Below are 72,089 nucleotides of genomic sequence, written 5' to 3' on the forward strand. Positions count from 1 at the left end.
AGCTCCCTAAAAACTTCAAGATGCCCGAAATGGCGGCATATACCGGGAACTCCGATCCCAGTGACCACCTGTCGCGGTTCAACCGTGTCATGACAGTCATGTGGGTCAGCAATGATGTCAAATGTCTGTGCTTCCCACTCACTCTGAGTGGGTCAGCGGAGGAATGGTTCAAAAAGTTGGAACCAGGATCCGTGGGCTGTTGGAACAAGCTCCAGACCAACTTCAGGAGACAGTTTGTCGCCGCCAGAAAGGTTAACTTGGAGGTTAGTGCCTTGACCAATATCAAGCAACTGCCCACTGAGACCTTGAAGAATTACATCAAGAGGTTCCGAGAGGAAGCCTCGAAGACCAAGAAGGTTGATGACGGACAACAGCTTGCACTTCTCCAAGCAGGAATCCGTACTGGGACTCCCTTCTGGAATGAGTTGCGACGAAGGGGCTGCTAGCCTCCAGGACTTCCAGAAAAGAGTCCAAAAGTATATCAACCTCGAAGAAGCCCAAATCGTGGCTTATGGAGGCTATTATCCCACCGGGATAGCAGGGTATATGCCCGGAGTATCGCCCTCGGGTACTGCCCCGACCGCGACTCCACAAGTGAGTGGCATACAGTTCTCTGCTACCCCCGGGTATAGCCAGGGCCAAGCTTTGGCGCCAGCATCTTCTCATTTTGGCAACCAGTCCGGGGTGAATGGGCAAGCTCCTTCACAGGCTGCCCCGATTGCTAGCCTAACAGGCCCTGCCCAGGGATCGAGGAGTAAAAGGTCGTCCAAAGGCAGCACCTGAACGGGAGAGAAGCGCCAGAAAAAGGGGTACACCCCCCAATATACTCAGTACACGGAGCTGTCACACTCTCAGGAACGTGTGTACTTCGCCACTAGGCAAAATACGCACTACCGGAGACCGCAACCGTTGTACAAAGACAGCTCCCGGAGAGACCCGAGAAAAAGATGCGAGTACCACAACGACATTGGTCATAGCACCAATGAGTGTAAGAATCTCAAAGACGAGATCGAAAATCTAATCCGTTTGGGCCACCTCTATGAGTGGATCAAAAATAGGTTGCCCCACCTTAATCCGGGACAGGTGGCTGGGGGTATGCCTCCGGGAACACCAGGGGGTACACAGGAGTATTGGCTCCGTGCTCCGCAGTGACGCCCAGCATATTCCCGGGCTACCGCCCCGGCCTAACGGGCGGGTGGCCATGATCTCCGGAGGTCCCCATATCGGAGGGAATACTCGCAAGGAGCGAAAACGATACGCCGAGGGCGCGAAACACAATGAGATATGGGAAGTTACTCAACTCCCAGCTCAAAGGCCCTGGCTGATGGACCAACCCATCACGTTCACGGAAGAAGACGCCAAGACGGTGCGTTTTCCTCATCACGACCCGCTGGTCATAGAGACCCCCATCACAAATAAAGTGGTGGCCAGGGTCTTAATTGACAATGGGAGTTCCGTGAACCTGCTCTTCAAAGAAGCCTTCACCGCGATAGGGTTGACCGACCGGGACCTCTCGCCTAGTGGGTCGCAGCTCACGGGGTTTAACGGGACGACGCTTATCCCGATGGGAAAAGTAAGGCTCCCGGTTACTCTGTGCCCGGATACTCCCCAAAGCACATTTAAATATTACACCTTCGTGGTGGTAGACTGTCCGACAGCCTACAACGCGATCCTCGGCCGGGCGGCCCTAGTGGACTTTGGTGCAATCACTTCGATTCGACATCTGTGCCTAAAATTCCCTACCCAGGAAGCCGGAGTCGGAACTGTGAGGGGAAATCAGGGGGAAGCAAGGCAATGTTACAATGTTGCCACCCACCTACCCGTACTTATGGTCCGGGAGTCCCCTGAGATAGAGAAAGCTGAAGAGGATGAGTTGGATCCTCGTGTAGGATCCGAAAGGGTCGTGGAACCAATGGAGGACGTCGAAGAAATACCAGTGTGCGACGACGACTCCACCAAAGTACTCCGGATAGGGAAGAACCTGGACCCGGAGGAAAAGGACAAAATAATAAAAACACTGAAGGGCGCCATCGACATCTTTGCATGGTGCCAAGAAGACATGACAGGCATAAGCCCTCACGTCATCACCCATGTACTCAATGTCAACCCGGACATGCCTCCTGTACAGCAAAAGAGATGCCCGCTCGACTCGGTGAAGGCCGAGGCTCTAGAGAAAGAGGTGGACAAACTTTTGACCAGCGGCATGATCCGCGACGTGTACTATCCGGAATGGCTGGCCAATCCGGTCCTGGTGCCCAAGCCGAACGGGACATGGCGAGTTTGTATAGACTTCACTGATCTAAACAAAGCTTGTCCAAAGGACTGCTTCCCGCTACCCAGGATCGACCAAATGGTAGACGCCACTTCCGGATTTAAACTGTTATCTTTCATGGATGCCTATGCTGGGTACAATCAAATAAAAATGCATACGGCAGACCAGGAATGCACTAGCTTCAGGACCGATAAGGGGGTATACTGCTACCTAGTCATGCCTTTCGGACTGAAAAACGCCGGAGCAACCTATCAAAGAATGGTTAACCGGATGTTTAAGAGCCTCCTGGGACGAAACATGGAGGTGTACGTGGACGACATGCTCGTCAAATCCAAAGCATGCAACAGCCATGCAAGCGACTTAGAAGAATGCTTCGAAGTCGTCCAGAGATACGGTATGAAACTCAACCCAAAAAAGTGCACCTTTGGGGTCAAGTCAGGAAAATTCCTGGGTTTCATAGTCAGCCAAAGGGGGATTGAAGCAAACCCGGAAAAAATCCAGGCTCTCTTGGATATGCCATCCCCCAAAAAACATAAAGACGTGCAGAGCTTGACCGGAAAGGTAGCCGCATTGAGTCGTTTTATCTCACGATCCACGGACAAGTGCATACCCTTCTTCAACGTGCTAAAGAAATGCCAAAAGTTCGAATGGTCGGACGAATGCGAGGAGGCATTCAAGAGGCTAAAAGATCACATGGCCAAACCTCCTATCCTATCGAAACCCATCCTTGGAGAAGACTTGTTTCTTTACTTGGCCGTCTCCGAGCACGCGGTCAGCGCTGCCCTGGTCCGGGAGGAAGAGAAAACTCAGCATCCCGTGTACTATGTCAGTAAGCGCATGATAGGGGCCGAGACAAGGTACCCGGTCATTGAAAAATTGGTATTTTGCCTCCTGATGGCGTCGAGAAAGTTAAGGCCATACTTCCAAGCCCATCCGATCAAGATCCTAACCAATCATCCGCTCCGACAAGTTCTCCAGAAGCCTGAAGCGTCCGGAAGACTCCTCAAGTGGGCGATGGAGCTAAGTCAATTCGACTTGCACTACGTCCCCCAGATTTCCATAAAAGGCCAAGCCCTGGCAGACTTCATTACCGCATGCAACGAAGCCGAGGCAACAGCGAATACGCCGGTACCACCAATCCCCACCTGGAGGGTATTTGTAGACGGAGCTTCTAATGAGAACGGTTCAGGAGCCGGAGTGGCTATGATATCACCAACTGGACTGCGGCTCCAGGCTGCCCTCCGATTTGACTTCACAGCTTCAAACAACGAGGCCGAATATGAAGCCTTGATAGCAGGGCTGAAGTTGGCAAAAGCTGTAGGGGGCAAAAGAGTGGAAGTCTACAGTGACTCTCAACTGGTCGTAAACCAGGTATCCGGAGAGTACCAAACTCGCGGCGAGCGGATGGCCGCATACGTAACAATAGTCCGAGAACTGCTCCACGAGTTCGCGGATTATAAAATAGAAAGAATCCCCCGAGAAAAGAACGCTCACGCGGACTGTCTGGCTAAGTTAGCCTCGGATAGCGAAATCGAAGAGCTGGGGGTAGTACCAGTGGAACGCTTGGCAGAGCCAAGCATTAAAATAAAAGAGACCACACTAACGGTTGGGCAAGAACCCAGCTGGATGGTCCCCATCATAAAATACATAACAACAGGTGAGTTGCCCCAAGAGAGGGCACTGTCTCGAAAGATTCAGTATCAGGCTCATCGTTATGTAATGATGGACCAAATTCTCTACCGGCGAGGACTCAGCATGCCTTATTTAAGGTGTGTATCGGACCCTGAAGCTAGACAAATCATGCTAGAGGTCCACGAAGGGTTCTGCGGAGATCATACGGGAGGACCCAGTCTCTCAAAGAAAATATTGAGGCAAGGGTACTTCTGGCCAACAATGAAAAAAGATTGTATAGACTATGTCCAAAAGTGTGACTTGTGCCAAAGGGACGCGAACATACCGAGAGCCCCTCCAAACGAGATCACCCTGATGACCAGTCCCTGGCCCTTCGCGGTCTGGGGAATAAATCTCATCGGGTCTCTACCAACAGGAAAAGGAGGGGTAAAGTATGCAATAGTAGCAGTAGACTACTTCACCAAATGGACAGAGGCTGAGCCTATGAAGACAATAACTGCCAAGAAGGCATTGGACTTCGTTATCAAAAACATAGTGTGTCAATACGGCTTGCCTCACAAAATAGTCTCCGACAATGGAAAGCAATTTGATTGCGAGGAATTTACTGACTTCTGTAACCAACACGGAGTAGTGAAGAGCTTCTCCACGGTAGCCAGGCCTCAAACAAATGGCCAGGCGGAAGCGGTCAATAAAATCCTAAAGGTCACCTTGAAGAAGAAGCTGCTGGCCTGCAAAAATAACTGCCCCGAAGAATTGCCAAGGGTATTATGGGCCTACCGGACGACCCCCAGAACCACAATCGGTCACTCGCCTTTCTCAATGGCGTACGGTTGTGAAGCAATGGTCCCGGTAGAAACATTATTCCCATCCCACAGGAGGACGACTTACGATCCTGCCACTAATCAGGCACTGCTCCAAGAGGCTTTGGATCAAGTCGAAGAACTCCGGGATGAGTCTCAAATACGGATGGCTGCTTATCAAAAGAAGGTGACCAAGTATTTTAACTCTAAGGTTAAAAACAGAAAATTCGTTATCGGGGATATGGTCCTAAGAAGGGTTTTCCCAGCCACCCAAGAACCCGGAGTGGGGGTACTTGGGCCAAATTGGGAAGGACGATATGAGATCGAGGACGAGATCGGCTCCGGCACTTACAAACTAAAAAGAATGGACAGAACCACCGTCCCAAGAGCCTGGAATGCCGATCACCTCAGAAAATATTACCAGTAGCGAAATAAAACTTAGACTTTGTTCAAAGGGTTTGTACCGTCCAAATGTATACCTCCTCTACATATTAAATAAAACTGAGTGCCTTAAAAACAAAGTTTCTATGCCACTCAGGGGGGTACTAGGGTATACCGCACGGACAGACAGAAAAACTAACTAAGTAAAATATCCTGACCCAAAGGGCAGGTCAAAAAGTATGCACAAAAATAAAAAGCATAAGCATAAAAATCCTGATCCAAAGGACAGGTTAAAAAACATAAGTATGTGGCAAAAGAAAGATCACATATAAAATATCCTGGCCCAAAGGGCAGGTCATATACATATAATTGGCCCGGGGATAGGCCTTAAAATATAATTGTCTCCCCTTCGAATAAAAACTGCTACCTATATATATTGTTCTAAGGCAGCAACAAATATGTACAAAAAAAAAAGAGAATAATAAAAGAAGCGGGTGGAATCTTGGTTATACTGGGTCGGTTGTACAGCAGCTCAGTCAGCGCGCGGAGGAAGGCGAGGTCCGATACGTGCCTCTAACACGGCATCAAGCTTCTTCTTCTTTTCCCGGAATTTGGCAATCATTTCCTCGGGTTTGGGATAAAAAGTAAGCTTGATATTTTGGTCGTTGGTGGACCAAGCCATATAGACCCCATCGTCAAAGCGCTTCGGACACCGGGCGCAGGAAACAGGAGAAAGGAGCTCGGCTCTTTTGGCCTTCTTAATGGATTGTTCTTTGAAGTCCCTGAGCTCCTTCAGCTCCGCAGCTAGAGCGGCCTTGGACTCTATGTTCGCCTGGTGAGTTTCCTCTAAGGATCTCACCTTGGCGACCATCTCGTCCAAAGCCTCCCTGGCCTCCCGGAGGTCTCGCCTGGCCTTATCAGCAGCCTCGCTTTGAGCCCTCAGCTCCTCCTGGTGTTGGGCCTCCATCCTGTCCCTCCGCTGGGCCTCGTCCCGGATCATGGCTTCCGCCTGAGCCTCCCTCCGTTTGGCCTCCTCTTCCTTGGCCTTGGCAGCCGCCTCCTGGCGCTCGGCAGCCTCCTGGTAGATCTGCTTCTCCGCTGTGAGGTCCTGAAGGACCTTCCTGACATCGTTCATGTCCCCAAAGTCGGACAGAACGAAGCCATGATTTATGATGTTCTTGGAAAGGCGGCCAGCCTCAGCAGCAAGCTAAACAATAACACGAGTGTAAGAAAGAAAAACCTCCCAAGAAGAAAAATAAAGGGAAAAGCAAAAATTGCGAAGTACTTACCACGGTGAGGGAATGGCTGAGGTCCTGGACCTGGAAGATGGAGTTCAGGGAGGCACAAGTGGCGAACCGCTTAGGCGCGCATCGAGTGAGCTGAGAAGCGAACTCGCCGGTCATCTCCGCGGCAAAAGGAGCCAAGGTGGGCCCAAGGAAGCGACGGAACCAGTCCGATAGGGGGTCCAGGTTAAGGTCCCACGGATCCTGGTACTCCGGGTTGTTGATACTCGCCTCTACCTCAACCCGCAAAACCCTCCTAAGGGCTTCCACCTCGGCGTACCCCCGGGAGTACTCATCCACGACATAGTTATGTTTGGCTATCCGAAGCTCTTGCCTCACCTCATCTCCCGGGACCGGAGTAAGCACGATGTTGGGAGGAGCAGGATTTTCTTCCATGGGGGAGACCCCGCCGTCAAGACCATGGGCGGGAGTGTCGGCTCTCCGAGGCTTTTTGGGCTCGTCCTGGGCAATCATTTTGCCCTTGCGCTTACGAATCAGAGCCACCTCAGGCTCCTCTTCGCCTTCTTCAGCCTCCTCCGGAAGGGCCCGGAGCTCTCCTGCACCCTCGACGACTTCCTCGGAGAAGTCCCACTGCTTTCCTTGGCCTTCTCCCGGAAGCACCTCCTCGTCATCCACTAAATCAATAGTGTCGGGGGGAGCGCTGGAAGAGACCTTCAGGGAAGGGGCCAGGGGGGAGAGGTAAAGGCCGGAGGAGCCACGGGAGTGTGAACTCCGGCAAGCTGTTCCAAAATGGCATCCATGGAGACACCTGTTTCACAAGATAAGCAAGTGTTAGATGTCCGTTGGAACCCGTTTATACAAGATACAACAAATAAGCTACTCCTACCCGAACTTCCTAATTCGGCCCTAGCAAAGTCCTGAACTTTAATGCTGGCAGCATCATCTCCGAGATAACTGTCCGAAGGCCGGAACCAGCTGGACGTTATGTAAGCTGAAGGACTTAAGGGAATAGGTTCCGGAGGGCCAGAGCCCATCCGGGATCGACCTAGGAAATCTCCTAAGTTTGAAAAATAAAATTCCTTCAAACGATCCCCCCACTGGGTCGATGGCATCCTAAACCTATGAAGACGCTCGTCGAACCCTACAGGCCTATGACTGGCGTATTCACCAACGAAAGGAACATAACGAATTATCAAAGGAGACTTACCGCCGGCACCGGAGGTGCTAGCACCAGGAGCCCCCGAGTTTGGCTCTGGGACCGAAGGCTGTGGCCGGGGGGTTTGCCTCTCCGAAGAATCCTCAATACGAAGGGGCCTCCTGGCAGGACGATCCCCAATCTCTTCTTGAAGAATCTTGTCAAAAAATTTAGCCTCGGACTTCCCGGCAATCGCCTGGCTCCTTCGCACCACCGGACTCCCCACGCGAAGTCCCCTCCCAGAGGCAGCCTGGGCCTGAGAGTATGCCTTCTCCTGGGCCTTCCGGTAGAGATAATCTTGGTACTTTTTCTCTGCCGTGGCGATAAGCTGATCCCGGAAGGCCTTCTCCGCGACCGACGCCCTTACATTGGGACAGATGACCCGTGAGAGGTTAGAGTCCTCCACGGATTGATGCGGAAGGATAAGTTTGGCCTTCCTGCAGTTCTCTGTGGTGACCAAACCCCCAACATCGAGATCGGCGCGGTCGTAGGAGGCAAAGGCTTGGGCCCTCCGGAGGAAGGTCTGGGTAGGGGCCGTCCGCTGATAGGGTGGGATCCTCACCCACTCAGTAAGGAGCTCCGGGTGATCCACCGCACGAACCGGAGGAAAAGAAAAAGCGATGGCGATACTCCTTGACGTGAGTCTGCCTATTATACGGAACCACCCCCTCGTTGGCGGGATGGATCCGGAACCCATAGAAACCGTCCTTAAGTTTGTCCCCTTTCTTGGGGACGGATACAAGTTCATAAAAATACAAAATTTCCGCCGGGCTGGGAGATCCCCATCCGCGGGCGGCATAAAAAATAAATAAGCCTGAAAGCAGGCGATAAGCTTGAGGAATGAGTTGGTATGGCGCAAGGCCGACAAATACAAGGAAATTAACAAAATATTCTTGAAGCGGGAGAATGGCACCGGCCATCAGGTGTGTCTGGCTCCAGGCCCCGAAGCCGCCGTAATTGTGGTTAGGCGTCTCCGAGTCGCGAGGTGGCCGGTGATAGGTCCCTGAAGTGGAAGGTTTGATCCCAGCAACGTCCATAATATTCTCCAGCTGGTGAGGACAGGTTAGGGTGGAATGAAGCTCAGCCGCTTCCCACCCGGTCGCTCGGGATTTATACCCCTCCTGGGCAACGGGTCCCAGGGAAACCTCCTCCAGAGTGGCCATGCGTTTCCCGCTCTTCTTCGAAGATTTCGAACCAGAGGCAGACATTTTGTATTCTGTGAAAAAAAAAGGGAAAGAGAAAATTCCAGCAGTTAGGTCCCATACCAAACCCTAAGTCAAGAAAAAGGGAGTGGGGGTCCCCTAACCGCTGGAAAGAGGCCCCCTCCGGACACGTGTCACATGGGAAACCCTAGAAAGATTCCCTGAACAAGTGTCGGGTGCAGTAAAATCGCAGAAAGTGGTTTTACACAGTAAGAGAAACAGAAGGAAAAAGACCCCATTCTATGCCCTAAGCAACCGTTGAACGAAGAACATATGGTTTTCTTCAACGAAAATGCACGATAATAACAGAGGCATAATAATGGCGGTCCTACAACTAAAGCGATAAACACAAAACAGAACACCTGAAGAACCTAAACACTTGCATGCCCAGAAATCTCAAAATGCGAACCCAGAAAAAACAAACAAAGCAAGTAAAAGCATGTCATTACCAAAGGATGCAAGAAACTTACAGTAAAGTGTTGAACTGGGGGTCCTGAGTTTAGTCGAGTAAAGACGAGAAGGACTGATGATAACAAACAAGGAAAAACTGGGAAAAAATGGCGAAGTGTTCAGAAGGTTCGTGGCTTTTATAGGCAAAAATGGCAAAAGTAACCGAAATGAATGGAAAGATGGTGGCTTTTATAGGCAAAAGTGCATGAGGAACAGGCGTCACCACCTACCAATCGTACGATGGGGGAAATGCACGATTCAAATACCCAAAGATCAACGGGTCAGATTGAGTTGCCATAAAGGCGGTGGAAACGTTTGAGTATCGTTTGACACCATTAATGCGCCGCATCAATCAAAGGGCGTGAAACGAATCGATCTCTGCAAAAAAGCGAATCGCTGCATTTAATGCCATCATTAGATGCACCCTCACGCGCCCCAAGCTCGTGCCGAGAAACCGAGGAGGCGGCTGGAGACGCCTCTGCAAAAAGCAAATCGCTGCATTAAATGTCATCATTAAATGTGCCCCCACGCGCTCTGGGCTTGAGCCAGGGAACCAAGGAGTCAACCGGAGGCACCTGAGCAAGCCTTGGTTTATTTTCCAAGTAAACAAGGCTTGGGGGGTAAATGTTGCCCCTGATTTCACCCAATATACGTGGACCAATCGAACAGGGACACGTGGATCAGATTACTTGTAAATATTTGTTAAAGTCTTTGTATGCCACAAGGAAGCACCCTGGGCATAGGTCCCGGAGGAGGCACCCGGAGCACAAGGTGCTCCCGGACGCTCGCATAGCATAAAGCCTCTCCGCGAAGTGTCAGGCTTCTCCTGAGCAATCAAGTCGCATTTAATGTTGCATGGGAGGAAGCGTGTTGGGACTGCAACACGCAATAAAGTCTGACGGCACAACCTCCAAACAGCAGCGCCACAGTAATGATCATTTAAGTCTAGCGACGGCTACTCTGCGAAGAGTCACATCAATTGCAAGGCAAAAAGGACATTCCTCATAAAAACCCTACAACACCTAAGGATTTGACCATGCATTACCCATGGTATATTCATTGGGAATACCCAACTTTATGGATACTTACAGATACGTTTGTAAGAACAATTCTAGGGATTACCCCAGCAAAACACTATAAATACCCCCTCAAAACTCATTTAATGGGTCGAGAATCTTGGGTTGCATATGAGCAAGAAGAGCAAATACTCACCAAGAACATTCTCTGTATTTATAAGGGTAACATTCCCTCAAGTGTGGAATCTGTATTAAATACATCCATTAATAACAGAGACTCGTGGACTAAGGCTCATTAACGCCCCAACCACGTAAAAATCCTCATCTCACTTTCTTGCAGCTCAATATTATAATTATATTTTAATAGTTGCCGAAAATCTCGGTCAACAGGTACATTTTATTCAACCTAACATAAAGATCGGGTTACAAAAATCTAAGTGTAACTATTGAGTTAGTTAAGGTTGTTATAATTCTGTTATGTTAGTTAGTCCTTTGTTCATATAAGTCGGTTCCTACTCTGCTTATATAAGGCTTCTTTCTGTATCAATTCAAGTATCATTACATAGAATAATAAAACCAATTTTCATCTTCTCTCTTCTAATACGGTATCAGAAGAAACTCAATAAGTCTTCAAGCTTTCATCAATGGTGAGGACACGAGCAATGAATTCAGCTACCACCATCGATCTTGTGGTCGATGCCCTTGCTCCGATTGATCACCTCCCATCTCAAACTTTCACTGACAACAATACTCGAGCTCCGTCACCAGCTCCACCAGCAGTCCAGTAAACTCAGACCGATCGCCCTGCATACGAGGACATTCGAAGCCCCTATTACCTGAGTAATGCTGATCATCTAGGCTTAGTTCTTGCCACTCCAATCCTCACAGATCGAAATTTCCAACCATGGCGACGCGACTTCAAGATCTCAATTGGAGCCTGCAACAAAACACCATTTCTTGAAGGTATACTCCCTCAACCCCCTCCAAATGATTCTCCTTTTGGTTCTTAGATCCGATGTAACCAAATGGTTATGTCTTAGATTTTACATTCAGTCTCTCCTGTGATGAGGAACAGCATTATGTATCTTGACACTGCTGTCGAGATGTGGACAGTGTTACACAATCGTTTTAACCAAGGGAATGGGCCAAGAATCTTTGAACTCAATGAAACATTCACCTATCTTCATCAAGGGGAAGATTCTGTTAGCTCCTATTTCACCAAGCTCACGGCAATTTAACCAGTTAAGGCCAAGACTCCCCTGAACCTATGCTGCAGCAACACAATATCATGATCATCTCAACCATGATCAAGTTCTTTAATTTCTTAAAGGCCTCAATGAAAGCTACCATGTTGTCCGTGACCAAATACTCCTTCTTGACCCTTGTCCCTCTCTTAACAAAGTGTTTTCTATGACTGTCCACCAAGAACGCCGAAGAACCATTGGCCATCGCACCATTCCCACCCTTGTTGCTACTACAACTTCTGCACCAGCAGCACAAGCCTCTGACCCTGCACCTGCTGCAAATCAAGCTTTAAGAAAACAAAAAACCTCGCCCCATGTGTTCCCATTGCCAGAAACCTGGCCACTACAAAGACAAATATTATTTCTTACATGGCTTTCCCCCAAGTTATGGAAATAGAAAACCAACAGATGCAACAAACAAAAGAAAACCAGACAATGCTTCATCTACTTGCAATCCTCAAAGCATGCAAGTTTCCACGCCGACCATTGATATCTCCCAATCCCATCTCACCAATTCTCAATGCCAACAGATTATTTCTATGTTGCCACAACATCTCCAACATATTATTTCTATGTTGACACAACATCTCCAACCCACAAACAGATGCATCCACATCTGTTGACACACCTACTGCCAACAATTTTACTGGTAATCTCGACCTTTTTTCCTTTAATTATTGGATAATTGACAGTGGTGCAACTCACCATGTTTGTGCTCATTTACAATGCTTTCAAACAATTAATCATGAACATAATGCAAAAACTGTCAATTTACCAAATGGTACCTCTGTTAAAATCGAAAAAGTTGGCACAGTTGTTCTTAACACCCAGTTGACACTTTCCAATGTTCTCTATGTTCCTCTTTTAAATTCAACTTACTTTTAGCACCTGCATTATTAGATACTACTTCCAATTCAATATATTTTAATTCTAATGAATGTATTATCCAGGGACATTCTCGGACATCGAGGATGGGAATTGCTAAGAGATATGGCAAACTCTACTACATCAAGCAAGCTGTCAGCTTTGCTCCTCATCTTTCAATTTCTTGTAATGTACAAAAAGACCAATACCAATGGCACAATCGCCTTGATCATCCTTCTGTATTGATATCAAATAAGATCAATAAACAATTACGTTCTCCTAATGAAATTTTTGCTCCATTTCATTGCCTAACTTGTCACTTGGCAAAACAAAAACAAAATTGCCTTTTCAATCCAACAATAATTTTTCTAAGGCAATCTTTGATCTCATCCACCTAGACAGATGGGGACCATATCCAACACCCTCTATCGATGGTTACAAATATTTTATAACTATAGTAGATGACCATTCACGATATACATGGATCTACCTACTAAGAGCTAAATATGAAGCTCCACAAATAATACACAATTTTTTTACCTTTGTCAACACACAATTCCAAATTAGCATTAAATCTGTTCGAAGTGACAATGCTGAAGAATTATGTTTAACTAATTTTTATAATCACAAAGGCACCATTCACCACTGTGTTGAAAGACCTCAGCAAAATACAGTTGTTGAACGGAAACACCAACATATTTTAAACTAGGGAACAAAACCGCGCGTTGCGCGATCTTCATAAAAATTGAAACTATATATTTTAATTTTTAGTTAAGTTATTTTACATTAAAATATATATTTTAGAGCAGATAGTATTTTTAATTAATTGATATTATTGTTATCGTATTGTTCTACACCGTTACTAAAAAAATACAAACAATTGTAATATATATATATATATAGAAAGACTTATAAGCATATATTTAAAAACACGTTACCACTTCTTATAACATTCTATAATTATTAATATATTGATGATTATGGTTATTTATAGTTTTTATGACGCGTAGGGTAAAATTTTAAAAAAAAGTTTTGGAGCCTTAAGTGAGCTATTGTTAAAAAAAAAAATTAAAAAAAAAGCAGAGAGAGATAGATAGAGAGAGAGAGAGCCTGGATCGCCACCTAAAGACGACCCTATTAATTAGTGATATATATTGTATTTGAACTTGGTCTTACCATCCTTTAAGAAAAAATTTGATTGACATGCATGTTACAAAATATAATAATATCAAAGTTTTTTTATTATAATAATTTAAATTGTATATATTATATCTTTCTTTTTTTTTTTTTTTCTAATTTGTATATATTTTTTTATTGTTTCTTACTTTTTTGACTCTACAATTAATTAAGAAAAAATATAATAGACTATATGAATATTAATGTACTTATTATTTTAAATCTCATTCAAATAATTTATTTGGCATTTCATGTAATACAATGTACATATATATATAAACTAGCAAAAACTACGTGCGAGGCACGTATACTAAATTTTATATTTTATGCTAGTTTTTTTCTATGTTATTTGAAAGTGATACAATTAAAAATTAAAGAAAAAATATTATTAGTTATTAGGTGAGATTATTATTATGTGTATCTAAATATTATAGTTTATAATGTTGTCAATTAAAAGTGAATACCGAATGCAATATATTAGTGTTTAAGAAAGCTTGATGATTTAAATATGTTCTTAAGTTAATCCAAAAATAAATTAAAAATTGATGTTCCAATACTTAAAGAAACATTACTTAAATGGGTGTAAGATAAAAAGAAAATTAAAAATCAATCTCTAAATTGTTGATAATTGAAGATAGCATTTGTTGAAAAATTGTAGATAAGAAAACTAATGATAGTCATTGGTGGATTTCAATCTTCATTTGCTTCGATAGAGACAATAGTGTAATTTTTGTATTTTGCACTTTTCATTCTAGCCGGGTCCGCATATATCTGGATTGTCCATTTTTCCGTTGATAAATTGAATATGGTAGTGTCGACAAAAGGTGAAAATCATGTTTAACAAAAAGTGATAGTATTCTATAACAAAATACTATTAAATTATTTGAATTTAAATTATTTTAAAATACTATATTTTATTAAAATAAAACTCTATACAATTAAAATTTCATATTTATCTTTGTTCAAAAAGAAAAAAAATGAAAAGTTTCTATTATTATCTCTACTGTCTTTCTAGATGTGAATAATGGTTTCTTCTTTCTTCCATATTCTTTTTTATTTTTTGTATATTATGTTTGCAGCATATATGTAAATTATTACGTAACTTTAAAAAACTTTGCTCCTGGAAACTAATGCATATGCGGAGCACTTAGAATCATTTGTTAGCTGTAAACTTTGTTGGGTTTTTTTTGCTATTGATGCTTGGTTTTGTGAACTTTGATAAAAGTCACGCTTCTTTTTTATTATTATTATTACTTATATATTTTGTTATTAAGTTGTGAAGAAGAAAAAAGAGAAGTGTGGATTGGAATATTATGTGTGATCCCATGGGAATATTATAAATAATTAAAGAAAACCCGATCGTAAATGTACAACAACAAAAACTCAATCGTATTTTTTTTATTTAATAGGATTTATTTTATTATATATAAATAAAAAGTGACCCATGAATTTCTCATAAATCATTTTATTTTTAATAATAAATCATTTTATATTTAATATAAATAAAAAGTCACCCATGAATTTCTCATAAAACTAAAAATTTTGTTATATAGGCACACTTTATATAGAATAGATATTTATAGAAGCATATTAAAATAATAATTAATTGTTAACTATATGCATTTAGATTGAATTTATTTATTTATTTTATTTTTCAAATATCTATCATCTTTTTTTATTTCATGTTTTAGAGTTTGAATATAAAAATGGTTAACTTGACTTGCATTAAAAAAAACACACACCTAAACTTATAAACACAAACACAAACCTAAACATAAAATAAAATTGAATACCTAACAAAAGCTGAACATACAAACTTATTATAATAATTAGCATACTAAATTTTCATTAATTTCATGAAAAATACAGGTGCTCACAGAAACTAATTAACTTGATCATCGTTAAGAGTGGATTAGTTGAATAGACATAGACTATGGAGACGACCAAATGAAAAAATGTGAGTTTCTATATAACAGAATGACCTAGAGAGTATCATTTTTTTTATACTAAAATGTATGGCTCTCCAATATTGCTCAAAATATGATGGCAATAGCTAGTGTATACATAGAGATAATGATATGTTATTGAAAGAAGATATAATAATAATAATACTAATAATAATAATAATAACAATAATATAATTGTTATATTATAGTTAATTGTAATTGTTGACAAAGGTTTTCGTCAACCAATTAAATGATATAATGAGGAGAGCTATGGAATAATTGATGCTGGTAGTTTTTACGTGGTTCGGGCATTAATGAGCCATAGTCCACGAGTCTTTGTTATTTATGAGAGTTCTTATACAGAGAATGTTCTTGGTGAATCTCTTTCTCTCTTCTTTACTCTCTTTGATTCATTGATTGATCCCTTTTTTCGTTCTGTTTAGGGGTATTTATAGAGTTTTTCCAGGAACACTAAAAAGGGATCACTTGTCTTTAAGTGTCAGCCCTTTAGGTGCACAAGTTTCTAGCAGATATAAAATAGAACATACATGATCTATGCCGTAGGTATCTTAGGGATTAGATGAGAGTAATCTTTATCCTTCCTTGATTGATGTGATTCTTCATAATGGAGTCGTCACTAGACTCGTTGATTATCGTGTAATCGCCGTAAAAGAGGCTTACACCATCTGTCAAATCCTTTTATGGGTGTTCTATTACATTTCCCCCATGCTGCATTAAATGTGAAATGACTGTTTGAACAGGTTCTCCTTCTCCCAGAGATGCATTGTTGTATTTCTAGCTCTCGGAGAGTAAAGGCGTGTCTTATGCTCCTCTCCGGGGGCTCACTCCTTGAAATGCACCTTCTATCTACATATGACTTAACAAAGTCTCTTAATTAACAAATAAACCCTACAATCTCTTTTCTTCACAATTAAGCCCTAGCTTAGTAAAAATTCATAAACTAGACATAGTCTAGTTATAGAATTATAATTGATCAATTAAAATAAATTGACTGGGTCTTACAAGCAGTTTGTCTCAACTAGTATGGGGACCATGGGCCTATATAACCAAGCTTCCAATAAGCAGATCTAGAATTTACCAAATAAATTCACTAACTTAATAATTCCTCATTGCATCCACCATAGAACTTGGAATTGCACTCTTAGTTACAAAGAACGCTCTATATGTTCCACGATATAGATACGCTATTAATTATCTATTGTTATAATCACAATAATCAATGATCCTCTATAGATGATCTACATTGCATAGGGATAAAATTACTGTTACACCCTTTGAATGTATTTTATCCTTAAAACACTTGGCCACCTATAAATGATATTTTAGTGAACTAATATAATCACTAAAATGAGATCTCAATCATTTATCTCTATTCATCCAAGCTCGAAGGAAATCATCGTTTTACTTCTAAATACCTATAGGAGCTATAGATTCCATATCTATGTTTAGCGCTCCCACTCAATTGTACTATCATGTTCCCAAAATGTACGTATCACCCTGACCAAAAAGTAGGCTTAACTAACAAATCAAAGAACACGAATAACACTCTCGAGATCGAAGCTAATCATGTCAGGATTAAGATCATTTGATCTAGGATCAATTAGGTGATATTGAATTGAATAGATATTATGGTAAATTTATCATATCTAATCCAAGTTCAATATCGGTCCCTTCCAATGTATACTCCATACATCTGATATTGGTAAACTTTGCCAATACCCTAGAAATGACATAACACTTATCCAAGGTGTAAGTACACCTATCGCTGATTATCATGCCAGTCTAAATCCAGTGAACTGACAAATCAAGGAATTAAACTTTTTGAACATATAATCATGATTATATTCCACTGTGTTGACAACACCATAATCATGAACAAATACATATGTTCTGGACTTAATAGAATTTATACATTAAATATAATCATGAAATAAATCATGTGAACCATGCAACATAAAATGATTTCGGGTCTTTATTAATTAGTAAATCTGATTATATTGAAATGGGTTTTATTTAGGGCACAAAACCCAACACCCTCTTCAATGATTAACTATCCTGCCACTACCTAAGCTTGAATTACTAGGTTTCGGGTTGAAAATCGAAGAAAATAGATTAAGAGGAAAGAGGGTTTTGTCACACCAAAAGAAGAAGGTTTCGTTCGTAACTATTTTGTTTTAAAAACATAATATATATATAATCAGATAAGTTTTATAAAACAGACTTTAATAATAATAATAATATTAATATTATTAATAAAAATTTCATTATTAATAGTTATCTTATCATTTCTTTGCCACTAAGAAATCTCTACTTCTAAGGCACTAGGTCAAATCCTACATACTCCTAATTACTCAAATACTTACACTATAAACTTATCATTATATTCCTATCAAATCTATTAATTAAATATGTTATGATACTTTTAGCCTCCCATCGAGTCCCTAAGGTCGTCGATCTTGAAAATAGTTTTATTCCATAAATAGCTCATATTACATTCACACATGCTATATAAATCTCCGTAATTAATAAATCTCCGTCTTTCTCGGTGGAACCCCTCCTTTCCCCTGGTTCTTAGTGCACAGACACGCTCCTCGATCTTCACGACCCTAGGGGCTAGTTTTTCCCTTGGGAAACTTACCCCCTGCAGACCTTTCCCCTTTGGGAGATCAGAATGAACTTTCTGTGGATCCCGTGCTATTTTGTTCTTTCAGGTACGACCGTAGGGCTCCCTTTTGGGGGAGGTCTTTTAGGAGGGCACCTGATTGAACTAGGCTCCCTATACTTCTGCTTTTGGCTTCCTGTGGGATGAGAAGGTCCTTCCCCCGTCTTCTCTTGCACGAAAGGGACGGCATTTGGGTACACATGAATGCATGTATTCTCTATTGCCTTTTTCATAGCGATCAATATTTCTTCCATTCGTTTATTTTGTTTTTTTTTTGTTCTACCAACTCAGCCTCATGGTCAGTAGCTTTTTGCATCAATGCCACCAATTTCGCTTGTTATTTCTCAAGAACAGAGAAACGACAATGAAGAAAGAGTAATTAATTTCATTGATTGAAAAGATATTACAGAGGTTCGAATTTATACAGTGGAGAAAACCAAAACTAATAACAGAAAGTTAGTTAGAAGAAGAAGATAGTTGGCCTAACTAACTTTAACTAACCTCACTAACTAACAACTAACTAGGTACTCTTAACAACCCCTCTTAAACTTAGGGTGGTGAAGTAATCCACACCAAGTTTGTCACGAAGTAAAGAGAACCTAGAGCTTGAGATGGGTTTAATGAGGGAATCTGCAAGTTGGTGTTCAGCAGGAACATGTTGAACCAGAATCTCTTTTTGCAGCACTTTGTCACAAACATAGTGAATATCAATCTCTATATGCTTCGTGCGTGCATGTAAAATGGGATTGGCTGAGAGTTGCGCAATATTGAGATTATCGATGTTGGGCTTTGTGCCCTAAATAAAACTCTATTTCAATATAATCTTTATCATTCAATTATCAATAAAGAGACAAAAGTATTTTCATCACTTATTTAGTGTGTCATGTGATTCATGTTGATCTATGTGTTTTTTATGATTGTTTGATGTTTGAAATTTTTTTATGAAAAATAATTTGAATTTTTTTCTGAAATTATTTTTGTTGGATAGTTTGGGAAAAATTAAGCAATCCACTTTTTACAGAACTCGATTTTGATTTATTTTGAATTAGTTATGATTTTTTGAAGTTTTGAAAAAAAGATAGGGGTGGTGTCACCCCATACGCGCGCGGATCTGAGTGATCACTCGGTCACGCGCGCTTCAGACACGAGGTTGCCTGAGTTTTCTCGGTCTCAAGCCTCAGTTTTTTCTTAAATTAGGGGCTCCGCGCGCAGATGAGGCTGCAGGTAGCCTCTCTGGCCGCGGTTTCTCGGCCATGCTCCCATCCCTACGCGCGCGGATGGTATGCACTGCATACCATCCGCATCAAATCCAATTTTTTCAACTTTTTTTTTTTTCATTTTTTCATGCTTTTTCATGGAATTAATTTCGAATTTTTTGTGTAATTTTATATTTAGATTTTTATTTTTTATATTTCAAATCTAATTATCAGAAATAATTAATTATTATTTTTTAAAATTAATTTAAGATATTAGTGAGTGAAATTTAAAGCTTGAAAATAGGTAAAAATCTAATTTTTTGCTTAATTAATTATCTTATTTTTAAAATTTGATTAATTTATCTTGTTTTTAAAATTTAAGGTCAGATATTTATATTTTAATTTTTTTTAATAAAATGACCTTATTTGAAATTTTAAATTGAAATAAGATATTTTGCTAAGTTTTAAATTTTGTTATTTTTTTTATTTAAATTAAATTGTAAAATCAGAAAAATGATATTAAATTATCATTTTATTTAATTTAATATTTAATTATTTTTAAATAACATGAAATTTAAAAAGTTGTTAGCATTTTTTAAAAAAAAAGATATTTAGGTTAGTTGAAACCTAATTTTTTAAATTTATAGGTTTAATTTAATTTTTTTAATTAATTTGTTTATTTTATATTCTGAATTTTTTTATTTATTTAATTTATTTTTTTCGAAATTATTAAATTAATTAATTAATTTAAAATTAAATAAACCCTATATCCAGCTATCCAACTTGTTACATGTTTGTGTGTTTATATTGTTTGATTATTAAAACAAGTTTTATAAAACCTATTATTGCTTGATCTAAATTGCCATGGTTAACTTGTTGACAGATCCAATGACATGATTTTAACCCATGGTTCAATTGTCAATAGGTCAAACAAGTAACTTGTAACAAGTAAATTTTGCATTCTTCTTTCATCTGTGTATAAACCTAGTAACATGATAGGATCCATCCAAATCTGTGTGCCTGTGTGAGCCTATATGTTTGCTTTGGGCTTAGATGCATATAGGTAGCCCATTTAATTTTGTAATTAAAATAGACTAGGTTGCTAAATAAAATGTCACATATTGATAGATTTTATTTTGGCCCAATTAGTATTTGGGCCTATTCAATTAATAACAATTGTTCATTTTAAGGTTAAATTCCTCTCTTTTGGGCCTTGTGTGAGAGTTAGGGGGCCAAAGCAGTGGGTACGACATACTAAATCCAACCCTCCCTCACATGAACAACCCCAACTGTGAAGGCCCATTTGCCTGATTTGAATAACTTTACTAGGTTAATTAAATTAGTGTAACCTAATAAAATTGATTAGCAACATAATTAATTTCGAAATATATGAAATTAATTTTTATTTGAATATTTTGAAATTAATTTAAGAAAAACACACTTAGTTTAATGAAACTTATTCAAGATAAACTATATGTATTTTTATTGTATTTAATTAAATATAGAATTATAACTAATTAGATTCTTCTGAAGCTTAATTATTTAATATTTCATTAAATATTTCTATTTAAGTTGTAAATTAGTTATTTATAACTAATTTTTGAATCAACTTGAATTTGAAAATTTTTTGAAATTCAAAATTAAGTTGAGGAATTCTAGGAATTAGTTATTGAGAGATTCTTGGAATATTATTTTAAGTTGAAAATTTGTTAATTTTAGATCAACAAAAATGGAATATTTTTCAAATTAAGTGGTTAGTAACTTAATTTGTTATTTAATTAAATTTTGTTTGAAAATAATTTAAGTTGGAAATTTAGTTATTTTAAAACAACTTAAATTAGATAATTTTCAAATATTTATTTTATTATATTTTAATTTATTTATTTATTTTTTTGAAATTTTATATATTTATATATAATTTTCGAAAATTATATATTGAAAATTAAATTAAAGTTGAAAATTAATTTTTAATTAATTTTGGACCAACTTTAAATTAAGTTATTTTCATTATTAAAATATATGATTAATTAAAATACATTATTTTAAATAATGAGCTTTAATCAAGAGATATTTGATCTCCATTGTTGGTCTTACAATAGTTAAATGTTTTCAATATAACCTCGAGACGCTAGACTTCGTCTCCTTTATGGATGGTTATTCGTTGAAAGTATTTAACATTGTAAGACCTCATATGATAAGTGTTTTGTAAGTTTTCGTCTCTATTAGACTCTCCCCTACGGTGACTACTTAGAGATACATTTACAAAACATGAAACAATGGTGGAAACTCATAAAATGAGAATAACCTTGACTCTCGTCTACTGGGACAACGTTGGATTCTCATTTTGATCGGATAAAAGGTTGCTAAAATGGTGTCCATTTTAGATGAACTGACTACTCTATTCAACTAATGTTATCTTTGACTCTCGCCTACTGGGACACTGTATTTCATTATGTTGGAAACCTTAGAAAATAATAAATATGTTTAATTTTTGGTATTTTTGCAAACATATTTGCTATACTTGTTATTTTCTGAATTAGTGTATGAATTTATTGAACCAAATGATTTACTTCTGTTTATTGATTTTAGTAGTGTCAATAATGTCCAACTCACACCCCAATCCTCATCTCGAATATGCCTTTAGGAATGAACTTCAAAGTGTGAAGATGACTCCTGGTCAGAGTATTACTTCACACTTGCTCATGATGAACTTGAAATTCCAGAAAGCAGCTAAGCTGGGAATTATTTTATGTGAAGAGCAGAGATTTCATTGCTCCGACAATCCTACTACTTCAAGCTCAGTTGAGAAAAATAGAGAAAGTGATTCCACTTCCTCAGATTATCCTTCACAGCAGATTGAACCAGCAATAAGAACAATCCAAAAACGGTTAAGCAATGATGCTTTAGTTTTTGAATCATATGTTTTAAAGAATAATAAATCTATCTGGATTCTTGATTCTGGATCTACAAACCATGTCAGTTGTTCATTGCAATTACTTAAAAACTAGAATTATTTGAAATCCAGAGAGTTGAAACTTAAAGTTGGTAATGGTGAGATCGTATCGGTTAGAGCTAGAGGAAAAGCCAAACTCAAGTTTCAGAACAGAATTTTGGAATTAAACAATGTCTTATTCATTCCAAATTTCAGTAGAAACTTAATTTCTGTTTCATGCTTACAATTGCAACAATACAAATTAGATTTTTTGAGTTCTGGTTCTACCATTTCTCGAAATGACATTCAAATTTGTGTTGCATCAATGAAACAGGGGCTTTATGTTCTAAGACCAGAAGAACCATTTGCGCTTAATAACGAACTGTTTAAAGTAGCTAAACCTAAAAACCACAAAAAGTAAAAGATCGATAATGAAGATGAAACTATCTATGGCACTCACGTCTTGGTCATATAGGCTATGATAGACTTCACAAGTTAACCAAAGGTGGTACATTGAAAAATGTCACCTTAGTGAATCTTGCCTAGAAGGCAAAATGGCAAAACGTTCTTTCTCTGCAAAGGGAGAGCGTGCCAAGGAACCACTAGGTATAGTACATTCAGATCTTTGTGGACCCCTGAATGTCAAAGCTAGAGGTGGTTATGAGTACTTTGTCACTTTCATTGATGATTACTCTAGATATGGTCATATTTACCTTATGCATAAGAAATCTGAAACGTTTGAAAAGTTTCAGGAATTTCTAGCATTGGCTCATGACCAATTGGGTAAGACTTTAAAGATCTTGCAAACTGATAGGGGTGGAGAATATATGGATATGCAGTTCAAAGATCATTTGATTGAACTTGGCATTGAATCCCAATTGACAGCCCCTAGTACTCCACAACAAAATGGAGTTGCAGAAAGAAGAAATCACACGCTTTTGGAAATGGTTAGTGTTGGGTTTTGTGCCCTAAATAAAACCCATTACAATCTGATTAGTTATCAATTTAGATTTTTGAAGTGAACATGTATTCTACATGCTTATGGTTTAATAGATATTTTTTTATACACAAAATCTGTTAAGTCCAGAACATATATTCATTCACAATTACAGTATTGTCAACACAGTGGAATGTGATTGTGATTATATGATTCAAAAGACTAAGTTCCTATTCATCAGTGTTTTGGATTTACACTGATGTGATAATCAGCGATGAAGTATACTTACACTTGGAGTAAGTGTTATGTTCTTTCCAGGACATTGGTAAAGTATACTAGTTTTGAATGTATGGAGTATACATTGGACTGGACCGATATTGAACTTGGTCAAGATATTATAAACTTACCGTTGTATCTTTCCAAGTCAATATCAGTAGCTGATCTTAGATTAAAAGAATCTAAATCCTGATATGCTTAGGCTCAATCTCAGGAGTGTTATTCATGTTCTTTGATTTATTAGTTAAGCCTACTTTTGGGTCAGGGTGATACGTATATTTTGGGAACATGATAGTATGATTGAGTGGGAGCGCTGAACATAAATATATCTATAGCTTCTACTGGTGTATAGAAGTCAAGTGATGATTCCCTTCGAGCTTAGTTAAATAGAAGTAAATGGACGAGCTCTTGTTTCAGTGACTATATATTAGATCACTAAAACATCATTTACAGGTAGCTAAGTGTTTTAAGGGGCCAAATACATTGAGGGGTGGAAACGGTAAATTTATCCCATCTCGATGTAAATCATCTATATAGAGGATCTTTGATCACATTAAGATTATAACAATGGTTAAATGAGATAGCATATCTATATCGTGGAACATATAGAATGCTCTATATAAGTCTGAGAGTGCAATTCCAAGTTCTAAGAGTGGATTCAACAAGGAATTAATAAGTTAGGAATTTACTTGGTAAATTCGATTCAACTTATTAGAAGCTCAGCAATATAGATCCATGGTCCCCATTCTAGCGGAGACTATACTGTTTGTAAGACTCAATAATTGATTTATGATTAATCAATTATAATTCTAAAAGTTAGACTATGTCTAATTTGTGAATTCTCACTAAGTAGGGATGAAATTGTAAAGAAAAAGGGATTCTAGGTTTATTTATTAATTAAGAGACTCTACATGTCTAATTAATAAATATATTAAATGACAATATTATTTAATAAGCTATTTTAGTTATTAAATAATTAGTTTTGGCATTTAAATGGTTAGAATTGGAAAAATAGCATTTTTGGGAAAATAGAAATAAAATTGTGGAAACTGCAAAACCCAAGTGAGGCCCAGTCACACCATGGCCGGCCACTTCTTTGTGTTTCCCAAGTATTATTTTCAATTTTTTAATTGCCAAGTAATTACTAACCTAAACCTAGCAACTATCTATAAGAGGAAAGTGGTGGATCACACCAAATAAGGCAGTTAATCAATTACTCAGTAATTGAGGAAACTGTTTATTTTGGAAAGTTGAGCTTCCCTTTTCTCTATATATAGCAGCCCACTCTCTTCCTCTTGTATGCTTCACCATACACGAAATACACAGTGAAAGAGAGAGAGAATTTCGAAATCCTTAGTGAGATAGTAGTGCCCACACACAGCAATCAGTACCTCAATCATAGATTGGAAGACTGTGAAGGATCACATCCAACTGAAGGACATTCGGGCTCAGATCTTGATTATACTCTGCAACAGAAAGGAATCAAGGGTTAGAGATTTGAGTGGAATGAGACATATTATTCTGCTGCACCCACTGTAAGGTTTCTTAACTTTATATGTGTTTTATTTATTATCGTTTTAGAAGTTCATATTTAGGTTGTTAATCAACATACTTGTGAGTAGATCTAAGATCCTGGTAAAATTAATTCCAGCAGTTAGGTCCATGCTTAGCTACTCAACTCTACCTACGTCCTTCTGGGGATATGCAATTCAGATGGCAACTGACATTTTAAATGTTGTTCCATCTAAATCAGTCCCTAAGACACCTTTACAATTGTGGAATGGTCGTATACCTAGTTTATGCCATTACAGAATATAGGGGTGCCCTGCTCATGTCTTAAGAAAGAAAGATGGCAAACTAGAAAAGCGAACTGAGGTTTGCATGTTTATTGGAAATTCTAAAGAGACTAGGGGTGGACTATTTTATATTCGCAAGGATGATAAAGTGTTCATTTCCACAAACGCCACTTTCCTTGAAGATGACTATATTAAGAATTTCAAGCCGCAAAGCAAAGTGGTATTGGAGGAAATGCTTTCAGATATAACTCCTTCTAATGTTTCATCCTCTTCTACTCAAGTAGAGGATAATCCCACTTCCTCGGTTGAACCTTTGCAAGTTGATACAACCGAGAAATCTACCACTGATGTTCTTGTTCAAAAGATCACCGCTCCTCGTCGTAGTGTGAGGGTTTTTACCAAACCATCTCGTTATGGCTTGGATGATGAAATCAATATGGTCGTTGGTGACGGTACTGATGACGACTCATTGACCTACAAACAGGCAATGGCAAGTCCCGAACAGAAACAATGGTCAGCCGGCATGGATTCAGAAATGGATTCCATGAAAAAGAACAAAGTCTGGGAATATGTAGATGCACTCGATAACTTTCACCCAATTGGATGTAAGTGGGTCTACAAGAAGAAAAGAGGCACTGGAGGCGAAGTCAAAACTTTTAAAGCTAGACTGGTCGCCAACGGTTACACCCAAAGAGAAGGCGTGGACTATGAGGAAACTTTTAGTCCGGTCGCCATGCTCAAATCCATCCGAATTCTTCTCTCCATAGCAGCCGCTTTCGATTATGAAATCTGGCAAATGGATGTCAAGACAGCCTTCCTTAACAGAATTCTTGAAGAGACCATCTATATGGAGCAACCAGAAGGCTATGTTGTTCCAGGGCATGAAAAGAAAGTTTGCAAACTCAATAGGTCCATTTATGGACTTAAGCAAGCTTCTCGCTCCTGGAACAAAAGGTTTGATGAAATCATCAAGACCCACGGCTTTCTTCAGAATGAAGATGAACCTTGTGTTTACCAACTCAAAGAAAACCAAGTGGTAGTCTTCCTGGTCCTTTATGTTGATGACATTTTGATTATTGGCAACAATATCAAGAAAATGACTGACATCAAGGAATGGCTTGACACTCAATTCGAAATGAAAGATTTGGGTGAAGCTGCCTATGTTCTCGGTATTCAGATTATCAGATCCCGAAAGAACAGATCCCTTGCTCTCTCTCAAACAACTTACACAGATCAAGTTTTAGAGAGATTCTCAATGACAAACACCAAAGGACACAAATGCCTTCTAGATTTTGTGTCCGTCTATCTAAAGAACAGTGTCCCACTGATCCTCAAGAGATAGAGGACATGAGAAGGGTTCCTTATGCTTCAGCAGTTGGAAGTCTAATGTATGCAATGCTATGCACTAGACCTGACATCTGTTATGCAGTAGGAATTGTGAGCAGGTATCAGACAAATCCAGGACAGGAACATTGGAATGCTGTTAAGCATATCTTGAAGTACTTGAAGAGTACAAGGCAATTCGTGTTAGTATACAAGGGTGATGCTTTGAATCCCGTAGGCTATACCGATTCAGATTTTCAGGCATGTCTTGATGATAGGAATTCTACATCTGGGATGGTGTTTACTCTTGGGGGTGGAGTAGTGGTTTGGAGAAGTGCTAAACAAACCGCAATTTCAGACTCTACCATGGAGGTAGAATACATAGCTACCGCTGAGGCTGCTAAAGAACTTGTCTGGCTTAGAAAGTTCTTCACATGACTCGGTGTTGTTCCTGAAATGGAAAAACCACTGGTTTTGCTTTGTGATAACACTGGAGCCATAGCCAACAGTAAAGAGCCTCGTAGCCACAAAAGAACCAAACACATAGAAAGGAAATATCACATCATCAGAGAGTATGTGGCAAGAGGGGGTGTACTGGTGGAGAAAGTGGACACTGAGGACAACCTAGCTGATCCATTCACCAAAGTTTTGGCAGGAACTGCATTTGAAAAGCACCGACTGAATTTAGGATTAATTGAAATGTACTGATTATTTTTATATTAGTGCAAGTGAGAGTTTGTTGGGCTTTGTGCCCTAAACAAAGCTCTATTTCAATGTAATCTTTATCATTCAATTATTAATAAAGAGGCAGAAGTATTTTCATCACTTATTTAGTGTGTCATTTGGTTCATGGTATCATTTATATGTTTATTTGATTTATAAATTCATCCAAACCCTTATCACATTTATATTCTTGTTTATTGTGTCGTCAGCACACTAGAAAGTAATCAAGATTGTGTGATTAAATATATATTCCTAAATTTATCAGTACACATGGTTTAACTGATATGATAATCTACAACATAGTTTACTTGCACCTTGGATAAGTGCTATGTCCTTTCCAGGGCATTGGTTAAAGTAAAGCTTGGGTTGGATGTATGGAGTATGCATCAGAAGGGACCGATATTGAACTTGAATTAGATATGATAATCTTACCGTAATATCTATCAAATTCAATATTACCTAGTTGATCCTAGATCAAATGATCTTAATCTTGACATGGTTAGGTTCGATCTCAAGAGTATTATTCATGTTCTTTGATTTGTTAGTTAAGCCTACTTTTTTGGTCAGGGTGACACGTACATTTTGGGAACATGGTAGTGCAATTGAGTGGGTGCGCTAATCATAGATATGGAATCTATAGCTTCTGTCTAGACATAGAAGTGAAATAATGATTTCCTTTGAGCTTCGCTAAACAGAGATAAATGGTTGAGTACTCATTTCAGTGATTATGATAGTTCACTAAAGTATCATTTATAGGTGGCTAAGTGTTTTAAGGATAAAATACATTGAAGGGTGTAACGGTAAATTAATCCCTATACAATGTAAATCATCTATAGAGGATCATTGATTATTGGGATTATAACAATGGATAACTAATAGCGTATCTATATCGTGGAACATATAGGGCATTCTATATAACTAAGAGTGCAATTCCAAGTTCTATGGTGGATGCAATGAGGAATTAATAAGTTAGTGAATTTACTTGGTAAATTCTAGATCTGCTTATTGGAAGCTCAGATATATAGGCCCATGGTCCCCATACTAGTTGAGACAATACTACTTCTAAGACTTAGTTAATTGATTTTAATTAATCAATTATAATTCTATAACTAGACTATGTCTAGTTTATGAATTTTCACTAAGCTAGGGCTTAATTGTGAAGAAAAGAGATTTTAGGGTTTATTTGTTAATTAAGAGACTTTATTAAGTCTAATTAATATAAATATTAAATGACAATATTATTTAATAATTAATTTTAGTTATTAAATAATTAGAACTGGCATTTAAGTGGTTAAATTGAAAAAATGGCATTTTTGAGAAAATAAGATGAAAATTTTGAAAAATGGCAAAATTGCAAAGTGGGGCCCAATATCAATACATGGCCGGCCACTCCATAGCAATTTACCATTTAATTTTTTCATTATTTTAATGCCAAATAAATCTAACCTAACCCTAAGTGGTTTCCTATAAATAGGTAGTGATGACTTCAAAGGAAAAGATGATGCAACACCTTCCTTCAGTAAAATTTTGAGCCTTCTTTCCTATACCAAAACTGAACCTCTCTCTCTGTCTCTCATCCTCTCTTCAAATCAAACCCTAGAGTGATTAGAGTAAGTGCCCACAAACATCAAGTGGTACTCAATCATTGTGTGTAAGGCTGTGAAGAATCCAATTTCAAGAGAAGGAGATTCGGACTCAGATCTTGGTGATACCCTGCTACAGAAAGGATACAAGGGTTAGAGATCTGAGCGGAAGGAGACATTATATTCCGCTGCAACCACTATAAGGTTCCTGAAACTTTCTATGTGTTTATTTCATATCGTTTTAGAAGTTCATGTTTAGGATGTGTTAAATGCCAAAATATTACATATTTTATAGTGTAAAAATACAAAATAAAATTAACTCTTTATAATATTTTCAAGAAATTAATGCAATATATTATTATATTGAAAATATTTTATTTAAGATTAATTTTATCTTTGTTTATAAATAATAATAGTATTTATGGCATATAGAGAAAAAGAAATAAAAAGTTAAGAAAATGCATTGTTTTTATTTAAAGAAATACAAATTAATTAAATTTTAAATAAATATTTTCATTAAAATTATTGTGATATATTTTATGTTGAAAATATTTTGTTTGGATTTAATTTTGTTTGTGTTTGATTGAGAAAATAGCATTTGTGAAAGAGTGGAAAAGAAATAAAAAGGTGATAAAAATGAGGTTCAAAGTATAGAAAAATAGTATTTTTTTGAATGCAATTTAGCCCAACCAAAGAGGCCCAACAATCAGCCCAAACACCTCTCCAAGAGGTCCCCTCCGCCACATGTCACGCACACAAGCAGCAGAGCAGCCACGGGCCCCACACGCAAGGTTTTGTCTCCCACATTCTCTTCCTTTGTCCCTCACTCTCTTCTTCAGCAAGTGACGCACACTCACACATGAAAGCCAAGTGTGTGGCTCACTTCCAAGCCCGAGAGTTGCCTTCGTTCTTCACGCATGGACTACTTGCACCAGCAACCATTTTGTGGCATTTTTTACATACGACACGTGGCACCGACTCACAAAGATAATCAACCCGAGCCTTCCACGTGGCATAGTTACAGCCCACTTCGTCCAATCCAAGAACGACACGTGGCACTCCGAAATTAACTTTGTGAATTTGCAAAAATACCACATGCAATTTGTTATAAGTTTAATTGCACATTAGGCCTTTTACCCTTCTATAAACAGAAGCTTAGGTTTTTAGAATTCAGTGACAGTTTCAGTTTCAGACAGAAAAATCCAAAGAAAACGCTCAGAGCGCTCAGTGTTAGTTTACCGCTTTCTTAGTTAATTTTCTTATGGGTTTCTAAGTTCCCTTATTATTAAGGAGGACGATGAAACCTAGTGTATTTAATTAAGTATTTATTTTTATTTTGATTCTCAGTACAATATATGCTTATGATTTTCGCTTCTTAAAATAATTTCTTTCATCTTTAATATCAAGTATTTTTGATAGTTAGAAATTATTTATGCTTGGTTCCATATTTTATTAAAAATAATATTCTTTGATTTTTTGTATTTACATTAAATTGTTTCACATTTAATGCTTAGAAGTTATAATTTTAAAGCGAAGGAAAATCTATTTTTTATTAGAAAATAATTGGTTTGATTACTGATTAAATTATGAGAATCAATATAAACATAAATATTTTTATATACACTTAAGTGGATTCTGAACCCTTAATAATATCCCAAAATATTTCTGAAAATATCTGTTACTGTCATTTTTATCATTTAAACACTTTATTTTATTTTGTTACCAAAAACCTCACCATTTTCGGAACTAGGTTAGAGTTTTATTAGCTTAGTTTAAATAAGTATTTTCTTTGATTTCACGCAATTCCCATGGGTTCGACCTCGTTCTTCACAATCTCCATACTACAATAAAGATTCGTGCGCTTGCGAGTTGATAAGTGTAAAACGTACCATTCCGGTACACAACAAGTTTTTGAGGATGTTAATAACATACTTGTTAGTAAATCTAGATCCTGGTAAAATAATTCCAACAATCGCACCATCTAACAAGGGTAGTAGCTGGAGTTTGTTTCAATTCAGATAGAAAGGATTGACGCCAATTAACTTCAGTAACCACAGTTGCAAGGCCACGATACTCAGCCTCAGTCGAAGACCTGGAGATAGTTTGTTGCTTTTTAGATTGCCATCCAATTAGATTTCCACCTAAGAAAATGCAATAACCTATTGTTGATCGCCTATCATCAGGATTAGCTGCCCAAACGGCATCATAAAATTCTTCAATATCCATAGATGTTGGGCGTTTCAGATGTAAGCCATTGTCAAGTGTGTCAGCCAAGTATCTTAAGATGCGTTTGACAGCCACAGGATGATATTGCAATGGAGATTGCATAAATTGGCACACTTTGTTGACACTAAATGCTATATTTGGCCTAGTTATGGTAGCATATTGTAATGCACCAACCAAGGATTGATAGGCAGTGGCATCAGCTACAGGTTCACTTCCAAAACTAGATAATCGAAGCCCAGTGTTCACAGGAGAACTTTGTGTCTTGACCCCTTGCATTTCAGCTTTGCAGATGATATCTTGGATATACTTTTTCTTAGAAAGATATACGCCATTTTATGTAGAAACAACCTGAATACCAAGAAAGAAATCCATGACTCCAAGATCCCTTAAGGAAAATTTGGAACTGAGATCAGAGATTAGATTGGAAATGAGGTTGTGGTTGTTGCCAGTGATCAAAATATCATCTACATAGATGAGAATATAAATGATGCTGGTAGTGGTGAGTAGAGTAAACAAGGAGTGATCTGTTTTGGCAGGGGTAAAACCAAGTTGAACTAAAACATTAGACAATTTCTCAAACCAAGCTGGAGGAGCTTGTTTGAGTCCATAAATTACTTTGTGTAACTTGCACACTTTGGTTGGGTGATCTGGATCAATGAAACTAGGTGGCTGCACCATGTAAATGTCTTCATGTAGACCTCCATTGAGAAATGCATTGTTGACATCCAGTTGTCTAACATGTCCAACCTTTTAATAAGGTAATAGTGAGCATGACACGAATAGTCACTGGCTTGACTACAGGGCTGAAGGTTTCATGAAAGTCAAATCTAGCTTGTTGGTGATACCCCTTGACAACTAATCTGGCTTTTAGTCTACTAACTGATCCATTTGAGTTTTCTTTGATCCTAAAGACCCATTTGCAGCCTATTGGCTCTCTGTTGGGAGGAAGAGGCACCAGTGTGTAAGTCTTGTTCTTTTTGAGAGAAATATTTTCTTCAAACATAGTAGCCAGACATTTGGGATCATTGAGGGCTTTCTTGACTGATGTGGGAATAAGAGAAGCCATTAGCACTTTAGGTTTCTTAATTCTAGATTTGGCTCTTTTTGTCATAGGATGCTTGTTGACTACTGGTGTAGATTGATCAGGTGAGGCTGAAGTAGTATTTTGCATAATTAGTGGAGTAAAAAAGTTGGTAGAACTAGTAGCATCTATAGTGATAATCTGATCTGAAGCAGGCATAGGGGTAGGCATGGCTACTGGTACAGTACTAGCAACAACAACAGGTGTGACAGTGTTTTGTGGCTCAGTTTGGTGTTGTCTAATTGAATTACTAGATATGGCATTTGTTGAAGATGAAACTTCATGATCTGCAACATGTGGTGAGTTATCTACAAAAACCATATTAATAGGAGCAGAAGTAGTAGGTGAAGCAACATTCGAAACATTAGTAGGACTTGGGCTAGGTGAAGCAGGAGGAGGATGATTAGACTCTGGGGGAGGGAAAAGTTGGCTGAGTCTCCGACGAAGACTAAGAGCAGGGCCATGCTGCAGAGTGAGAGTGGTTGAGGGGCTTTGGGATGAGTTGTTATTTGCTTCAAGAGCAAATGGAAAGATTAATTCATCAAATAGAACATCCCTAGATAAATAGACTTTTCCATCCTTTGAGAGACACTTATACCCTTTATGAGCCAAACTCCAGCCTAGGCAAGTGCATGGTGTGATGTAAATTGGAGTTTAACCTTGTTGTAGGGCCTTACGTTGGGGTAGCACAGGCAGCCAAACACCTTTAAAGAAGTGTAGGCAGGTTTGACATGGAAGAGTATCTCAATGGGTGACATATTGTTTAGCTGAGGTAAGGGCATTCTATTAATTAGGAAAACTGCAGCACGATAAGCTTTATTCCAAGACTTTAATGGCATGCTAGCTTGAGCTAACAGAGTTAGGCCACTCTGAACTATGTGCCTATGTTTTCTCTCCACAACACCATTTTGTTCACGTGTGTGGGGACATGAGACTTTATGGACAATTCCAGATTGTTGGAGGAAGTGAGTGAATGCTTGATACTCACCTCCCCAATCTGATTGAATTTGCTTGATTGGTAGACCAAGTTGAAGTTCAACTTGGGTTTTTGAAGGTGATAAAGGTGGAAAGAGCCTCATTCTTAGTTCTTAACATGTAAATCCATGTATGTCTTGAGAAGGCATCAACAAAGCTAATATAGTATCGATATCCACACGAGGAATTGATGGGGGCAGGACCCCACAAATATGAATGTAAAAGTTGTAAAGGGGCAGTATAAACAGCAGTGGATTTAGGAAAGGGAAGTTTGTGATGCTTCCCAAGACAACAAGCAGAGCAAAGTTGATGAGAAAATTTAATGTTTTTATTGCTTGTTTGGATATTACATGAGTTTAGCACTTGCTGAACTATTTTATGATGTGGGTGACCTAATCTTTTGTGCCACAAAGCAAAGGAGTTACAAGTAGATGACAGAGTACTCGAATTACATTGTGTTGACAGAGGACTCAAATTACATTATTTGACAGCAGTATTAGACTCGAAAGTAGTGTGTAAACATAATGATGGCTGCTTGCTTATGGAGAGAAGGTTGAGTTGGTTTGAATCAAACTTGTAAAGACCTTTGTCAAGCTTCCCAACAATTAAAGTCTTCAAAGTAACCTGGTCCTTAACAACACAATGAAAATGGTGAAATTCAAAAAAGACTCTATTATCTTGAGAAAATTGAGATACACTAAGCAAATTTTTTGTAATTTGTGGCACATGTAAAAGATTGTTCAAGGCAAGGGTGTGATCATAAAAAGGAGAGACAAAAGAAGATTGGCCAATGTTTTGAATGTGCAAACCTGTACCATTACCCATGTGGACTTGCTGGTCACCCATATAGCTGCTACTGGTGGAAAGATTCTGCTCATTTGGTGTGAGATGGTTGATAGAACCTGAATCGGGGTACCGGCTAGGATCATTGACAACATCAGGTGTGGCATAATAAGCTTGCATCTCTGCTATGTTGACATTAACATGTCCTGGGAAATTTTGAAAAGATTCAGGTCCAGTGAAGGACTTGTCGAATCTCTAGAAGCACTGCTGAACAGTGTGTCCCAATTTATGACAAAGCTGGCATTGAGGTTTTTGACCCCAAATGGTGGAGATGCCACGACCACGAGAGACACCTCACCTGAAATTGCCAAATTGACCACGAGTGGAGGACCCTGTACCTCTAGAAACAAGCATAAATTAACTAGATTGAGAGGAATTAGATTGAGAGAAAGGGGGTGCATTACCTTTAAACATGTGATCCAAGAGGGGAAGGGTTTGGGGAAGTAGAGGATGTTCCTTTGCCTGTTTCAGCATTATTGTGAGCTAGAGATTAGCTTCGTTTTTGGCAATGTCGAGATCCTTAGCGGCTTTGTCAAGTTGAACATCCTGAGCCATTAAGAGTGCTTCGATTTCAACCACACTATAAGCATCTGTCCTCGTGTTGACAGATGTGATGAATACATTGTATTCAGCTGGTAAACCATTAAAGATAGCTTCAATGTGATCTTGAGGAGATGTTGAATGGACAATCGAAGTAAGAGTATCGATGATACTCTTTAGCTTGAGAAGATAATTAGGGAAGACTGCATTTTGGTGTTTTGAAGAAGAGTCTTGTACTGTCCAATCTTGGCTCGATTAAGGGAGGTGTAGTACTCACGCAGCTTGATCCAGATCTAGGTAGCAGAATTAGATCCAACCATCATGATGAGAACTTTCTTGGACATGGACGAAAGAAGCCAAGATACGAGTATGTTGTCTTGTTGTTCCCAATCCTCAAATTCAGGACTCACTCTGTTATGTCGACGATCATCATCAGTGAGATATTGGAGCAGAGCAAGGTTCGGATCAAGAAATCTATGTAATCGACTTCCTTTGATTGCAGCAAGCACTTGCTGCTTTCATGGAAGGTAGTTGGATTCATCCAACTGAATTGAGAGAGAGTGAGAAAACAATCCTCCATTGTTGGCAACAGAAGAACCTCCATTGTGCTCCATGACAGGGACGACTATTGATGTGATACCATGTTATTGCTCAAGAATAGAGAAATGACAATGAAGAAAGAGCAATTGATTTCATTGATTGAAAAGAGATTACAGAGGTTCAAATATATACAGCAGAAAAAACCAAAACTAATAACAGAAAGTTAGTTAGAAGAAGAAGACAACTGGCCTAACTAACTCTAACTAACCTCACTAAGTAACAACTAACTAGGTACTCTTAACACTGTGTAATTGTCTTTGTCATAAGCTTTAAACTCCTCTTGGTCTGTATACTCATGATCATTGGTGTCTTATTTTCCTTCAGCATCCACCCCAGAAGCTACCTTTTCTTCTTCTGAACCTTTTGGGTTATTAGGATGTTGTGGACATGAAGTGTTCCTTATTAACATCAGTATACCACGTGACTTTTTATAATTTCCTCTTTTGGTAAGCTTCCTACAAATCTCAATGAAATCACTAAAATATTGACCGAGATTTTTGACAACAATTAATTAGAGCTGTTTGTAGCAATTAATGGAAGTTAAAGAAGACAATTTTTTTTACGTGGTTGAGGCATTAATGAGTATTATTCCACGAGTCATTGTTATTAATGAGTATTTCCCAAGAGTCTCCTCTTCTATACATCATTGAGATATTTATAGGCTCATAATAGTGGTAAAAGGTCACTATTGTCGTGCTTGTACAAGCCATGCTTTGCATAATTTCTCAAATTTGATCACAGGGCATGATCGCCTACTTTTTATGATGTGCTTAGGCTTGACATAGGTGTTTAGTGAGACTAGACTTGTCTCTTGCTTATGATTTCATAGCTCATTATGTAGTTGTCAATTGATGTATGAGGCATTGTGAAATCAGGAAATTATGAGTTTAAATCCTTGAGCACATCTGTTCAAAGTAATGTGTAGGATATTTTTTCCCATGCTGCATTAAATGAGTATGCAGTGACTTAACCTCGAGTAGTGCGCCGTGCTTTGTCTATACCTCCATCTCTTCTTCGGGTCGAGTTCACTCGCAGAGAGGAAGAGACAAAAACCATCTATCATCTAGGTAGACCCTCCTGGAGATCACCAATTCTTCGCAATTCTCGCAAAATAACAGACTCCGAAAGTGATTTAATATGACACAGTTACTAGTGTGGGTCCCATTGCCACTTGGCTTGCTCCTGAACTGCCACGTATTTTGGAAGAAAATTTAGACCACAAAAATCAATATAATTGCATAAGAAAAACACACATTAATTAAAAAAAAATTATTTTGACAACTAATTTACAAAAAAAAAAAAATTTACAAACTAGTTGATAAATGTAACTGGTTTCTTTATGTCATATTCTAATGTTTGACTCCAACATATAACTCTAGTGACAATAAAAATTTTAATGACTATTTTGATAACTTTTTCGATGACGATGACAACTCCAGTTACTTTCTGGGGTCGATGACAATTTCGGTGACTTTCCAGTAACAACTGCTTCTTCGACGATTTTTTTGGAATGATGTCTGCTCCAACAAATTTTTGGCAATATTTGTTCTTAATATGGCTATATAACAGAATTCTTGGTTTATGAGAAATTATTGGGTGACTTTTTTGTAAAATAAAAACAAATAACAAATTATTAGATGTCGCCAGGGACATCATTAGTTAAACCTAAATATAATTAATCCACCTAAAGTGTTGCAATTGATAATAAATTTATTCATATTGTTTATTTTTTTATTAAAAATTATTTTCAAATTTTGATATTTAGAATTAGTTAAATTTTAAATATTATTTTAAATTAAATTTGAATGTTTTGATAGTTTAACCAGATAAGAATTTTTCGTTAATTCTGATAAATTTAGGACGAATAATAATTTTTTTAATTACTATTACAAAGTATAATAGTAATTTTTATTTTTATTTAAATCACTATTATGCTTTCTAATTTCAATGATTATCACTACATTAAATATTATTAATTTTAAAATTATGATATTAAAAAAAACTAAAATAAAATTAACATACGTGATTTGACACGTAACATCTATCTACTTTACTGAAATTCCCTAAATTATGTTAACTATTATTTTAACTTTTTTAAGTATTTTTTTTTTTTTAATTTTGTTATAAGTAGTTTTTTTTTTAAAAGAAAAAAACACACAAATATCATGATCATTAACTACTATTTTTTTTTTTGAAATATAACTAGTGCTACTATTTTTTTTACCATTAGAAAAGTAACTCTATTTTTAAACCTATGGTTATCACGTGCTTCGCACCTGACCGCATAAACTAGTAATTAGTATAATTAGATAAGAGTTGAGGTTGTAGGAGGAAGGGTTCCTTAACAAAAGAAAAGAGAAGTAAAAATGCCGGTGAAGGTGTTAGACGCGAGCCTCTCCAACTTCGATAGCGTGTTTGAGAAATTCAGGTCAGAAGCATCCTCACCTAAATTCATCCTCTTCTTGGCTGACAATGATCCCTCTACCTCTCTTAGTTGGTGTCCTGGTAACTTAATCTCTTTCTCTTTAATTATTTATGCACACTTTCATGTTTTTCAACCAACCCCATTTAATCAGATTCACAAATCTCCTATCCTATCAATACCATTTGTATTAGGTATCATCAAATTTAAGTTTTGACTTAGAATAAAACGCAAATATTTTCTGGCAAGATTCTAGTATTCTCTTTCTGGGAAAGCATAGTATATCACTCGCCAAACATATATTCCTTTTTTGTCTTTGATTGAAGAGTGAATTTGGAAAGATAATTGTTCTTGAAAGTTGCTTGCACCACCACCAAACTTATTATTATTATTATTATTATTATATTTTTCTATGAATATGATGTAGACTTGTACTCAAAATGTTCATAGCTTTGGAGATTTAACTCTTAATTTTCTTGAATATGTTGGAACTGGAGTATTACGCTCCCGATTTGAAAAGAGAGAGACACTAAATAGAGCACATAGAAATAGAATTAAGCACTCCCACTAATTTTTTTTATTTTTTAAAATACCTCACCAAAACTTTATTTTTTTTTTATTTTTCCTGTATTTCTTCAACATCATCTAAATAATGTATTTTAAATAATAAAAAATACAAAAAGAATAACTTTAAGAAAAAAAAAAAGAGAAAACAAATAAACAAATATAAAAAGAATGGTTAAATAGTGTTTAGCTCACTCTCTCTTCTTAGTTAAATGTAGCTACAATTTTTTTAACCAAGAGCTTAGCTATTATAGCTAAATTATACATCATATATTGGAGTTCCTTTTTGACACTTAAAGCTAAATTTTCTTCATTTTTTGAGAGGTACGAGGTGTTTACCTCCTCTCTTGTGAGTGCTGTCTTTGCTTATGCTTTAGCTTTTAAATCTTTATGCAATGCAATGATCTTTGCTATTATGTTTTTGCTTTACAGATTGTGTGAGAGCTGAGCCTGTAATCTACAAGAAGCTAGAAGCTACTTCTAATGATGTTGTTCTGTTGAGAGCTTATGTGGGAGACCGTCCTACATGGAGGACTCCCCTGCATCCTTGGAGAGTAGACTCAAAATTCAAGCTAACCGGTGTTCCAACTTTGATCCTTTGGGAAAATGACGCCATCAAGGGTCGCCTTGAAGACCATGAAGCCCACTTGGAAAACAAAATCGATGCCCTTCTTGCTGGGAACTAAGTTCCAAACTTTGATGGGTTCAATCCAACTTATTACATTACATTAGACTATCTTTCTTTTCTTATTGTTGGCTTTTACTTCTACTGCCAGAAAACATTACCATGTTGTAGCTTATCAGCATTTGAAGTATTAGTACTTATAATAAATATAAATAAAACACACCTTTTCTAAATGGAATTTTGAACTCCCCATTCTCATGAGAGTTTGAGCAAGAAGAAAAATATTTGTTCCATTATGATTGAAAGAGTTCAAGTTTTAAGAACATTGCATGGGAAAGAGGAATTTGCAAAACATGGGAATCTTTTATAACCATATTAAGAAATATGAGAATTTTGCAGATTAAGTTTTATATGAATATATATTTTTCTCGATTAGTTTTATGTATTTGGAGAAAACAAATAGACATGTTAGAGAAAGATCTCTACAAGGCAGAGTATGGTGTAAACATTAGTGGTTTAATGGTCACTATTGCATATGAAGTATGAGGATTAGCATTCCATTGCTGTCATTTCATTTGAATATGGTTACAATTATCTACGTTCTCAATATGCCTATGATGTAGCACCGGACTGGCTGTTAATTAGTGTATAGAGTATGTTGAATGAAATTTTATGTATGCTCAGGTTTGGAAATTCTTCCATTTCTGCAGGTCGAGTACTGGTCTGTTTCTATGCTGCCGTATGAGAGATATATTAGGTTCAATGAGTTGTAAATGATTCTGCTACACAATGAGAGATATAATTGTTTTGAATAACATGTTTGAGATAGGAGATGTTGAAGATTCTGTCACTGTGAAGAGGTGTACTTCACTTTAGAATCGGGTAAGTTAAGAGTTATAGCATACTGCCCATCATTAATATGCATATCAAAAATTGAAGAGTGGGGGTGATGATATAGAAATGTAAGAGTGGGAAACATTCTCTTAATGCTTCAATTGAAAATTATCTGTGTTCTTATAAGAACCTTAAGGTGGTGCCAAATAGCAACCACTCACCTATTCCATTCCCGAGCCACCACAGAGGCCTAAGGTAAAGGCTGGCAAATCTAGAGAAGAGGGTGTTTTCTCTTTTTTGCTAGAGGAGACATGTTTCCCTAGCTAAAAAAAATGAAATTGAAATTCACGTAAATTCAGAAAGAAACTGTTATCAATTTCTCCTTCTCCTTCTTCTTCTCTTCAAAAAAAAAAAAAAAAAAAACATCTCTCTCTCCCTGAAATAAAAGCAACATGAACATATTGCTGTTAAACCATTTGTAGGCGTTGCTTGCTGCAACAATGAATATGACTAGGAAGAAACTGGGAATGATTTCGATGGGGAGTCGGATAGTGGGATTCATGAGGAATAATCAATCATACCATTTCATCTCTCCCTCCATTATCGTCCGATTGAAAACAACCTCATCTCACTACGTGTCTTCCAGAGCTAGAGACCCCACTTTCGAGAAATTCATGGACAACTACAAGAACTTCCTCAAAGTTATCTCCATCCAAGACCTCATCCTTGCTAACCCTCAAAACCCCGTTGTTTCTCTTGAATTCCTCTCCAAGCTCGCCCAGAAGCTCCACCTCAACCGCGGCTCCACCTCCTTCCTCCGCAAATACCCTCACATTTTCCGCATCTTCTACGACCCAACCAAGTCCCAACCCTTGTGCGCATTAACTAATGATGCTCTTCGCATTTCTCACCAAGAATCCGACGCCATTGCCGCCTCGCTCCCCCTCGTCGTTGATCGCCTTCTCCGCCTTCTCTCCATGTCCACCTCCAAAACGGTGCCGCTTCGAGCCATTTTCAAGGTCTGGAGGGAGCTTGGGTTGCCTGACGACTTCGAGGACTCGGTACTATCCCAAAACCCTCATTTGTTCAAGCTTTTAGATGGGTCTGAACCCGGTACTCATACTCTAAGCATGGTTGATAATATTAGGAATAAAACTAGTTCTTTTACTTCGGCTGTGGATAACTGGAGAGTTGAGGAGTGTTGTAAAGAGAATTGTGGTGTTGAGAGGACTGCGATTCAGTTCAGTTTTAAGCACGGATACCCTCCTGGGATGAGGTTGTCTAAGAATTTTAAGGCTAAGGTTAACTTGTGGCAGAGTTTGCCATATGTAGGGCCATACGAGAAAATGCTTCCAGGGGCAATGAGATCAAAGTCAAAGGCTACTGCGATGGCTTTGGAGAAAAGGGCAGTTGCTATAGCTCATGAATTTTTGAGTTTGACTGTTGAGAAGATGGTGGAAGTGGAGAAGATAAGTCATTTCAGGAAATGGTTTGGAATTGATCTGAATATAAGGGATTTGTTCTTGGACCACCCTGGGATTTTCTATTTGTCAACCAAGGGGAAGAGACACACTGTTTTTCTGAGAGAGGCTTATGATAGGGGATGTTTGGTTCACCCCAATCCAGTTTATGATGCTAGGAGAAAGCTTCTTGATCTTGTTCTTTTGGGTCGCCGGGGTTTAGTTCTTGAGGAATCCAATTTGAGGGATGTAAAGGAGACTCAGCTTCCGGGTGAAAGCAGGGACACAAACTGATTGACTTGTGGACTTTTAGCCGTCGTAGTGGCTGCAAATGGTTTTTTGCCTCTTCAAAATCCTAGAATCACAATTTCTCTGCTCAACCAGGGTTGTATTCGCCCTGAGTGGAAAGTTATTTCCATTTTATGAGGAATGTTATTCTCTACTTTGTGAGGATAGAGCAAATGGCGGCAAATTGATTTAAGCTGATCACATTGAGCAATCCCATTAAAGGTGAATTACCTCCCTTTTTAAAACTTAGGTGTCGTTTGGTAATAATTTTGTTTTTTAATTTTTTAATTACAAAATAAAAGTAAAATTTTTGTTTTTAAAAAATTTATTTTTAAAAAACAACAATGCGTTCTGTAACCACTTTTGTTTTTCAATTTTAAAAACAGAAAACAAAAGTGTGTTCTGTAAAGTTCATTTTCATTTTTATTTTTTGATTTTATTTAAGTCGGGTCAAGATCCGGGGTTGAATTCGGATTTGGGTCAGAAGCCGGGTTCAGCGCCAAGGCCGTGAGGAGGGGATTTGGGTCCGGGTCTGGTTGTAATCCAAAATATTGATTAAGAAAAAAAAACTGTTTAAAAAAATATTGAAAGTGATTTTTTTTTGTTCTTAAAATTTTAATTTCTAATTATAAAATTGAAAAGTAGAAACAGTTTTATAGAACATGTTTTTGAAAAATATTTTTACCTTTCCACTTTTAAAAACAGAAAACTGATTAAAAAAGTGTTACCAAACGCCACCTTATGTTTGTGCTCATTCATGTCATCTGTCTTTTTTTATTCCCCTTTCTTTCTCCTAAATGTTTTAACTCATGTTTATGTTTGTATTCGTAGGCATTGCAAAGGTTTTTTCATAAATTTCTATTGTTAAGCCATTGTTAACGTAGTAAACAAATCCAAGCAACTTAAATATTTTAATGAACGAGAAGGGAGGAAAATATGTAATGTGCCATTTTTAAGCTTTAAGCAACTTAAATGAGACATGAACTCTTGAAGAATAATAAAAGTCCTCAACAAAGACTACTTAATAGCTTTGTCTGAAGAAGGGATACAGGAGAAGACCCCTGTAACAAGAAGAAATAGAGCAAATTGACAAAGTACTTTTTATGTAGTTCTTCTTATGTATATTTAGTCTGTCATATGTATGTGTGTGGAGTAGCCCATAATACTTAAGAGCAAAATGCCCACAGAGCTCTTAAAATCAATCCAGTGGGAAAGTAAATAAAAATTAGTCATATTTGACACCGAAGATTTAAAGTGATATATGCTATTGAATTTTGCGCTTTAAACTAGCATGTAAGAAGCTATGATGATTGCTGTTTCTTAAGCCTATATATTGTTTTAATTTAGATAGATATGTTATTTTGCTCTAGGATGCTGCTTTCATTCTAAAATATGTGATTCAATGCTTTACTTCTTTTAGTTATTATACTTATTCTTATGATAGTTTTAGTTTTGTAAGCTCTATTTCCTCTTGATAAATAAGGTATTTCTTAAAGAAACTTGACTTGCTTCAAACCAGTTGAATGCTTTTATACCTCATTCTAGTTCCCTATTGATTATGGCATGCAGACTATAAAATATAATCCAGCTGAATCAATTTACTTATATGGAAATTTTTGGGGAAATTTCACTTCATGAATCTACCCAGACATGACAAATATATCTTCTGTCTTTGTTCTGGAAATTTAGTTCTACTTTTTCTTCTTGTATGTATGAATCGAAATGGAAATTTCTGGCTCCACTGTTTGCTATGCATAATATCTCATTGTCAGGCCAATAAGGAGGACACATGTTTTTGATATTTTTTCAGATTCTGTATGTTCACTTGTGTGGACTTTGCTGTGAGGACCCGGAATACAGAATTTTTAATTTTTGCGGTAGCAGTAGAGTCTGTGGCCAGGAGCTTTCTTGTTTTAGCTGATCGGTGTGACTGATGGTGGTTTTGGCATCATGAATTCATCTCAGGGTTGATTGTGGATCATGTTTTTTGCATTGTGTAAGCTGTCTGCAACCATCTATATTTATGATCTCCGAAATTGTATGCCATAGTTGAATTTCGAAAGCTCATGTTCTTTGTCTTTTCTTAGATAGTTGAGAAATTTATAAGTGTAATTTTGTGGATATTTCAATTTTTCACAACCCTTCAGCTCTGCAAGTACATATGCTTCATTGAATCTTTTGCAATGCAACATTGAGCAGCTGCATTAATAGCAGGTTTGATCAGTCTTGATTTTATATAAGATATGTATGTGTTTCAAGAATTCATTTCAATCAAAACATTCACTTTGAATAATCATCACACCTATATCAATGCAGAAAATTCTTGTCACTAATTTGCACACATGATGTTATTTACTATCTTTTTCATATGAGAAGCCCTGAACATACCCTCTTTCTTATCTAGTCATTTGCAAGCTGGTATAATAATGATTAATGTATTAACCACATGTTATAAAGACTTGTAGGAATTAGCCACATTTTATAAAGCAACGGTGAATCTACTAGAAGGGATAAGCTACTACTCGTTATAAACCATATTATTTCCACAAAATGAGGGAAAGGTCAATCCGATTTAATAATAATGTATTAGTTTTTATTTAACTTTTTTTAACTATATATATATACTAAAAGTAATTGAAAATATCCATCCTACTCTTCCAACCAAAGGTACCTCGAAGTTATAAATTTTGAAGTAGCCATGTTGAACTTTTAATTTCTATCTTGATGGATTTACGAGAGAACGATGTAACAATCACATTAGTAGTTATGCAGTATTGTTTCTCATTCATTTTATATCCCCTGAGTAGACTAGGAAATAGGGCATGCTAACTTTGAAGGTTATTTTGGTTTTGAAATTTGTTCAATTTTTGACCAGTGTTGACGAATCAACGTTGCTAAACACAAGCCTTATATTTAATACGATGGTTCTTACTTTTAAGATGTTATTTATAAAAGATGAACCATCTAAGCTCGACACAAAAACCTCCAACAAGAGTGTTGCGACAGTGCATTTGTGAAGATACGCGAGGCAATGCTATTTTACAAATGTCATATACGTAATAGCAATTATTACAACCTTCAATTCGACATTGTACATGAATGAATTACAAGACAATATTGTACTTTGAGTGTCTTCACTTTTGTCCATCTGCACCTGTTGCACCCCGTGTTAGCATTAAGATTTGTCAAGTTATTATTGTACTTTGTGATCAGAAAGGTTGTTCGAACCTTAATTACAACAACTATGAGTTAAACAAGCAAAGGGGATAGTAGAATAAGAATAAAGAAAAATTGTACCTTTGGGTTTTATTAGAGCTTTAGATATTGCTTTTGCTTTCTTTAATCTGCCTTATAGCATATCTAATGGGATTGTCTATTGGAATGGTCTTGCCACGTAAGCAATGTGGTCCATCCCACATAAATTTTTTATTTTTATATATATATATATATTTTTTTTTGTTTTGTTGAGAAAAAGTTACTTTTTACGAAAAAAAAATCATTAATTTAATGTGATGTGAAATTATGGTGCATAATTTGTAGAGTTGCTTGAAGGATTTCTTTTATAAAAAAACTAGGGAACTAAGCCGCGCTTCGCGCGGGTTCAACCTCACTTTTATAATTCTTTTAATTATTTTAATGTAATTTTTTTACATTTTATTTAAAATGTAATTTAAAATAAATAATATTCATTAGCGTTTAGCTTACTATAAATTAGGCAACAATAAAATTATAGAACTGTAAAATATAAATACATGTTGCTTTTGAGGTCTAAAAAACCACTTAAAAGATGAGTATATTGAATTGTATGATTTCTTTTTATTATAGATTATAAAAATTGTAATTATTTTAAAAAAATTAAAAAAAAAATACTGATTTATGTATTTATTGAGAAAGTATAGCAAAAAAATTTATAGCCTCTGTCCCAATATCGAGAGGAAAAAGAAAAAAATAAATACACCACAATAAATTAAAAGTGTTTATTATTTTTATTGAACTTTAAACATTAATCATATATTAAACTAACAATATAAGAGAAAATTAAAGTAAAAATATAAAAAATTAATAAAAATAATAGTTATTTAAGAATGAAAGGTCAAATAAATAAAGAAAAAAAAAACATGGATGAAAAGGTCACTCTACTCACTCTATCTTTCTTTTCAATTTTTTTTATTTTAATTAATTGAATTATTTTACCACTAATTAAAGAAAAATTACATAAAATAAATATGAAAGTAAGATTTTTTTTCTACTGGATATTTTTCTTCTAATTTGTTTATATATATATTTAAATCAATATATTTATTAAAGGAAAGAACTATCAAAATATAATAATTTAGAAGAATAATTATAAAAATATTCAATCCAAGAAAATATAGATTAATAATATTATGAAGGAGAGAAAATTATATTTCTATTTTGTGCATTAAAATTGTAAAAAAGAAATATAGCTGTATAAAGAAAAACTTTTAAAAAAACCTTATGTATATGTTTTTTTAAAATTCTACTACATTTATTACTAATTTATTTGTGTATTTTAAAAAAAACAATTACAATCTTTTTAGATAGATATCGCCCCAATTTACATAGCATCATAATTACATAGATATGGATTTTTTTTTTAAACATAGAATAGCTTGAGTACATGCATATCAAAAACTTCCATACTACATATATAGTACAAATATATAGACACACTTAAATATAAAAAAACCACTTTCAAATAAAAATATGTATATTTATATATATACATAAATTAACTAATCTTGAATTTGCTTTTCTGTTGAATGTGTTGAATTAAAGTTCGATCAATATTTTATACCCATAGTCAGTCTCATACCTACATGCAAAAATTACAATTTTTATTAAAATATATTTATATTTATGAGTAGAACAATAAATATATATAAAATATAAAAATATAATATAAAAGTAAAGACAATTCAAAAATAGCAAGACTAACAAATATATATCTTTATATATTAAAAGTGCCTATCTAACGACATTTTTTGGTTTAACAGAATATACTTCACAAATAAAAGAATATTCTGTTAAATTTAATGTAGGTTTGATCCTCCCGTTAACTTTCAAAAATATATAAATAAACCCTCAAAACCCTAACTCATTTACACCGTAGGACACTTCACTCATTTAACAAACCAATCGACTCTTCCATTTCACTCTCCCAATCCCAACCTGAACGAACTTTGTGATGAAGAAGTCTCGGAGGTCAATCGATTTTTTTCGCTGGGTTGGAGTCGATGATTGAAGGCATAAAGAACGATTTGGGTTCTCAATCGCTACTTTCCAATCGAAAATTGCGATTTCAGTCACTTCAGTCGCTGAGTGCAGAGGTTTCAAATTGGTGATTTAGCAAAGACTTCTACAACTTCTTCTTCTGCTTCTTTCTTCTACTACTCTTTCAAGTTCGGAGTCAGTTCGACTCATTCGCTTGCAAAATGTGTTTCCCTGACCTACGATTGGAGATGAATCCACCCCAGCACCCCGCCACCACTACTAGCCCCAAGGCTCGTAAATCTGACTCTAGATTTCTTCTTTGGTATATTCGACATGAAAATCGGTTAGTAAATTGGACTTTGTGAGAAAACAAATAAGTTGATACCCCATGTGGGTTTTATTGTCTCTGTCCTTGTATGTTTTCATTCCCTTCACATAAGCTAAATTTAGGGAAATTTAAGGATGTTTTTCTGATAAAGGCGCCCAAGAAATCTCCATTGGTGTTGAGGATGATTGTATTGGTATTTGCAATTGGTGTGTGGTGTATATATATGCTCCATTTGTCTGAAGCAAGGTAGCACCCGGAACAAGGTTGGATATTTAAATCTCCAAGTGATTGAAAAGCCTTGTCAAGAACCGAATATTGATTCCTTGGAAACTCCTCTTGTGCACTACCCCAAACCCAAAAATTATAGCAGGTATAAAGCTGTTTATTAGTTTTGGTTTTTGGGCTTGATTTCATTTGAAAGACAATTTCATGATTTGTCATGTATTTCAGGGCTGAATGCGCATGCAATCCTGTGCGATATTTCGCCATTTAATCAATGCAGAGGTCTGGAAGTGGGTGGTTTTAAACATTGTTGAATAACCATACTAACATTAGCTCAAATGGGGAGGTATTCTCCGTCAAAGTTGAGGAGTAACATCTCAACCACTGTGGAGACTTTGGATAGAATTTACAATCTAGACTGGTTTAGTAGTGCCTCAAAGAATGAGTGTACAGCTACAGTAGGGTTAAAGTGGATCCTTAATCAGGTGAATATATGCTCTAGAAATTTGATTTCTTATTTACCATGTGCTATTTGCCTTGGTTGCACAATTAGTGCATTCATGATTAGTGCATTTCAAGAACTATTCATTATTGAATGTTTCTTTTCTAATTATTTTGGTTACAATTTGAAAGTGTACTCTTTTTCATGTTAATCTTGATAATTCTATTATAAGGGGTGTGGATTAATTTTAGGTGGAGCCATTTATTGATCCTAAACTTACTCATAGTGTAAATTAGTATGATAATGAGATAAAAGAACAACCAAAGTGTTACGAGTTATTAATGATGCAATCTTATTATTGGTTCTTGTTAGCTATAATTTTTTTTGTACAAATAATAACATTATCTACATTTCATTTAGAATATTGTGTAATTGTAGTCTAGAGTAAAAGCTCTATCTAGGACTATAAATCTGCCACATAATAATGAAACTTATAAGATTTTGTTTTGAGTTTTTAAAAATATATTATATTTTCCATATGCTTAGTTTAATTTGTATAATTTTCTAATATTATTTAAAACAGTGACAGACAACTTAGATAGATCTTTTTGTTATATTTTTTTTTGTTTAAATATGAATTTGAATTAGGGTTTATTTTTTGTATTAAATAAATATGCATGTGTTTTCTATTTAAAAGTGATTTGAATTTTATCTAAATTACTGTTACTGATATCTGCAAAAACAGCAGAGTCTTGAAAAAGACTTTGAAGGAGGGCGAGGGATATGAGCGCCCTAATGATGGGACTGTTGTTCAAGGTAAGATGAAATGACAAAAAGGTTGATGCATTTCAGGTTTATAAACCTATGGTGTTAATACCGAACTGACTCGCTTTTATCTTCTGCCAGTGAAACTTACTGGGAAATTACATGATGGAATTGTGTTTACTCGAAAGGGCCATGATGATGGGAAGCCATACGAGTTCAAAATCAATGAAGGTAATGACATATTATCATGCACTATTACCTATTCGTGGTAATGGAAGAGAACTATTGTAACTGACTATTTGGATGTGTGTGCACTTGATATTCAGAGCAAGTTATCGATGGTCTTGATCGAGCTGTAAAGAATATGAAGAAAGGGGAAGTTGCTTTGGTGACTATTCACCCCGAGTATGCTTTTGGCTCATCTGATTCGTCACAGGATTTGGCTGTTGTTCCAGCTAATTCTGTTGTTTACTATGAAGTTGAGCTCGTCTCCTTCGTTAAGGTGGGTGCCATATGCTCTCTCTTCGTTGTCCAAACCAATGTTTCTGCTTGCCTTCACAATGACACTTAAAAGAGATTTGCTTAATGTGTGCAGGGAAATGAATCTTGGGATATGAACACACAGGAGAAGATCGAAGCCGCGGGGAAGAAAAAGGAAGAAGGCAATGCCTTGTTCAAGGCTGGTAAATATGAAAGAGCCTCAAAAAGATATGAGAAGGTATATTTGAGTATAACTGAATACATATTTTTCTACAAACCCCTTTAATCAGGCCCTAATGATAACACCTCTTTCGGTTAACAGGCTGTCGGTTTCGTCGAATATGATTCTTCCTTCAGTGATGAAGAGAAGCAACAAGCAAAGGTGCTGAAAATCACATGTAATCTTAACAATGCAGCTTGCAAATTAAAACTCAAAGACTACAAGCAAGCAGAGAAACTTTGCACAAAGGTTTTGGATCTTGATAGTAAGAATGTGAAAGCTCTGTATAGAAGAGCTCAAGCATACATTCAACTGGTTGACTTGGATTCGGCAGAGATTGATATCAAAAAAGCTCTTGAGATTGAACCAGACAACAGGTGAATTCTCTTCTTCCTCCATGGAAATCTTTCACTAATTATATGCTGTGATTTTATTTTTGATTACTTATTTGAGTATTTTTGTTTTGGACATTATATATCAGAGATGTGAAAATGGAGTACAAATTGTTGAAAGAAAAAGTGAGGGAATACAACAAGAAGGATGCACAATTCTACAGCAACATATTTGCAAAGATGAACAAGTTTGAGCAAGTCAAATCAAATGTAAGTTGATGAACTGATTTTGGTTTGGTTTTGGTTTGATCTGATGAATCTGTTTTGTTTAATGATCCATTTTGATGGAATGTAAAAGCAGGGAAAGGAAGAGGCAATATCCATGACCATTGACAGCAAAGCTTGATAATGATGATGAAGATGATGGTATATTCTTAGGAGTTAATACAAAATGTGTGTGTGTGGGTTCATTGATTGGCATATAATGAAATGAAATGAGAGTGGTTTAATTGTAATGAGTCAAAGCTTAAGTTTTAGTGTTTATGCCAATACTCATTGTAATTTGTCCATAATAATAAATAATATATAGTCACTTTTGAATTGTTATGTTTTGATCCATTCACTTTTAAATTTTAACTTATAAAAATTATATTATTTTTCATTAAATGGACACAAGAGAAAGATGGAACTATTTTAATGAAAGATCCAATCTTACGGAGAGTTGGAAGAAATATCTTGCCTATAAAACAGCTTCAAGGCTTTGTCCTAAAGACTCCATAAGACAGTGCCTTCAAGTTGTCGTTTACCATTTGGTTTACTCAGTTGGTAAATCTCCATCCTTTGATACTCAGTTGTATGTAGATTCAAAAAGAACAATGAGTTTAAAGTACAATCAATTCACCATTCAAGCAGTTGAACTAATGGAAAATTAGGGAGAAGTTTCACTATACTCTTTAATTTTTCTAATAATATTTTATATATTAAGATTTTTTTTAATACTTTTTTCTTTTATTTTAAGATCGCACATTCACTTTAATTTTTGTTACATAATGTTTGCTTTAAAATTTGAAAAACTTATGACTTGTTCTTCTAAATTTTCTATAAGTAAATAATAAGTATTATTTATATATGACTTATATATACCTAAATTTATTTGAATAACCAAATATAATAGCACAAATATTATTTGATAAAACAAATCATTCGCATATGATCATACTTTCACATAAGAAAGAATAAAAAAAAAACTAAAATTTACCTAAAACTAACATTTACGTGCCTCGGCACGTAACTCCTACCTAGTATATATATATATATATATATATATATATACTAACCTTGTGTTTATCTTGGAGTTCTTGAATTTACATTTAATAAATCTATACTTATAACTATTCTTAGGCCTACATGGAGAAACTACATTTCAATTAGAATGAATAAAAATTTTAAAGTATGAAACATTTATATATATAAGTATAAAAATCATGTAGGGAGTGAAGTCAATTAAAAAATAGAAAGCCTAACTATTAATTATATATTTAATTTTAAACAATATAATTATTATTTTTTTAATACACCAATATGTTTATTTTTTGTTATTAATAACCGCCAAATGTTCTAATAATAATAATAATTTAAGTTATATAAAAATGAAAAGACACCATAAATGATGATTTATTATTATTTTTTCTTTTAAATAAAAAATTAATATAATATGTTTGTTAGAATTCTATTCACTAATAATTATTAATTAATATTTTATTTTAATCATATTATTGTTAGTAAATAAAAATAGAAAAAAATGAGAAAAAACAATAATTTAGAGAAAAGCCACTTCACTTTTTGAAAATTTTCCAATATATTTATTAATAATTATTGATGATTGATATTAATATATATATATTTATACATATATAGATTGTTAGTATGTAAAATATATATATAGAATTAATAATTACATTATAAGCTACATATTATTATTAATTTTTTCAATCAAATCTTAATTTATTATATAACTTAAACGGACACAATTAATTAATAGTTATGATAAATTAATAAAAACATTAAATAAATAAGAAAAGAAAGAACATTGAAGATAACTCATATAGAGTGCAATTTAATTGTATATATGTCTTTTGATTTTTTTTTATAACTTATAAGCATAGGTACAATTAATTAATAGTTATGATATTCATAAAAAAATTAATAGTTATGATAAATTAATAAAATTATCAAATAAATAAGAAAATAGAGAATAGAAAAAAGATTGAAGATAGCTCATATAAAGTTCTACATGGCTTTTTTTATATTTCTTATATATATATATATTGATATTGATTGATATTCATAGTATTTAATTATATCACTCTCATTTATCAAAAATAAAAACATAAAGATTATAATGTCACAACTTCTAAATATTGTAATATATATATACCCGTGGTTGCCACTTATCATTGCTTTCATCAATTTTTGAGTATCCACTATTTTTTTTTATTATCATTATATTTTACATTATTTACACAATTGAATAGTATCTATTATATTACTAATAAGCTAGTCATTTAAAATATTTAATGAAAAAAGTTATAATAATACTATTTTTATTAAGTACTATTTTTGCAATAAATTATTTGACATCATGCACTTTTTTTTAAGAAAAATGTGTGAAAATGTATTGAATAACAAAATGGTACAAATATATTAAGAGATTGCATCACATATTGATTTCACATAGTAGTGTACTCAATAATAATAACTATCAAAGTAAATTTCAAATACAATATTATGTACAATTGAAGAATAAATAAACTAACATTTAATTAAAAAAAATATATAATATTTATAATTATATATATGTAAATGAGATTTTTTATACATCACACTCGATAAATATGTATATATTCATGGTATACGATATACGATGTTCTCCCATATTTTTTATTAATCTATTAATGTTATTTTTTTTATTAATTTATACAAATCTTTCCCAAATATTTGGTGGCCTTCGTAAAAAAAAAACCAAATCATGTTTGTCTATTGAGAAGACTACCTATAATATAGAACTGAACCAATAAATTTTTCAAAAAAAAAAATATAAAAACATAAAAATAAAGATTTATTATTTAAATGATATTTTGAGAAGAAATTGAAAAAACTTCATATCTAATATGGTTAGGTGACCATACTTACTGGCATGAATACATTGAAATTTTATATTAGAGAAAACGAATCAAACTCAAAACTACCAATATTTGTATTTGACTTGAAAGAGAGTTTAAGAACCTCGTTGATTTTTCTTGACTCTCCACTTCAGAGCATCCTCTTATCATATATATAGGCATGATTGTATATGTATAAATATATCTTAAGAATAGCTATTGGTACTCATAATTTGTTATTTAGTAATTTAGGAGGATTAGTATTCTGTGGTGATAGTAATTAGGAGAAACTTGAGATAAATATGTATTTATATAGAGATCATAATATTATTTGTAAACTAAATGGTCAAAACTTATGACATTTTGCATTTAAGAAAATACAATCAAAAGTCACTTACATACCAATTATAATATAGTAATAATAGAGATTATATAATAGTGTAAGTTATAGAAAGTGATATAATAATAGAGAGTACATAATAGTGTAAGTTATAGAAATGAAAAGACACATTAATTATTTGATAATATATAAAAAAATATAAATAAATGAGAAAAATTGAGAAATTGAGAAATCAAAGAAGAGGGTGAAAAACTCAAACAAATTGCCACCTCAACTCCTTAATGCTTTCCTTTATATATATTGATTGATGATTGATGATTGATATTGATATTGATATTGATATTGATGATATGTATGAATATAAGAGAAAAATAAAAATATAACATTATAAATGATATATATACTATTGGCAACTATAATTATTATCTCATTTGGTGCTCTTAGCCTTTAAATCCCAAGTACTTGCTTTACTTTTTCTTTATCACAGGCAATTACTCCCTACTCAAGGAAAGTATGTTTCTTGAAAGCCATATCAAATATTTAATTTTTTTTAAAGCTAAATCAAATATTTAATTGAATTTATTTAAACTATTTCTCATTCTACAGTTTTTTTTTTTACTAGGAAGAATAACAAAGAAATGAGAGCAATTTGCTCAGACGTGACCATTATTTTCTCGTTTACTTATAAAGTTAATTATTGTTGGTGAAAACATCTAAAGATGATTATAGAAGCCCAATTGATATATTATTATTTAATTCCTCATTTACAATAACCAAACCAAACATAGGAAAATGAAGTAGTTAAAACTTTTCGACTTCCTCTGTTTTTTTTTTTCTTGAATGGCCAACTTTAAGTTTCTCTTATACGCACAGCTTCTCCAACAAAGCTTCTTTGCTTAAACAAAAACCAAGAGCTTACTCAGAGAACCTTATTACCTGTTTCTTCCAAAAGACAACTTCTTTGCTTCGGATTCGAGCTTCCCAGAGTATTCTTGCGAACTGCTACTAAGTATACAACAACAAAAGGCAGAGCATGAAGCTGATAGTGTAACTGGTAGATGCTCATGACCTTATTATTATGCCCAGCTACCAACAACAACCTTCTTCACTTCCTTTTCTAGAAATCCATTTTGAGAATCAGATAATCACAACCACAACAACACCAAACCAGTTTTTTTTTTTTTTTACCATACCAAATTAGAAAGTAACTCCTATATATTTATATAACAAACTCATTATTGAAGAGTCTGTTCACGACGAGAGAAGATCACCAAATAATAGTCCTACCGCAAATGTCCTTGCTCCAACAATTTTTCCATTGAGTATTCTTGCTTTATTTTGGGAAAATAGGAACACTGAGCGCGGATTCAACTTACTACAATGTCAATTGAGAGACGGCAACGAGGTGTGCCATTGACAATGCACCACCAAAGTAGTAATATTCCCCAGGTTGCGCCTGATCATCATCATCAGCAGTCTCATAGTCATCCTATTCCTCCTGCAAATGTCAATGATGATTTCAGCCTCAAGGACACTAACCCAGACTTGGGTGAACGATGGCCGAGCGTTAGTGGTGTTGGTGGTCGCGCTGGTCATGGAGGAATGGGATGGATGAATAGTGAGAGATACTCAAGCACTTATGATCTTGTTGAGCAGATGTTCTATCTCTATGTTCGAGTGGTTAAGGCCAAAGATCTTCCTCCGAGTGGCATCACTGCGAGTTGTGATCCTTATGTGGAAGTGAAGCTTGGAAACTACAAAGGAAGGACCAAGCATTTCGAGAAGAAGCTTAATCCAGAATGGAACCAGGTCTTTGCCTTCTCGAAAGAGCGAATTCAATCTTCAACTCTTGAAGTTTTTGTCAAAGACAAAGAGATGATCGGGAGAGACGATTACCTAGGAAGAGTCGTTTTCGACTTGAATGAGATCCCAACTAGAGTTCCACCAGACAGTCCTCTGGCTCCGCAGTGGTACAGGCTCGACCATCGCCGTGGTGAAGGTAAAGTAAGAGGTGAAATCATGGTGGCCGTTTGGATGGGTACTCAAGCTGATGAGGCATTTTCCGATGCTTGGCATTCTGACGGCGCTTCAGCTCATGGAGATGGAGTCTTCAACATTAGATCAAAAGTTTATGTCTCTCCAAAACTTTGGTACCTTAGAGTTAATGTGATCGAAGCTCAAGACGTTATGCCAAACGATCGAAGTCGATTACCTGAAGTTTTCGTCAAAGCGCAGGTGGGAAGCCAAGTTCTTAGAACCAATACTTGCCCAACTCGAACTGCTAACCCCCTTTGGAATGAAGATTTAATGTTTGTGGCAGCTGAGCCTTTTGAGGATCAGTTAGTTATTACTGTCGAGGATCGAGTTCACCCTTCAAAAGATGACTTGTTGGGGAGGATAACCTTACCTCTTGACATGTTCGACCGACGTCTTGACCACAGGTCAGTTCATTCTCGCTGGTTCAATCTTGAGAACTATGGCTTTGGTGTTTTGGAGCCCGACAGAACGAGGAGAGAGCTCAAATTTTCAAGTAGAATCCATTTAAGAGTTTGTCTTGAAGGGGGGTACCATGTGCTCGATGAATCAACTATGTATATAAGTGACCAAAGGCCTACGGCGAGGCAACTTTGGAAACAACCGATTGGAATTCTTGAAGTTGGGATCTTAGGTGCTCAAGGACTTCTTCCCATGAAGATGAAGGATAGTAGAGGGAGTACAGATGCTTATTGTGTAGCTAAGTATGGCCATAAATGGGTTCGAACAAGAACAATTATTGACACTTTCAATCCCAAATGGAATGAGCAGTATACGTGGGAGGTTTATGATCCTTGTACAGTTATAACTCTAGGAGTCTTTGACAACTGCCATCTTGGTGGAAGTGAGAAGTTGAATGGTGGTGGCACTGGAGCTCGCGATTCTCGAATTGGAAAGGTTCGGATTCGACTTTCTACACTTGAAGCTCATCGAATTTACACACATTCATACCCACTTTTAGTTCTTCACCCCCACGGGGTGAAGAAGATGGGAGAGCTCCAACTAGCGGTACGTTTTACGACACTATCTTTGGCGAACATGATCTATGTGTATGGACATCCTTTACTACCTAAAATGCATTACTTGCATCCTTTAACTGTTAACCAAGTGGATAACTTGAGATACCAAGCAATGAACATTGTGGCAGTGAGATTAGGACGAGCTGAGCCACCGCTAAGAAAAGAGGTGGTGGAGTACATGTTAGATGTGGATTCGCATGTTTGGAGCATGCGGAGAAGCAAGGCCAACTTCTTTCGTATCATGGCTCTTATCTCAGGTGTGATATCGATGAGCTGGTGGCTTGGAGATGTTTGCACGTGGAAGAATCCAATCACAACAGTGCTTGTCCATATCCTTTTCCTCATACTAATTTGCTACCCTGAGCTAATACTTCCTACCATGTTCCTTTACATGTTTTTGATTGGGCTTTGGAACTATAGGCTTAGGCCAAGGCACCCTCCTAACATGGACACAAAGTTATCGTGGGCCGAGGCAGTCCACCCAGATGAGCTTGATGAAGAGTTTGACACATTTCCATCATCAAAATCGAACGATGCCGTTCGAATGAGGTATGATAGGTTGAGGAGTGTTGCAGGGAGGATTCAGACTGTGGTTGGGGACATAGCAACGCAAGGGGAGAGAGTTCAGTCTTTGCTTAGTTGGAGAGATCCTCGAGCAACTAGCCTTTTCGTAGTTTTCTGCCTTTGTGTTGCATTAGTTCTCTATGCGACCCCCTTTAGGGTTGTGGCTTTGGTTGCAGGGCTCTACTACTTGCGTCATCCTAGGTTTCGGAGCAAGCTACCTTCAGTGCCTATCAACTTCTTCAGGAGATTGCCGGCACGGACTGATAGTTTGCTCTGATATAACATAAAAAGCTAATATTATATAATTATAATTAATATTTAAATTTTCTAATTTTTTCTAAAAGGGTTTATTTTCCTAAACATCATATTGTTATAACAAAGTTTCCATTTTAATACAATAATACTAATTTGCAACAGTTGATAGTTTAAAAAATTAATATGTCCTATAAATATTATTGTATTAACAACCTAAAACATGTTTCTAAAATAATTAAATTAAACACATAAATAATTTATGATTTTGTTGCATTGGGAATGCAACGAGATAAATAGATCTTTCTATTCAGTATTCTAACACTCGAATTATTTCTATAGTAGAGTATCACTAAGTATTGAACCCAAATATTCTTTTCCTTTATTAAGTAACATTTAACATTCTACACGATCTTCCACAAAAGCCTGAGTATCATCTTGAATAGTGTGGGATGATGCTCAACTTACTTAGAATATGTAACTGGCTAAAATCAATGAGGAGGACAGATGAAATTTTCAAAATCTAATAGTAGAAGCTTTTTTTCGAAAATTACTAAAAGAAAGAGAAGAAGAAGAAGATGAGACATTAGAGTTTTCTACCTTCTTCTCTTTCTTTACATAGGCAAACAATAGTATTTAGGTTAATCATTTATTTAATTAAAATAATAGAATGAATGATAATGAGTGGCTGAAATTAATTCTCATTCAAATCCTAAATCATATCAAATTAAATAAATAAATAAATAAATAAATTATTATTATTATTTACCCAAACAGTTAGCTTGATGATGTGGACACTATTTTTGACATGTGGCACGAAGGAAACAATGTTGGGCCCCCATGTAATGCCCTAATGCTTAGGCATGCTACAGTAATTTTTGCCCATCTTTGCTAATAAAAAGATTTTCTTAAAAATCGTGCCAAATTAAAATTTTTGATTTAAATTTTAAACTTTATAAACATATATATATATATTTACATAAAATTGGGATCCCCTTTTCTTAACTTTACATTCAAAATAACATTATAGACATGTTGCACAACAACTACAAAATACAGGTCAGGTCGTCTCGAGACCGAACTCTCCAGGTCGCACCGTCTTGACATGTACAATCATCCCCTGAGCTCTAAATTCAATGTTGTTCAACCTTAGCCTTTCTTTTATCTACACATAAAAATAATATCTGTCAGTCAATAGACTTAGTAAGAAAAGTATATAACATACAATATATTACCGACTTGTATCTAGGTGCCCATACACCTATCAAGAAGGCTTAACATATGAGTAAGAACGTTCTTTACTAAGGTACGACCACCGTACCACATGCACTACGTACTGCTACTGTACTAGTGTTGGTAGGATTTGCACCGTACCTCGAGTACCACTAAGTGTTGTACCACATACACTACGTACCTATCCGTACTAGTGTTGGTAACACGTATTGTACTCATTGAACATCATGCACTGTACCATTGCACTCAGTACCGCTACCGTACTAGTGTTGGTAATGTACGAATCACAAATAGCATGCATATATTACACATATACATATTCATATATAAATACGTTCTATGCTAGTCTTACCTCGTTCCAAGTTCAAGTGTGACGACTGACCTGAATGGAAAATCATGCGCTGGATGGATGCCCTATGTCACCATCACGTAAATAGGTAAACAACTTGCTAAAACCTAATATAGGGATCTAAATTCAAAACTAAAAGTTTCCCTATCGATAACTAGCATGACAATACCCTAATTATTGAGGAAACACTAAAACTAAGACTCTGAAAAATTGGATTTCTGGGGTTCTACTTAGTGAAATGGTTAACTGGTTCTACATTACCTACAGACGAGTTAATTGGTTCATACCTAAAAACCCCAACACTTTGAAACTCAGCCAAATTTTCCCTAATTTCTCTCAAACTTTCCAAAACACCTATACTAACATCCAACAATGATTCCAAGCAGTAATAGTAAGAAAAATGCACAAAAATCAAAACTCCATCACAAGAATTAGGCACCAAAACCACAAGATTCAAGCCTAAAACAACCTTACTAAATAGCATGAAATAATTAAATACTCGAAATTGCATGCCCAAAGCTAAGGAACAACTAACAAAACTTAAAAGAGCAAGTTCTAGGGCTCTTACCTTTGAATTACTCCACTTGATTCCAGTTAACACTCCTCAAATTCACACAAAAATCCCTGGTTGCTGTTGGTTTTAGCTGGGTTCGAAAATGGTAAGGGTGGAGGAGAACAAATTTGGGTTTTTTCTTCTTTTTCTTTTAATTAACTAATTTCACTAACTAATCCAAAAACTAAGGCTGAATTAACACCTAATAGCCAGCTGTCAAGCTACAAACCAGCCACCTAATCCCCCAAACCAAAATAATGCCCTTACTTCCAATATAAGCAACTTATAAGCTTAGGGGTAAAATGGTCCAAACCATAACCCCATCTAAATCCGACATTCCTAGTATTTGTTATGTTTGTCTCACTAAGAATTAGGTTCTAAACTTACCTATATGACTAATGGCCATCCATCACATTTTCCATTGTTGTAGAGCAAAAATTATAAAAATTGCATAATTCATAATTAACATAAATAACACTCTTAGAGTTTAATAAAATCTCTAGAATTGAGAAATTATAACTCTAATGGCCATTTCTAAAAATGGGGCCCACCATAATATAAAATCAAATGTAATTATAAAATATCAATAATTAATGCTAATTGCCTTTTCTAATCCATAATCTAATCATGCGGTCATTACAATTATCCCCCATTAAAAGGATTTCGTCCTCAAAATCTAACTTGAATGTTGAGCCCTCATGTCGGACTCTAGCTTCCAGGTGGCTTCTTCCACCATCCTGTTCTTCTAGAGTACCTTGACCAAAGTTATGGTCTTATTTCGAAGAACTTTTTTTTTTTCCTATCAAGGATTTGAACTATTTGTTCCTTATAGGATAAGTCCAATTGTAGTTCTAGGGCTTCGTAACTCAAGACACGAGTCGGGTCTGTCACATATTTCCTGAGCATTGAAATATGAAATACATTATGAACAGCTGACAACGCTGGTGGTAAGGCTAGCCAATACGCTACCTACCTAACCTTCTCGAGTATCTTAAATGGCCCTATAAACCTAGGGCTTAACTTGCCCCTCTTTCCAAAGCGCTTCATACCTTTCAATGGTGAAGCTCACAGGAAAACATGTTCTCCTGCCTGAAATGCAACGCCTCTGCGCTTCGGATCAGCGTAACTTTTCTGCCTGCTTTGCAAAGCAAGCATATGAGCCTTGATATTGCCTATTGCTTCATTGGTACTTTGAACTAACTCAAGACCCAAATACTTCCTTTCCCCTATTTCGTCCTAATGAATTGGAGAACGACACTTCCTACCGTACAACATTTCATTGGGAGCCATCCCTATTGTACTTTGATAGCTATTATTGTAGGAAAATTATATCAAAGGCAAGTATTTACTCAATGAACGCTCAAAGTCCTTCACACAGGCTCGCAATAAATCTTCTAGTACTTGAATTATTCTCTCTAATTGCCCGTCAGTCTGAGGACTTATCCAGAATTTTAATGTAAACTTTGGATCCCTATTTGAAACAATGGATTTTGGAGCTCCATGGAGACGAACTATCTCCTTCACATACAACTATGCATACTGATCCACTGTATAGGTTGTTTTTACTAGAAAAAAATGTGCTGACTTCATTAAATGGTCTACTATGACCCATACTGAGTCATACATTCTCGTTGTTCTGGGAAAACCAACTACGAAGTCTATCGTAATATCCTCCCACTTCAATTCAGGAAGTGCTAGTGGTTGCAATAACCCTACTGGTTTTTTATGTTCTTCCTTGATTTCCTGACATGTTAAACATTTAGACACGTATTCCACTACATCTTTCTTCATTCCACGCCACCAATAATAGGGTTTCAAGTATTGGTATATTTTGGTAGTACCCAGGTGGAACAAATAAGGTGTAGTATGAGCCTCATCAAGTATCACTTTTTTGAGCTCATTACTATTTGGAAACCCAAACCCAAGCCATGTAAAGTAGCATTCCATAATTCAAGATCGAAAAGTCCTTAGGTTGACCCGCCAATACCTCATCTCGAATTTAAACTAACTCAGGGTCTTCTAATTATGTCTTTCTAATTCTTTTCAAAAAATTTGATTGAAGTGTTAGGTTATGTAATTTCCCAATCACAAACTCAAGTCCAGCCTTAATCATATCTGAGGCCAACTGGGATGCTATCTCTGTGGTACTAAAAACTTGCCCGGGACCTTTTTTGCTAAAAGAATCCGCCATTACATTGTCTATCCTGTGATGATATAAAATCTCACAGTCATAATCTTTGACTAATTCCAACAACCGTGTAACGTCCTCGCTTCAAGGCTCCATTGGGCCATTACACCCATGGAAGGATGGCTCTTATACACGAGTACATCACTCTGGGTGCTTCTTGGAATGATGACTGGCCCTACAAACCAACACGAGTGCTTCCAGTGTGCTTTGTCCTCACTCGCACACTTCTTGGGAAGTTTTCCCAAGAGGTCACCCATCCTGAAATTGCCCTAAGTCAAGCACGCTTAACCGTGGAGTTCTTTCGTGATGGACTACCAAAAAATAAGATGCACCTTATTGATATAGGTAGTACCAATCAATCCATTTAAGCCCTCTTCAACTATGTAGTCCCATACCTACACAATCTCATAATCATCACACTTGACCTTCCCCAAGCGATGTGGGATTTCACAACTTACTTGGTATTTCCCCTTACGGATCACGGGACTACTAATTGTCACACACCATCTCTATCTCATATTCAAATCCTTCTAAGTGAAAAAAATACTTAAGGCTCTTGTGGTCTATATAGATCTCACATTTTCCCCATACAAATAATGTTGCATATCTTTAGAGCAAACACAACAGCATCAAGAGCTAAATCATGTGTTGGATAATGTTGTTCATATTCTTTCAATTGATGGGAGGCATAGGCTATAACCCTGCCAGCTTGCATCAGAACACATCTTAGACCCTATTTGGATGCATCACAAAAAACAACAAACTTTTCTTGATGTGATGGCAAAGCTAACACTGGTGTTGTGATCAGCCATTATTTCAACTCCTGAAAACTTATTTCACACTTGTTGGACCATATAAACTGCTGGCTCTTCTTAGTTGACTCCATTAGTGGCATTGAAATCATAGAAAAACCTTTGAAAAAACGTCGATAATATCCTGCCAACCTGAGAAAACTTTCTACTTCCATAACTGTTCTTGGCCTTGGCTAATTTTTAATGGACTCGATCTTTCGAAGATCGACCGTAATTCTATCTTTTCTGACAATATGCCCTAAAAAGGACACTTTTAACAACTAGAATTCACACTTTATAAACTTTGCATATAGCTTATGATCCCTGAGTCGTTGTAAAACCATTCGGAGATGTTGCTCATGCTTTTCTTCTGTCTGAGAGTGTACAAGGATCTCGTCAATAAACACTATAACACAGTTATCAAGGAAATCCTTGAACACTCTGTTCATGAGATCCATTAAGGTTGGTGGAGCATTTGTTAATCCAAACGACATCATCAAGAACTCGTAATGACCATACCTGATCTGAAATGCGGTCTTTGGAATATCTTCCTCTCGAATCCTCAGCCGATGATAACCAAAATGCAAGTCAATCTTAGAGAATACATTCTTACCCTAGAGCTGATCGAACAAATCATCAATCTTGGGCAATGGATACTTGTTCTTGATTGTCACCTTGGTTAATTCCCTATAATCAATACACATTCGAAGAGATCCATCCTTCTTTTTCACAAACAAAACTGGAGCTCCCTAGGGTGATACATTGGGTTGTCGAGTAAACCCTAAATATAGCATCTCTTGAAGTTGTATCTTTAGCTCCTTAAGTTCTGCCGGGGCCATCCTGTATGGTGCCTTAGAAATAGGTTTTACTCCAGGTGCCAAGTCAATTATGAAATCTATCTCTTGCTGTGGCGGTAATCCCGAAAAACATCAAGAAACTCTCTTAGAACTCTGAGATCCTCATGCCCAAATGTTTCAGGTCTACTAAAGTTAAATACAACTGCTAAAAATCCTACACATCCACTGTGTAGTAAATCTTTAGCCCTTAAAACTGAAATAATCGGGATCTAAGAACCTTGAACAGATCTAACATAAACAAATGGATCTTCGGCCTTAGGTTGGAAAGTTACCATCTTCCGTTTGCAGTCAATACTAGTTGAATACTTGGACAAAAAATCTATCCCAAGTATAATATCAAACTCTGTTAATTCCAGCTCTACTAGGTCAACACTCAACTCCCTATTTTCAACCCTAACTGGCATAGACCTAATCCACCTTTTGAAGATAACTAATTCTCCACTAGGTAGTAGGGTTCTAAACCCTCTTTCAATGAAATCATAAGGCCTACCCAATTGATTAATTACTCTCGATGCCATATATGAATGTGTTGCCCCAGAGTTAAACAATACAGTAAAATAGGAGTTGTTGACAAGAAGCTGACCTATCACCACAGAAGGGTTGGCTGCGTCATCAGCTTGAGTGATAGCAAACACCCCAGTAGGTACAGGATTTGCCTCTTACTTCTGTTTTTCTTTCTTTGTTTAAGGGAAATCTTTCTTAAAATGCCCAACCATGCCACACTAGAAGCATATTTTTTGGTTGCATTCTCCGAGACGATGTTTCTTACATCGACGGCACTTAGGGTAAGAATAACTCTGGCATCCTCCTCTACCTTGGTACCCTCAGAACCTTTTGTTTTATCCCGAACCACTAGATGTCAGGAAAGTCTTCCTCTTCTAATCAGCAGTGGAATCACCAGTGTCCCTACCATATCCAGAAGTAGGAAGAGTGGTGGTCCCACCAACACTTGGAGTCTCTCGGGGCTCCTGAAGAAATTTCACGTCACCCTTAGCTTGAAGAGCCTTCTCAACAATTTCAGCATAAGTCATTGTGTCACTTGTAGTAATCACCAGATCATGTTTAATCTTGGCATTTAAACCCGCCAAGTATTTTTCTTTCTTACTGAAATTCGTGGGTACTATACCCGAAGAAAACTTGGCTAAATGGTCAAACTTCGTTGTGTTTTCCGTTACTGACAAGCCTTCTCCCTAAACCAAGTCAGTGAATTGTTTTCGCTTACCACTGCATACTGCCTCATTATAATACTTGGCATTGAACAATGCCCTAAAGTCTTCCTGGGTCATAGTGGTTACATCTCAGGTGCGGGACACTAACTCCAACCACACGAGTGCGTCTTTCTAGAACTGAAACATAGCGAAGTTACCCAATCATTCCTAGTGACACCCATAAAGTTAAGGATCCTCTCATTAATGTAATTCACTGTTCAACTTTCAAGACATATGGACCTCCCAAAATAACTGGAGGCACCTGCTTGTGAAACCTCTCATATAAATGTTCCATACGGTTGCTGTTAACGCTGATTTTTGTTAACTAATTAAATTTGAGCCTTACAGTACACACAGAAAAAATAAAAGCTGTAAAAATAAAAATATGAACACATGGTTTTTTTACGTGGTTTTGCAGTTAAAATTCTGCATAGTAAATGAGTCAATCTTATTTAGATTTTTGATTATTTTTTATGACCTCTCTTGTATGAGTTTTTTCGTCCCTTTTTTGATCTTCTTTGTCACTATTTATAATTACATAGTAGACAGTTAATTACAAAGTTGATATGTTTACAACAATCATCCCTAAAATCATGGGATTTGATTACATATCACGTAGTGTAAATGCGATTTATGATTTGAAAATCATATAGCTGTGATTTTCCCGCTTTTACTGGGTCAAAATGATTGTGTTTCAAACACTTCTTTAATTATTGTTTCTAGAGTTGTCTCGAAAGAAGCTTGGTTCCAGTGATCTCAATAGTGAGCTGGGGCCATTTTTCCTTTCGAGGTCGACGATGCATGTCTTGTGTCGATCGCTCTTTGAAGCATATTTGAATGTTAACTTCTTGACTTGCCAGGGTTGTGAGCCTCGCTAGCATTGATGGGATGAAGTAATAGGAAGTCTTCCCATAGCGAGATGGGCACCTTGCTTACTTGGTCTCGAGCTGATCTGACACTTAGTTTGTACACTAAGATCTTTTGCAATTGATATATGTCGCTTTCGTCTTCCAATGTGTACTATCCTTTGATGCCTCGCAATTCGCATTCAGCGACATATGCTTTCTCACTAACAAGCTAAGTACCAGTTTGTATATTGATTCCTCGCTTAAGACCTTACAGTCTACAGGTTACAAATATACTCTAATACTTACGTAATTAATGAGTGATTCCATAAAAAGCGATTGCACCGATCCATATTCCCTTTTATCTTGACATGTATCCTCCACTGAGATGGCAACTGAATTTTCGGTATAACAATTGCCCCTTAAAAAGTTCTTTTTTTTTAGAAAAAAGAGCTTTTTGATAATTACAGAGGGCATTTGCATCAAAATCCCTTCTTGGAAAATATTCGTCCTTTAATTCTGGCAGTTGTACGGTTTCGAGGATCATTATGAGTCGTCCCTTCATATTCTTCCCTCGAACAGTTAGATTTCCCTAGCTTTCTTATCACTGGAATTTGTGTATAAAAGGGCAGCTCAAGCTTGTCATTTTTCACAAACTTCTAGCTTTTTTGGAGAAATCCATTTTTAGAATGGATCATCTCTTTCATGTTGGAATGTCCCTTCAGAGTTTAGAAGTTCACTCACCAAAACTCATTGTTGACTTCGCTTTTAGCCAACGACAATGAGTCTTTTTGATAAGCGATAAACGATATGTCGTAATGAGAATATATATAAGAAAGCAATAATAAGACACATGAATTTTATAGAGGTTCAGCCCCGAGCAGTTCGGTATTAGCCTAATCCTCGTTATTTGTATTGACTTAAGAACAAGGAAGAAGTTTCCTTTTCTTATAGATCTTACAATAGTATCTCTGAATATATAATTCTTAGATAATAATATAGCCTTAGCTTACTCCGTATCGACTTATAATTTCTCGGTCCTTTGCCCAGTGAAAATTCCTCACTATTTATAGGACTGGGAAACTTGAGGAGGAAGAGTTTCCTCTCTCGTTACAATGCGCATAAATAGAAAGATCGTGTGATCAATGCTGAATGCAAAGATCGTGGTATTGAGGCTGAATACACCGATAGTGGGAAGATGTGTATGCCACATCCACGTACGTTGATCCCTGAGTTGTAAGGATTGAGCTGGTGACTCATGATGCGTCAAGCTGAATTCGCTAAGTGTTGATCATTCTGCACAGCTCGTTGAATATTTCATTCTGAATGTGCCAGCGAGGCATCCTGCTCGGCATATTGTTCCGAGCAGATGCTCCAAGTGAAGTCCACGTGTCACCATTCTCGTGATGCCACGTCAGAGTGCCAAATTCGTGATAACATTTGCCCCCTAAGTTTGTACGGGACCTCTGAGGTTGCGTGTAGACTTATTCCGAGCTGGCTCGTCCTTTGGATGGGGACACGTGTCGAGCATGACAGTTCGAGACTCGATGCGAAGCTGACTGGGTGTAACACCCTAACTAACTTAGGCGTATTACGTGATTTTTGAACATGCTGTGCAGCTCGTTGCTAATCAACGAGGTTTATGGAAAAACGTGATTAATTAAAATTTTTGCTTTTTAATTAAACTTATAAAATAATATTACAAAAGACTCGGGATCCCGATTATAAAATCATTTACAAAAACATTTAACTGTTTAACTGATACACAAAATAAAAGTCGCCTAGCGACCAGTTACAAAATCAGCCTCGCTGTCCCGATGATCGTACGCTCCAGGCCTAACCGTCCCGACATGTACAATCTTCACAAGCTCGCTCACGATCCATCAGCTTTAGCCTTGCCTTTACCTACACATAAATGTAGAACTATGAGTCGACAGACTCAGTAAGAAAAGCATAATAATAATCGTACATAAATCCCGGTCATGATCAGACGCCCATACCCCTGATCATAACCCTAACTGCCGTGTCCAACACGATACTAAGTCCCGCTACTGTCGTGTCCAACACGGTACTGAGCCACTACTGCCATGTCCAACATGGTACTGAGTTCTGAACGTTCATAGGGACGGTACTATTGACAAGTACCCTCCTGATCGGTCGAACCGGTCATACTCCGGCTGCTGGTCATACTCCAGCCTGTACCGACGGGATACGTCAATAGTACGGAACCACCAACCAAGTGTTAGCCTGATCGGTCGAACCGGTCATACTCCGGCTGCTGGTCATACTCCAGCCTGTACCGACGTGACAGGGTTGGGTGGTTCGAAGCCAACATACATAACTAATGTAGACTAACAGGCTTCCTACATGCACGCTAAGCATGTAATCTACATATGCATACTGTTATACTAATCTTACCTGGATTCCGAATTCAGGTGTCTTGCCAACCCGATTTGGAACTTTAGCTGAGCGACGGATTACAGGCTCCTAAACCATAAAAATCACAACACTATAAGTGACACGCTAAATCACTTCCCGGGGACTTAAACTAGGAACTAAAAGTTTCCCTATCGATAAAAAGCATGGCAATACCCCCTAAAACATAAAAACGAGGAAAACTAGGGTCCCTGAATTTTCCCCACCCGGTAGACCGGTTGCCCAACCGGAATTCCGGTTCTGGAAAATTTAGAACCCTCATCCGGAATTCAGGATGCACAACCGGAATTCCGGTTCCTCGCAGGCAGCAAACCCAAATTTTCATAACTTGCACAAATCAACCCCAAATCACATGAAACCTTCCAGACCTGTTCTATACCTCCCCTAGAACATTTCCAAAGCATTAAAACAACCCAGAAATCACAAATACGAAAAATGCCATTGGAGCTCAAGCTTTGAGTTCTAAAATCAAACTTGAGCAAAACCACCTAACAAGCATTCAAACTAGCTTGAATCTACTTAAACAAGCATATCTAAACCTCTGAAAACAACTAAAAACATCAAGCAACATCACAGCAACAGATTATACAATTTCTTTCAAAAATCATATATTTAGCTTAGAAAAATCATAACTTTAAACAAGATAGCAAGCATGCATTAAAACCTAGATAATCCATTCATTTTAACCTAATTAAGCTTCTGAAAACAACAAATAAACACAGCAACAATCAGCCATACAAAACTAACATGCAACCTACCATTTTCATCTTAAAAACTTCAAGAACATTAAGAAAGGATGAAGAAGACTTACTAGCAACTAGAGATCACAAAATCTACTCAAAATGGGCTTGAATCACCAAGGAAAACCTCACTTCCTTGCTGCTCAAGAAGGGCCGAAAGGAGAGAGAGAGAGGTTGAGAGAATTTTTGAATTTTCTAAGTTGTAATTTTTTTCTAAAATAAAGGGAATGAAATAAAAGCCTCTTATAACATTTCATTCCAGCCAAATAAATCATAAATAACATTTATTTTTCATTTACTAAAAATCACTAAAAGACAAAATACTAATGGGGCAAAAAGACCATTTTGCCCCTCCACACTAAAACCACATAAATCACACTAAAGGGGTATTTTTGGGAAATTCTAAATTCCCGGCCATTCACGACATTCCCAATGTCTAAGAAACCGTCCCAAACTACTAACATACTAAGTTGTGATTTCTACTGAGCCAAACACCGAGTTCCAAAAATACCGGGCACCGGACATGCAAAATATGAAAACTACTGAATGACATAAAATGCATCACTGAATTCAATAAATAACAGTATAATAAATTATTTAAATAGCTATAAATAATTTCCATAATTAATCATAATTATCTGCTAATTTCCAAATTAAACTAAGCGGGCTTTACACTGGGTCCCTTCGATTTTCACTAATTAATGCTCTGACAATTAATATTTTGAAAATTTGAATTTCTCTCTCCACGGTTGACGGTTGCACTCGATTACTTTTGATTTCCCCTATTCGCTTTTGAGGCGGGAAGTCAAGGCGTCTAAGGTTCCTTTGTATGCAGTTACCCTTTTTGCCGATAAATGCTCAGAGTACTGGCACATTACTCATTTTATCACCCTTCGTTGTTAAGTAAACTCCAGAGCGAAAAGAGAGAGTTTTCTGGCTTCAAAGTTGCCGAAGTGCCTACAGACGATTGCTGGCTTGCTTGAACTCGGACATTCGAATCTTTGAGTAAGTTTTTGATTTCCTTTATGCTTTCCTTTGCATGTTTACGCTTTGAATGTAACTATGCTGCAGAAAGAATGCTTAAGAAACCTTAGGGTTAGAAACTTCTGCGACTCTTCTTTTCCATGTCCTTATGTTGGCTTTCAGCCGTAGAGCTTATTTTTGAACTGCATTGCGTCAGTCTTCCATCTTGCTTATTCCAAGCTTCATGAACTTTTTTGCCCTAACTCAAGAAAACTTTCTGACTTCTTAAGTTTTGACTTTTCTTTGAAACATAGTTGTTCTTTAATCTGTTGAGTACTCCTGGTCGGCATATTTGCTTGTTTTTCGTTTGATCCTCTGTCCAACACTCATCTTGTGTGTTGTCTTTTGTAGATGAACCCAGGTGAGTCTTGGGAACTCGGGCATCAGATCGACCAGGATTTGTTTCAACTTCTGCACGAAGTTCATCCTCGTCTTTGTGCTAGTCCTCCTTCTAGCGAAGGAAATTCTTTTGACCCCGTACTCAGCCATAGGATGATGGCTCGTACGAAGAAAACCACGCGTCTGGCCGACGCTTCTGATCCTCAAGTGGCTCGGCTCGCCACTCTGCCCGACGCCGAACAAGGTTTGGCAGTCCCGATGTAGGAGGACCGTGAGGGGGACGCTAAGGTCCAGGAGGTTGAGGAGCTGGACGAGGTGCGTCCAGGCAGTCCTCCCGTTGTGGAGGGGGAGGAAGAGGTTGGACCACCTGACTTCGGGGAGTACAATGAGGCTGGGCAGCCAGTTGATGCTGACGGGGACGTCCTGGTTGAGGGCGTGGATTACGTCAGTGAGGAGCTTGCTGAGGCGGTTCCTCATAGGAGGCCTCGTGCCTTGGGCGTGAGGTGGGTAAGTCCTCCGTCCAAGATTTTGGAGGCACGCCTCCAAACTCTCGACCAGGACGGGTACCTGGGCGAGCTGGACTGCTATATTCCCGCCCACGACAATCGCGCCAAAAATCCTGATAAGGGAATGTGCGCCTAGTCGGGGGCTCATGGTCAGCAAGGGGCACTGATGCCCTTACACAAGTACTTCAGGGATGTGGCGGACTTCTTTGGCCTCTGCGTGGCCCAGATCACTCTAAAGGGCATTAAGTATTTGTCTGCTCTCTTCGTCCTCTACGCTTCCCAAGGATAGGATGCTCCTTCCCCCCACGAGGTCACCTGGTTCTTTGACCTGAAGTCTACCCCCATGCAAGACAGGTCGGGGTATTTCTACTTCTCTCAGCCAGGCTTCAAGTGGTTGAGCGGCACAGACCACAAGGCCATCAGCAAAATAGGACGTTTTGTTGATGAGTACTTCATGGTGAAGGATCCGAACATCACCCGGACTTGGTTTCAGCAGATTCCGACATATCAACGTCCTCCCCTCACCCTTGCTCTTAAGGATAGAGCCCAGAAACTTGCCCGGTTGCCGGAGGAAGACACGAATATCATCCAGTTGACCTCCGATGATAATCTGGTGAAGTATGGGCTTTACCCTAAGGACTTTTCTCCTAAGTCTGTGGCGGGGAAGAAGAGGAAGTCTGATGCTGGCCGGCCTGAACGAGCTCATAAGGAGGATGAACTCATTCAACTTAAGCGTGAAGCCAAGTTGAAGGGAGGTGCCCGGGCCAAGCAGTATGCTCAGGAGCCCTTGAATCCTGAAGATGAAGTCGAGGCTGAGGCTGAGGCTGAGCAGGTGACCCCATTGAAGAGGAAGAAGAAACTCCCGGCCACGCCCAGGCCTGTTAAACATGCAATTCGCATAACGAAGCCCATTTCACATGTTCGGCCATCTTATCCCTTTGCTGGAAAAGGGAAGGCTGTCATGTTTGAGATAAACTCGATGTCAAGTGGTGATGGACTTCTGATTTTTTGGGCGTGCAGTCACTCTACATTTTACTTCTTTTTTGAGCTTCTTGACTTTCATGACTTGTATTTTTGGATGGCTATTTTCTAACCACACTGTTTTGGTTCTATGCAGACATGTCTTGGCAGATGCTTGATGCTCTAAGGAAGAGGATGGGCAGAATTTCTAGCGCCTCCCCTCCGGCCAAGAAGCTTAAGGGCGGAGAGGGGTCCTCGGAGAAGAGACCTTCTAGAGAGGTTATTGACCTTTCTGAGGAGCTGACTGCTGCAAACCCTTCTACCCCCAAATTCGCCAAGTCCAAGGAGTTTGGACCACCAACATCTGGGTCTGAACTAGTCAGGAGTGTTCCTGAGCGGGTGGAGGCACCAACTCCACCTTTGCCCATGCTGCTAGAGGCCAAGAAGGGCAAGGAGATGCTGGCCCACTATATGAATCGGCTGGTTCCTGAGGTCAGTGAGCAACTGGCTGGTGCTGATAGTGACTCATCTCTGGATGTGTTGGTGGGTGGAGTCCTGAAGGAGCTCACTAGGTTAAGTCTTTTTTGATACTTCCCTTTTAACTTTCCACACTTAGCTCCATGTGTTGACTTTTTTCTTTTGTGCAGGCCGGTTTGAAGTTGGCTTACACTTACTCTCGGGCTAAATCTGCTACTTCCAAGAGTGCGGCTCTGTCCGACACCTTGAGGGCGGAGGCAGACTTGGCCAAGAAGGAAGCTGAGGAGGCCACAGCGGAAACTGGAGCTGTTTGGCTAGAGCTAGGCGAAGCCAACAAGAAGCTGTTTGCTGCCGAGAAGAAGATCTCCGTGCTAACAAAGGACCTCGAAGCTGCTGATCGCTTTGAGGAGACCATCGAGATCTTATCTGCTGAAGTTAACAGTCTTCAGGATGAGAGGAGTTCTTTGCGGCAAGTTCTTCTTTTGCTGAAGGAGGAGAGGGACGCCAAGGTCACCGAGGTGGACCAATTGGAGGAGAAGGTCAATGCTTTGGAGACTGCCGGCCTCGAGCTCTTCTTCAATTTCTGGAAGGCTAATCCCTAGGCCAATTTCGACTACTTGGGCGATGCTAAAGACATGTACCTTGAGTACTGCGCGGCCTAAGTTGCTTATGGTGGGAAAGAGGCAGTTTCTTCAAATTCTGGCCAAGCTTCTGGCCAGGCTGCTGATGCTTCTCCTGCTCGAACAACCGATCCTCTTGCTCTAGTTGGCTCAGAAGAACCGAACCAAGAGCCTGGGACTCCAGCTGTTTAAACACTTCTCTTTTTATCTCCTGTTTATATATAAATTATATGCGGCCTCA

The 72,089-nt window shown here is 37.1% G+C and overlaps 5 protein-coding genes and 1 long non-coding RNA gene across 7 annotated transcripts; 4 read left to right on the forward strand and 2 right to left on the reverse strand.

Annotated features, from left to right (window-relative positions):
• Nucleotides 1-12,456: 12,456 nt before the first annotated feature.
• On the reverse strand, nt 12,457-31,373 carry LOC115713569 (uncharacterized mitochondrial protein AtMg00810-like). Its single transcript, XM_030642056.1, has 2 exons — nt 30,858-31,373; nt 12,457-12,537 (listed from the first exon to the last, which is right to left on the reverse strand). Exons 1-2 carry the CDS (start codon nt 31,371-31,373, stop codon nt 12,457-12,459), a joined length of 597 nt encoding a protein of 198 aa, XP_030497916.1.
• A 5,995-nt stretch (nt 31,374-37,368) lies between these two features.
• On the forward strand, nt 37,369-38,980 carry LOC115712656 (thioredoxin-like protein Clot). The gene is made up of 2 exons (XM_030640965.2): nt 37,369-37,641; nt 38,555-38,980. Exons 1-2 carry the CDS (start codon nt 37,503-37,505, stop codon nt 38,806-38,808), a joined length of 393 nt encoding a protein of 130 aa, XP_030496825.1. The 5' UTR covers nt 37,369-37,502; the 3' UTR covers nt 38,809-38,980.
• Nucleotides 38,578-42,575, reverse strand: LOC133037285 (uncharacterized). Its single transcript, XR_009687410.1, has 2 exons — nt 42,068-42,575; nt 38,578-41,574 (listed from the first exon to the last, which is right to left on the reverse strand). It is a non-coding gene; the product is annotated as an uncharacterized LOC133037285 (long non-coding RNA).
• LOC115712655 (protein ROOT PRIMORDIUM DEFECTIVE 1) lies at nt 39,189-43,623 on the forward strand. Of its 2 annotated transcripts, XM_030640963.2 has the most exons (3): nt 39,189-39,629; nt 40,064-41,551; nt 43,140-43,623. In XM_030640963.2, exon 2 carries the CDS (start codon nt 40,082-40,084, stop codon nt 41,333-41,335), a length of 1,254 nt encoding a protein of 417 aa, XP_030496823.1. In that variant the 5' UTR covers nt 39,189-39,629; nt 40,064-40,081; the 3' UTR covers nt 41,336-41,551; nt 43,140-43,623. The 2 variants fall into 2 exon arrangements, with proteins under 2 accessions (XP_030496823.1, XP_030496824.1); XM_030640964.2 differs by lacking the exons at nt 39,189-39,629; nt 43,140-43,623 and adding an exon at nt 42,161-42,650 and having other exon boundaries at nt 39,856-41,551.
• Nucleotides 43,624-47,452: 3,829 nt separating this feature from the next.
• On the forward strand, nt 47,453-49,915 carry LOC115720144 (70 kDa peptidyl-prolyl isomerase-like). The gene is made up of 9 exons (XM_061113834.1): nt 47,453-47,599; nt 47,995-48,059; nt 48,302-48,372; nt 48,463-48,552; nt 48,648-48,823; nt 48,917-49,039; nt 49,124-49,398; nt 49,503-49,623; nt 49,712-49,915. The coding sequence occupies exons 1-9, from the start codon at nt 47,453-47,455 to the stop codon at nt 49,757-49,759; spliced, it is 1,116 nt and encodes a 371-aa protein (XP_060969817.1). The 3' UTR covers nt 49,760-49,915.
• Nucleotides 49,916-53,523: 3,608 nt separating this feature from the next.
• LOC115712654 (FT-interacting protein 1) lies at nt 53,524-56,887 on the forward strand. Its single transcript, XM_030640962.2, has one exon. It carries the CDS (start codon nt 54,235-54,237, stop codon nt 56,746-56,748), a length of 2,514 nt encoding a protein of 837 aa, XP_030496822.1. The 5' UTR covers nt 53,524-54,234; the 3' UTR covers nt 56,749-56,887.
• Nucleotides 56,888-72,089: the final 15,202 nt, after the last annotated feature.

This window comes from Cannabis sativa, chromosome 4 (genome assembly GCF_029168945.1).
Source record: "Cannabis sativa cultivar Pink pepper isolate KNU-18-1 chromosome 4, ASM2916894v1, whole genome shotgun sequence".
In the NCBI taxonomy this organism is placed as follows: domain Eukaryota; kingdom Viridiplantae; phylum Streptophyta; class Magnoliopsida; order Rosales; family Cannabaceae; genus Cannabis; species Cannabis sativa.

What these genes read in the sequence shown, in the direction of transcription:
- LOC115713569 (XM_030642056.1), bottom strand. Translation starts at nt 31,373, where the DNA reads ATGCAAGGGGTCAAGACACAAAGTTCTCCTGTGAACACTGGGCTTCGA. An exon ending in AAACTCCAGCTACTACCCTT is followed by an intron (nt 12,538 to 30,857) that starts GTTAGATGGTGC and finishes ATATCAATACAG; the next exon opens with AAGGATGATCAAGGCGATTG.
- LOC115712656 (XM_030640965.2), top strand. Translation starts at nt 37,503, where the DNA reads ATGCCGGTGAAGGTGTTAGACGCGAGCCTCTCCAACTTCGATAGCGTG. An exon ending in CTCTCTTAGTTGGTGTCCTG is followed by an intron (nt 37,642 to 38,554) that starts GTAACTTAATCT and finishes TTTGCTTTACAG; the next exon opens with ATTGTGTGAGAGCTGAGCCT.
- LOC115712655 (XM_030640963.2), top strand. Translation starts at nt 40,082, where the DNA reads ATGAATATGACTAGGAAGAAACTGGGAATGATTTCGATGGGGAGTCGG.
- LOC115720144 (XM_061113834.1), top strand. Translation starts at nt 47,453, where the DNA reads ATGGGGAGGTATTCTCCGTCAAAGTTGAGGAGTAACATCTCAACCACT. An exon ending in TAAAGTGGATCCTTAATCAG is followed by an intron (nt 47,600 to 47,994) that starts GTGAATATATGC and finishes GTGTAATTGTAG; the next exon opens with TCTAGAGTAAAAGCTCTATC. An exon ending in AGCTCGTCTCCTTCGTTAAG is followed by an intron (nt 48,824 to 48,916) that starts GTGGGTGCCATA and finishes TAATGTGTGCAG; the next exon opens with GGAAATGAATCTTGGGATAT.
- LOC115712654 (XM_030640962.2), top strand. Translation starts at nt 54,235, where the DNA reads ATGTCAATTGAGAGACGGCAACGAGGTGTGCCATTGACAATGCACCAC.